Source organism: Nicotiana tabacum, chromosome 24, assembly GCF_000715075.1.
Source record: "Nicotiana tabacum cultivar K326 chromosome 24, ASM71507v2, whole genome shotgun sequence".
Classification (NCBI taxonomy): Eukaryota; Viridiplantae; Streptophyta; class Magnoliopsida; order Solanales; family Solanaceae; genus Nicotiana; species Nicotiana tabacum.
The window spans coordinates 82,832,501-82,903,808 of NC_134103.1; the positions used below are offsets into that span (position 1 = coordinate 82,832,501).

The following is a 71,308-nucleotide window of genomic DNA, read 5'->3' on the forward strand; positions in this document are numbered from 1 at the left end:
GTTCGTCTCGGCAAGATTAAGTATCACACTCAGATGGGAGCGAGCCGTTCGCCTCGGCAATATAATAGATATATCTATGGTCCGTGCCGTTCAACCCTCGGTAGTGCACATATTGTGATGGATCGGGTCATACGCCTCGGCATTTCTATAAAATACTCTTATGAAATTGTGCGTAATAATTGATAAGAAGCCAGTATATATGTGAGTTTTCCTGATTTGAACTGTGACGACCTATCTGGTGAGGTCCATTACATATATACTCCGATTGAGGGGGTAACCACAAGCTGAGAGCTTGAGTTATTGCTGAGAGGAGAATTGTACCGGGTATTTAAATTGGTTATTTCATTTTTTTTACTCTGACCCACATCTATTTACTTCTATTGTATCTGTCTTATTGGATCACTAGTAAGTATCGATATCGACCCCTCGCCATTACTTCTCTTGGGTTAGGCTAGATACTTACTGGGTACGCATTGATTTACGTACTCAAACTACACTTGCTGCACTTATTGTGGAGGTATATATATGTCTGGTGGCGTTTTGGGCGCATAGGCGCGGCTATTGTGGGGACTTCACCATGAGCTGCATTCCATGTTATGATCTGTAGCCTGCAGAGTCTCCATCAGAGTTATTTATATTCTCCTGTCTAATTTGTAGTACACACATATGTTGTATTTTATTATATTTCCTAGCTGATGCTCATGCACTTCTGACACCGAATTTTGGGGGTTCCTATGGGTTGTTCATTATTGTAGTTCATGTAAATATTATCATTTACCCTGTACATTCTATTTCATACTATTTAATTAATAAAAATTATGATTTCAAAGTAATAAGATGAGTAATTAAATCGATCAATCGTCGTTTGCTTTCCTGGCGGCGGCGTTAGACGCCATCACGACCTATAGTGGATTTTGGGTCATGATAGCTTGGTATCAGACCGTTAGGTCTCACGAGTCATGAGCAAGTCTGGTAGAGTCTTGCGGATTGGTACGGAGGCATCTGTACTTATCTTCTAGAGGCTACAGGTCTGTTAGGAGCACTTCCCTTCTTGATTCCTCATCGTGCGATTTTGATTCCATTGAGGCTTGTGCCTTTATTTCCTTCCTACTCAATCTTATGCGACGTGAAGCGTTTGGTGTCAACTGGGCATTGAGGATTTATAACGGTACTGCAGATGTGGTGCAGGATGTTTTCCCTGCGTACTCGAGCGAGTTATTATCGTCGTCTTGTGGAAGGGGGTTATGTCGTTCCATGCCCTGTATCAGTATTGCATATGGTTTTGAGGCTACGCACAGATTGTTATGATGTTCATGCATTATTATCGCGCAGTGTTGGTGTAATGGTAGGGTGCTCGTTTATGTGTTGAGGCAGTGAATGACTTGAGGGGAGGATTTCTCAGTGCATGATTCAGGGGTTCAACGTTAAATTCCAGCGGAGGAAAGGCAATCGGATTATAGATGTCCAGGTTTTGTTGATGAAGTAACGAGACTTGATATTTTTGAGCTTGGTGGAATTCTCATTTGCAATGCGGTATCATCATCCTTGTTCGAACGCATTAAGGTTCCCCGATGCTATGGTCTTCTTTGATTTTTCCTTCGGGGTAGGGTGTTGTGAAATGGTGCCTGAGGAGCTGTTGTCAGACATAGCGGTGTGTAGCGGCTCAGAATCGAATTGGTATTTCTAATGTTGATGGCTCGAGAAAGATGATCTTCTAGGAGGTTTTAGAGTTGGTAGCAATTCATTAGTTCCGGTGCTACAGGTATGGATTTGATTTGAGGCAACATTTGGGCAGCGAAATGGTTGAAGTACTAGCAGGCCAAGTGTGAAAAGCGGAGGTCGAGAAGTTGTTTAAAGGAGATGGTTTGACCGAAGTGGGAGTGGCAAAGTAGCATATGGACTCTGTGGTAGGATAGCCACATACCTTGAGGAAGATTAGAGTGATTTGGGAGGCATGGTGGAAAGTGACTAGGTCCACGGATTATATTTGGAAGAGTGGTTACTGTACGGAGAAAGATTGAATATGGCAGAAAGAAGTTTTCTTGAAATGAAGAGGTATGTGAAGATTTGATTATCGTTTCGAATGCAACATGACTTTGAGTTTGGAAGGAATTGTTGGACTTTTAGTTGATGTCAATGAGGGAAGAACAAACTTGTACAGCTGGTGGACGAGCATGGGTTCAGGAGGGTTTACTGAACTCGTGGTAGTTGTACCCGATGCAGTGTCGTTGGAAGATGTCGGTATGGATTTTCCACAGGTTGGGTAGCTGCTGTGAACAGGTTGCGGTTGCGTGATTTTGATGAAGTTTCTACGAGGAGTTCCACTTACTACTCGGTAGAAGGTCAAATATGCGATCGTGGATAATAATTCGGAATGTTCATGAGAAGTTTGACAAGAGATTTCGAGGAATTTGGCGGGTTAAATGTGCGAGATCATAGTAATTGAGAAGGAGGAATCTTTGTGAGTTCTAGGCTTATGTAATTGTAACGTTAAGCTAAGTGGGGAGCCCCACCGTTAACGGCTGGATCGCGTGGTTGTCTGCTTGTATGGTTTCTGGTTATCGGTTAGTGGATTATTTATGACTAAGAAAAAAAAATATCAGGGGTAATTCAAGCAAGAAACTTGATGGATGTGTACTATACTTCGCCTTATCAATTCAGGTGCAGGTTTTGGGAAGGCTCGGATTTTATGCTTCTGGTAGATATGATGAACAAGGGAAATAATTCATCTGGTCGCTTCTTTGGGGAGTGTTCATATGCTGACAACGCACTAGATTTTGGCTTATATTCGGGATCAAGTCAGAGTGGGTGACTCTTAATAGTGGTTCTGAGGGGTTCGTTATGTGGATGGAGACCGGGATTTTGCAGCAGAGTGTGAAGAATTCCTATGGAATTTTCTATGTTATCATCGGGTCTGCGGGGCAGTTTTGGAAAAATGGGAGAAATAGTTTCAGATTCGTGGAAGGTTTTTCAGAATAGGTATACCAGTTGGAGCTGCTATTGTGCACACGGGGAAGGTATGAGATGGTTCATGGGTATTGAGACGATGTGGTCTCGTGAAATGGGTCACTCGGGAGAAATGTTATGAGTTTCGTTATGATTCTTGAATGAAGCTGCTATTATTTCTAAGGCAAGTCAAGAATGAATTGGAAGAAGTTGGCTCGGTTGGTGATGGTTGAATCAACATGATTGTGGCAATGATTCGTTCCTTCGGCGTGTTAGTGTTATACATGTGATTTTTGGCGATATGTGTGGGCTTAACAACCGGCGTAATTTGATTAATTTGGGGAGGTATTTGATTCTAATGTCCTTGTTATGTGTAAATGGATCCCGGAAGAGTTATAGCGGTTTAGACCACGACTCGAGGTTTGTATTTTCTGCGGTTTGGGAATTCGGTTGCGTGTTGCAATGGTCCTTCCGAAGTAAGTTAAGTGAAAGGAATCTAACAAATGGAGTGTTTATTCTACTAGTAGTTCAGAGGTTATGATGAATTCTTGCACCCTCGTGTAGCGGCATGATAGGTGCAGTGAGCGGCATGGGAATTTGAAGTTGAGGATAAAGGTTGCGGTTCGGTATTGACAAGAATGTCGCGAGCTCGGATGAGCAGGAAGGAGTTCAGATGTTCAGAGTAAGCTTGTATTTTCTTTAGTGTCACCTGAGAACGGTGTCCTATGTAAGAGGCTTTGTGTGTTGAATTGCGAACTTTTGGTTGGCTTTGCAGAATTTGTGCGATTGATGGTGTGGAGGTGCAAATGGTGCGAAAGGTCGTGGGAGAGTATCCCATGGGGAAATCTGTATAAGTGTGACATTTTAGTCACATGATTGTTAAAGATTGAAACCAAGCTTGGAGATTATGGTACTATCGTTAATGTGAGAGTTTATGCCTGGAAAGCGCTCTATTCCTTTAGTTGTGAACGGTGGGAGTTCTTCCGGATTGAGACGGTTTGATTATTCGCACATGTATTGAGGTCTCGTATAGCTTATGGTATTATATGAGCAGGATGGCTCTCGAGATGCAAGTCATTTATCGCACCTTAGTTATGCTTGGGTTTTGTGGCGTGTTGCGTTATCCGTCTCTACAGAGTTGTATTTTTGCACTTGGCGTGTTTGTGGCCGATATTCGGTATTCCATAAGTAGAAGCATTATGGTTTGATGGATATGTCTTTATTTATTGTTATGAGTGGATCGGGTGGCACGCCGCCACGGGTACGTTATTTGGATCGGATTGCATGCTGCAACGGTATCATGTTTGGATCAGGTTGCACGCCGCAACGGTATCATATGTGGATCGGGTTGCACCACAACAGTGAGATGTTGAGTACGGTTCCTTATATCTGTTCCTGTGTATTTGGTTTCTCATTCTCTGAGAAGGGTTCATAGCATCTGTTCGGTCATTTTATTTGTTACGCGGGTTGGGTAGTTCTTTTTCAGAGTTCGTTTTTCCTTATGCATCACATTCGAGTTTGTAACATGTTGGCACATTGTTGACATCATATGAGATTCTGGCAGTGTTTGAGATGGCTTATTGCCTGAGCAACTTGTACTGGGTAATACGAGGTTATTGGACCTGGGATCAGTGCGAACGGAGTTATGTAGGGTATATTAAATAGCATATATCGTTATTCAGTTCAGAATGACTTAATGGTCCTTTTCGGGAGGAAAGACTCCATGATTTTTTATTTTGGTAGGTAGTTATTAGTTCTACACCTTTTTTCTTCATGACAGTATTGTGAGAGTTGGAACAAGACTTATATGCGTCATGAGGTGTACTGCAGGCACCAGATTCGTGAAATTTCCAGCTATTGTGGTCGGAGGATGTTGCTATGGGCAACCGACTTATGTGGTGCGTGGTGTAACTTCAGCATGGGTGCATGATCATGTTTTAGTACACTGTGTAGTGACTGATGTGGTGTTCGTATGTTGGAATCAGGTCTTGTAGAGAAATCCGAAGGTTGGAATTTAGTTCTAAGGCTTATTAACTAAATAAAAGGGAGGACCTTCAGTCTGGCTCGAGCTAATGTGCTTATCTGGGTTGTGATAGCACGGGCAGGTGCACGAGGTGTTAAACAATGATTTTGGACAACTCCGGAGCAATTCTTAGCACGTTCGAGGACGAACGTATGTTTAAGTGAGGGATAATGTAACGACCCAACTGGTCGTTTTGATCTATAGCGCGTCATTCAGTGGTTTGAGTCCTTGAGTAGCTTCACTTCATGTTTTATGACTTGTACGTGTGGTCGGAATAAAATTTCGGGAAGTTCGGAGTTGAATCGGAAGGAAATTCTAATTTCGGAAGCTTTAAGTTGTGAGAATTGACTAAGATTTGACTTTCGAGTAAACGACCTCGGAATCAGAATTTGAAGGTTCCAATAGGTTCGTATGATGATTTCGGACTTGGGCATATGTTCGGGTTGAGCATCCGGTGGTCCGGGAGCATTTCGGCGTCTATTATGGAAAGTTAGCATTTTTGGAAGTTCAAAATTTCATAAGTTTGGTTTGAAGTGGATTTTTATGTTATCGATGACCGTTTTGTGTTCCGAGCCTTGGAATAGGCTCGTATCGAGATTTGTGACTTGGGCATAAAGTTTGGCGTCATTCCGGAGTGTGTTGATAGGATTCAGACGCGTTCGTCGAAGTTTGGAAGCTTGAAAGTTGAAAGGAAGATTTTGATCGTCGATTCATGATTTTGATGTTATTTGTGGCATTTCGCGCCTTTGGGTAAGTTTGTATGAGGTATTGGGACTTTTTGGTATGATTGAACGGGATCCCGGGGGCCCTCGGGTGAGTTTCAGATTGGAATCGGATCGAAATTTGAAGTTGAGAAATGCTGGTTTTGGCCAATTGCTGGTGCAATTGCACCTGCGGAAAAAGGGGCGCAGATGCGACCCCGCAGAAGCGCCCAGGCTAGCGCAGACACGGAATTTGCTGGGGAAAGGCTGAGCTGCAGATGTGGTCGAGTTTTTGCAGAAGCGAAACCGCACCTGCGGGTGAGGGGTGCATAAGCGACTTGAGGTGATCGGGGTAGAGGCCGCAGGTGCGAAGAAATTCCCGCACCTGTGTGATCGCAGATGCGGTGCCTGGAGCTCAGAAGCGGGCAGGGGTTGTTGGGAATGACTTCGCAAAAGTGTGGATTTCGCCGCAAAAGAGATGCCACAAATGCAACCAAGCTGATCGCAGAAGCGGAAGGTCGTCTGGGCAGAGGTGTTCTTTTAAAAGCAGGATTTGGCTCATTTTTATCTCATTTTATTCCATGAGAGCCGGTTATGGAACTTCGGAGCGAGGTAAACCTCTCGTCTAACTCTACGGGGGAGGGGGGAGGAACTACCTCTAGGTGATGTATTTGTTATGTGCTACTTGTTGCGGGGGCTACGTACGCACGAGGTGATAAGAGTCCGTACGCTAGATTCATGTTATGTCCGGGTAGACTTAGGTTCCCGCGATGCTATAATTGTACTATTTGAGTTGTCTCTTGCCTATTAAATTCCTTTATTTTACGTTGCGACTTGAGACTAGACTTGTGTAGAGTGATAGACTTGTTATTGTAGAGATTCGACGGGCTTCATGATTAGCCGCGAAATAATTGTACTCCTTTTACGAATTTCTCCCGCGTTATGTGTTTTCATCGAAAGGTTTCCCTTAAAATTTATAACTCACACGTTTATTCGTGAGTGGGGTCAAGGACCTTTCAAAGCTTTTTATTCTAATGAGATCGGGTAGTTCGCCTCGGCAGTATAATAGATACATATATGGTTCGTGTCGTTCGACCCTCGATAGTGCGCACATTATGATGGGATCGGGTCGTTCGCCTCGGCAGGATTAAGTATCACACTCTCATGGGAGCGGGCCTTTTGCCTCGGCAATAGAATAGATGTATCTATTGTTCCTATCGTTCGACCCTCGGCAGTGCACAAATTATGATGGATTGGGCCGTACGCCTCGACATTTCTATAAAATACTCTTATGAAATCGTGCGTAATAATTGACAAGAAGCCAGTATATCGGCGAGTTTTCCTTATTTGAACTGTGACGACCTATCTGGCGAGGTCCATTATATATATATATATATATATATATATATATATATATATACACACACACACACACACACACACACACACACACACACACACACACACACACACACACACACTCCGATTGAGGGGGTAACTACTAGCTGAGAGCTTGAATTATTGCTGAGAGGAGAATTGTACCACGTATTTATACTTATTATTTCGTTTATTTACTATGACTCACATATGTTTACTTCTACTGTATCTGTCTTATTGGACCACTAGTAAGTGTAGATGTCGACCCCTCGTCACTACTTCTCTGGGGTTAGACTAGATACTCACTGGGTAAGCGATTACGTACTTATGCTACACTTGTTGCACTTATTGTGGAGGTACATATATGTCTGGTAGCCTTTTGGGCACAAAGGCGCGGCTATTGCGGGGACTTCACCGTGAGTTGTATTCCATATTACGATCCGCAGCCTGCAGAGTCTCCATCAGAGTTATTTATATTCTCCTGTCTAATTTGTATTCCAGACAGATCTTGTATTTTATTATATTTCCTAGCTGATACTCATGCACTTGTGACACCGGATTTTGGGAATTCCTACGGGTTGTTCACTATTGTAGTTTGTGTAAATATTATCATTTACCCTATAAATTCTATTTCATACTATTTAATTAATAAAAATTATGATTTTAAAGTAATAAAATGAGTAATTAAATCGATCAATCACCGTTGGCTTGTCTGACGGCAGCGTTAGGCACTCACGACCTATAGTGAATTTTGGGTCGTGACAATATCAATCATAAAATGAATTTGTTTAGAAATTTGACATGCGTATACATTAAATCTCACGTACTTCAATAGCAGCCGAAGCCTTGTTGAAAAAAAACAAACATCTGCACCTATTAAAGTACTTAATTATCCAAAATGATTCATAATATATAACCTATATGGTTGCGCAACAGCGGCGCTGGCGATTATGATAACTTGCTATGATGGTTGTGTGGAGGGACTAACGAAAAAGGTGGATGCTTTGGTGGTGAAAGTATTTGGTAGTAATTGGGTGGATGGATGCATGATCGACGGTGGAGTCTAAGGGACAAGGTGGTTGATGATGGTCGTGCGGTGACAATACCATTGTGCCATAATTACTACTAGGAATGGCAATGGGGCGGGCGGGTGCGGGGGCAGGTTGGCAAAATTTTAACCCCCGCTCCGCATAGCAGTTTTTTCTATTTTCAATCCGCCCCGCAATTTTTTTTTACTTTTTGTTATTTTTGCTAAAAGAATACAAGTTTAATATTTCATTTTTTTTCACTTTCTTAAATCCCTCATATGGATCCAAATATTATATTTTTAATTTCAGATATTATAATAGAAAATAAATAAATTAAAATGCATAAGAACTAAATGAACTGAAAAGAATAAAAACTAGAAAATAAATTATTTGAAAAGCATAATATCAGCATATCGTATACCTAAATTTAGGTATTAACTTATACTTGATAAATTTCCGTATAACAAATATGCATCATATTTTTATATTTATAACTAGTTTATAAATATAATATGTAAACTCATAATGTTTGTTGATATTTTAAGTGAAATATGATATAACAGTAGTGAACAATGTCCTTGGTACGTATAGGTAAATATCTTGTATATTTAACAGTAATAATTGCATAGTCAAATTCTCTGGCCACTCTATATTTATTGCTTTTCTTATTTTATATGGTCTATAGTGATTTAGTACTAACACTCTATTTTTCATTCTGCCGGCTAAATGTTAGTACTAAACCCGCAAACCCGCAACGAAACCTGTATCCGCCCCGCCCCCGCTTAAGATCAAACCCATCCCGGCCCGCATAAGATCAAAACTGTCCCGCTCCGCCTCGCATCCGCACCCGCACCGCCCCATTGTCATTTCTAACAATTAGTAGTTACGATATAGTTGTGTGGTGAAAACTATGAAGATTGTGTGATTGTAATAAATAGTACAATGATTTAAAAAAATACTACATATAATAAGTGATCCTAAAAAAAAAAAAAAATGCACTTAATGGGTTGGCAATTGAATAATTCATATTTAGACATCAATTAAGTAAAAATAAACAACCTTAATCAAATTTGTCCTTGTACTATTCGAAATTACTAACTTCGACCACGGTAAATTTTTATTTTAATATTACCTCCGGCCAATGATTCTAAGGAAGCGCCAACTTGATGGTAATTTTAAAGTATAATTAATAAGTTGAGAAGTAAATTTGAATTTGTTTTTTGAAAATTTCGGACATGCGAAATCCACTTGCTATTTCATATTGGAACTTTATTAATAGCTGTGAAAAATAGAAACATTTGCTAATCTTTAAAATATAAATGGACTAGGGTGTATTATTTCTTTCCTAGGGATATAATTTTATTTCTCACGTTTTTGAATTATTTCAAACTTGTATTAATATAATAATATTTTTAATCAAGCATAAAATTTGAAGGACGATTTTATCTTTAACTAAACTAATGCATGCATTAATTCTCATTGTATTGTTAATAGAATAATTTCTTATGCATAAGGTAATACCAACAATTTGAACAATTCTAAGTATTACAGCTAATTATTTGAACCTTTTTTTTGAAATTTTAGTGTAGAATTAATAGGAAAATCAATGGAGTCCCAAATACACGGGTATGCATCTCTGTCCGTTTCAAAATTTCTCAACCTTTACCCCTTATATGTGCACTTCTATACACGTATAGGGCAGCGCATAATCCACGAGATCCGAAGTTGCCGTTTCCATTGTTCTTTTTCTTCATTTCCTCCTCCTCAGAAGCAGTATTGTTTTTCTCTCTTTCACTCGTACGCAAATTCTAGGAGCAAAGGTGAGAAAAATGACCTTTGCTTAATTAATTTTTACGTCTTGTTCATTGCATAAGGTTTCCCTTTTTTTTCATTCTATTACTGCTCGAGAGCTGAAATTCAGCTAGTGCATGTATCGTAAGTAATTGCTCTCTGAAATTTGGACCATTTATATTACGTATTAAAAAATTAAGGGTCCTCTGTTATGCATTCGTTTGTCCATTCCCATCCTTATTTACGTAATATAACACCTATTGATTTTGCATTAATCGGTTAATGGGATTGATTTTGGATGGGGAGCCTTGGCGTAACTGGTAAAGTTGCTGACATGTGATCAGGAGGTTATGGGTTTGTCCCGGAAACAGCCTCTTGCGGAAATACAGGTTAAGGCTGCAACAATAGACCCTTGTGGTCCGGCCCTTCCTATAGCGGGAGCTTAGTGCACTGGGTTAATGAGATTGATTTTCTTTATTTTTTCATTTTTAATGTGATATGCATTGATCAATAATGCTCGAGTGAGGAATGTCATTTGAAATCTTTTAGTTTAATCATGAGCATTTTTTGGAATATGTTTCCTGAAAATCTGATTATGTATTGTCAGTGATATTATTGCTCCTGGGTAACATTTGTTGCTAACTTGTTAATGCCCTTAACAGTTGTAAGAAATGGCAGACGTTGATGACATTCAACCACTTGTTTGTGATAATGGAACCGGTATGGTCAAGGTAATGAATTGACTATCGATTGTTATCATTTTGCTTTCAATGTCCTCATTTATCCTAGTTGTTTATCTTTTATTTTAAATCGAAGCAATGAATGGTCAAAGAAATTCGAAAATTCCGTTGTCACCTGTAGTTTTTGTGGTTCATAGGCTGGTTTTGCTGGAGATGATGCCCCAAGGGCTGTTTTTCCAAGCATTGTTGGGCGTCCTCGTCACACTGGAGTGATGGTTGGGATGGGACAGAAGGATGCCTATGTTGGGGACGAGGCCCAGTCAAAACGTGGTATTCTGTCGTTGAAGTATCCTATTGAACATGGTATAGTGAATAACTGGGATGACATGGAGAAGATTTGGCACCACACCTTCTACAATGAGCTTCGAGTGGCTCCAGAAGAGCATCCTGTTCTGCTCACTGAAGCACCTCTCAACCCAAAGGCTAATCGTGAGAAAATGACTCAAATAATGTTCGAAACCTTCAATTGCCCTGCAATGTATGTTGCAATTCAAGCTGTTCTGTCTTTATATGCTAGTGGTCGTACTACTGGTAAGATATTCACATTCAGCACTTTCTTTTTAGATGTCGATCGGGTTCGATTTGGTTATAATCAAAAACCCATTCAAACTAGCAATTGATTTCATGGATATTGGTATCATCACTTGTGTGGGAGTTAGCCAGTAGATGTTATATGACTTGTAATGATCCCTTTGTTGATGATTTTTATTGGAGATGTCAGTATGATTGTGAATGTCATTATTTATTACTGATTAATTGTGAATATGGATGGAGAAATGTTAGAAAGATGAGGAAATTTATGGAATGAATTTTACTTCCTTGGGAACAAGTGAATAATTAATTGATCTAGCTTATTCAACGGAACGTTATCTGTAAATGAATGAACATAAATCAAATCTCAGCAGACAGTTAAGAAGATTCAAAGTCTGCAGACTGCTAATATGAAGTATATTGAGTGTAACATATGATTCTTGTCTGCCTGAAATTTGTGTGGTTTCTTGGTAGGTATTGTTTTGGATTCCGGAGATGGTGTTAGCCACACAGTTCCTATCTATGAAGGTTATGCACTTCCGCATGCGATCCTACGTCTTGACCTTGCTGGCCGTGACCTCACAGAGCATTTGGCAAAAATCCTCACCGAGCGTGGATACTCATTCACCACCAGTGCTGAGAAGGAAATTGTTAGGGACATGAAGGAGAAGCTAGCATACATTGCTCTTGATTTTGAACAGGAGTTGGATATGGTTAAGTCAAGCAGTTCTGTTGAGAAGAACTTTGAATTGCCAGATGGCCAAGTGATTACCATTGGAGCAGAGCGTTTCCGATGCCCAGAGGTGTTGTTCCAGCCTTCCACTATTGGTATGGAAGCTGCTGGTATCCACGAGACAACATACAATTCTATAATGAAGTGTGATGTGGATATCAGGAAGGATCTCTACGGGAACATCGTACTTAGTGGTGGATCCACTATGTTTCCTGGTATTGCTGACAGAATGAGCAAGGAAATCACTGCCTTAGCACCTAGCAGCATGAAGATTAAGGTGGTGGCTCCCCCTGAAAGGAAGTATAGTGTTTGGATTGGAGGTTCCATCTTGGCATCCCTCAGTACCTTCCAGCAGGTAAGCGCTTTTATTCAATTTTATACTACACCAGTGGCTGCTTCAGTTTTCAATTAGTTTACTCATTAACTAGTCATTATGTTAGTGATGATGCTTAACATATTTGTCTTCTTTGAAATGTAGATGTGGATCGCTAAGGCAGAGTTCGATGAGTCTGGCTCCTCAATTGTGCATAGGAAGTGCTTCTAATGAGATAAAGATAATCTGTCTTTCTAATAGCTATTCCTATGTTCTTCTTGTTTTGTTTCTGGATAGCAGCATTTAGATAGTTATTGGTTGTTGGACTGTGTCCAGGTCTCTAGTTTTGTTTCATTGTCAATGATGATGTTGTCAAATTTCCATGTCCTCATTTTTTTCTCTTTGTTTCTATTCCAGTAACATTTTAAGAGGACGAATGTAATAAGTTGTTCAACTCAGTACTTGAAGTGATCTTTTTATTAATGCATTGTTCAAAGAAGTTGTGTTGTATTTGATGGTTTTTAATCTTTGTCGCGGAACTGAGGCAGTCCATATCATTCAGATATGAGGGCAAGTCATTAATTCAGGCATTGTACTCTACAAGTGGCAAAGAATACCACCTAGGATACGACACTATTGGGCTCTTTTGAAGTCAGCCAAGTAATTCCTCTTTTGAAGCTCTTTTTTATGCGTGAACTCTAGCCCTTGATATTGTGTACATGGACCATGAACTTTGTCAGTTTATTTTCCGGGGTAGTGGCACACCTCAGTTCTGATAAGTTAGTTGGGCTTGGCGTCTATTGTCTGTAGGTGCAGCTCGGTACCGATTCTTTTGGTTGGGAGTTGCTTCCTACTTGTGGAGTTGGTTGGATCGACAATGCCAAGATTTTCTCCTGTACATCTTGGTGAAAGCATTTAAGGGTCCACCAAACTATATAGAGAACCAGGTTCTCTATTAGATCCCACAGAACACACGCACACTGCAGAAGTAAATGACACAAAGAAGTTTTACGTGAAAAACTCTCAACTCACGTGATTAAAAACCACGACCTACCCTTGTAAGATTTCAACTTCACCACTGAGCAAATTTTAGATTACAACCTATTGTAACCTAGGAATTGACCTCTTAATCCCTTACTAACTTGTAACAACTCTATTACAAGCCACTTTGTAATAACTCTATTACAAATACTTACAACTCGACTATCTCTAGTCAAGACACAAACACAAGGGTTTATGATTTACAAAGGTTTCCTACACAATGCTTCTAACTAAGCTAAGTAGGAATTACAGGTAAGTTGCTTTGACAAAGGTGCTACACAACAAAGGACATATGATGACTCAATGCTGGAAACCGGCCATTCGTTATGTTGCTCTTTGTTCTTGACGCCTTGAAGGTCACTTGCAGGTTGGCAATACACTTGAGAGAAAGCTTGATGAATTCTAGAGTGTGCAAGTATTTTGTTTTACCTTTGCTTGATGTAAATAACTCATTTGTGACATCACTTGAATGATGCAAGCAAGTTAGGTAAAAGGCATTTCCCATAAAGTTGACTGTTGCACTGTTTTTCCACTGTTGCGTGTGCAGGCAGCAATTTTACAGCTGTAGGGAGTTGACTGAGTACGGTCACCAGGGGAGCTGATGTACATTTGTTCCCCTTGTTGTTTCTTTGTCGTCTGAAGAGTTGATTTACATCTCCAGCTTGAGACTTGTTATTCTCACATACTTGAGGGTGTGTATCAAGTTCCTTATCTGGTTCTTGTCATTAAGTTTGTTACATCATCAAAACATTACAAGGTACATATAACCTATCATTTTTTTCCTTTTTGATGATGACAAACTTATAATTGAAGTTCCGTCTAAGAACTAGAATGACATACACATAACCTGTATTCCCCCTGAATCTGTTCCCCAGCTTGTTCCCCCTCAATTACTTTTCTCCCTTTTGGCATCATAAAAAGATCAGTAGCAAGCAATAAACAAAAAGAAGTCTAGCTTGGTTAACTCATGCCACATGTGTGCACGCAATCATGACTAAAAACAGAGCAAAAGAGCAAGACATACACAATAAAGGATGAAACTTCTATTAATTTTTGGAAATTAAGCAGGGAGCAGTTCCATTGTTACCAACACATCCACAAAATAAAAACAACAAAAACAGAAGTACCAGTCATAAACATCATCAGAACTAAAACAAAGAACAGACACTAGGATTTGATACAGGAAAGGGAACACGTTCTAGGGAGCACTGGAAGGGGAAGGCTTAGATGAAGAGCCAAGGTTTTTTAGAAGGATGTCCATTCGAGCATTAGCTGACATCTGCTCATTGAGCAGTTTCTCCTTCAGGTCTTCAACCTGTTTCCTGAGGTCGGCATTTTCTTTGGTCAGACAGGCAACCTCTGTGTTGTGAGAGCTGCGGGAACCAGGTGCCTCCTGAAGCTGACTTAGCTGACCCTCAAGAATGGCATTCCTTGCCTTCAGCTTCCTTATCTCATCAGTGGCACTGTTTTGGGCGTTGATCAACTGGGAGATAGTAGAAGTGCTGCCAACTCCTCTAATCCTACCAATGCACTCACATTCCTCGAGGGTGGTCTTAGAGAAGATTGTTTACGAGTACCCGTTTTAGATTTTCCTAAAGAGACTTTGAAGAACTCAAAAACCTTAGTGAGAAGGAACCCGTAAGGCAGCCCACGATTACCATCCTTGAACTCAAGTACCTTCTGCATGTGTTCTATCATGATGCCAGACAGGTTAATAGTTGTGTATCCATCCAATGCTTCCATGAGAAACTAGGTCTGCTCGAGATGTAATGGACCTTCTTTCGGCACGAGGGAGCAAAACCTTGTTCACCAATTCAAACAGCAGTTGGTACACTAGAAGGAGGGCCTTCTTGTGTACCCGTTCCCCTTGCTGAACTGCCTTATCCTTCAAGATAACATTTCTTAAGTTCGAAGAGCAGATGCCCTAAAAAGAAGACAAACCATCAGCAGGCACTCCCAAAATAGTTCCCAGCATAGTAGATTCCATCACAAAATCAACAACATTCACCATCATACAAATATGATCATCCTCAACTGTAAAGAGGTTGGCATAAAAACTGCTCACTTCGTCCTCAAAAACTGTGGGACTGTCACTCATGAACAGGTGTGTCCACTATTGGAATTCACAGATTTCCACCAATTGGCGCATGCCAGCCATATCAGAGAATATCAAGGGCAAATGTACGACCCCATAGCACCTTTTTGATTTTTCAGTTTTTCCTTGCCAGCATCCTGGGTATAACCAACCTTGGTCTTTTTGGAGGAACCAAGTTCCTCACTGGCATCACCCTTCCTTTTTACTGATGTGCGAGCATTCTTTCCTTTCTCAGCAGATTTGCCAGACACCCTTTTCGCAACATTTTTTCAACTGATTCTTCTGTCACTTGTTCCCCAGATTCCTCAACTACCTTTTCATAAGATTTTTCATCCTCAACCTTTCTCAAGTCCATTTCACTCATAGATGACTCCCTTTTGGACTTTGGAACAATAAGTTTCTTTGAGGACTTACGAACCAAGGAACCGGGTTCCTCTTCTACCTCATCATCAACATCAACGACTAGCGCAGGAGGCACCACCTTCTCATTTACAACCTTTCCATCTTTCACCAATCTCCTCTTCTTCTTTTCCCTTTTGTTTTTCCTTAAAACTGACTCAAATTCTTCCTTCTTCTGCAACCTAGTGATAGGTCTCTTAGAAGTTGACTCTTGGGGAGTTGGCTGACCTCTCCTAGCCCTGATGAAGCTCGCAAGAGCCACATTGTCATAGTCATCTTCAATCATTTCATTTTCCTCCTCAGACAGAGATCGCATCTCGGGAGGAACAATGGCCAATGGCTCAGCATAGAAATGAGGAGAAAGAGCGCGATCAGTATTGACCTGGGTTCTTTAGAAGAATAGGGAGCTTCATCTCAAGTAGGAGCATAGTGCTCCTCTTGTGTGGAGGGATCAGGTCCATCAGGAAGTTCCCCAGTAGTACTGTCTGGTGCCAGATTTTTGACAGGCACCAGTTTCCTTCCCTCGACCTCTGTACAATTATCTTCCCCTTGAAACTCAGACACACCCTCATAACCTCCAATCAGACTTCCCTCAGCAGCGATTGAAAGGATATTTTCTATAGCTTCATATTCTTGTAACTCCAAAGTAACTTCAGAAGGCATAAGAGGATCATTACTTGTAGGATCCAAGCCCGGGGCTGCCATTGTCGATTCATCACTGGTATGACCCACACCTTGTTCTTTAGCAGAATTTTCTTCCACTGGCAAACTAAAAATTTCTTGATTTTCTTCTCCATCCACTATGTCTTCATCAACCATCTTTTCCGGCGAGGCAGAAGTAGACGTCACAACCACAAATTTCCTAGGAGTCGATGTTTTGCGACTCTGATGAGAACTAGAACTCGACTGGGTTGGAGAGAAAGCAGAGAGTGGTTGTGACTCTAGCTTAGGGTTTGGACTAGTCAGCACATGGAGTGTGGGCTCTATCACTGGTGTTTCAACAGATGAGGACACAGTGGAGACGATAATTGGAACATTTTGTATTTCCTGATGTGAGACATGGTGGAGTGTAGTTAGTTGAAGAAAAGAGTTTGAAGAAGGAAAAAGAGGAATTGTGGATTCATGATATGAACAGTTCTGAAAGTGATTGTGAATGGATTTATTTGAGAGGAGTTAGAGACAGATTGGGTATCAATTTTGGGTAGTCGGGTCGCTTCATAAAGGGTGAGACACTTTGATTCTAGAAGCAAAAAGAAACTGACAATATAATGATGTGGCACCGTTTCAGCCATTTAAAAAATTGTGCATGAGAGTACAGAGGAGTTACTAACCTGTGTCAAAGGAACCAAGTTCCCTGACAGAGTTTGAAAATGTAAACCTTATCCTTTGACCAACGTGCAATGTATTAGCTACTTGTCTGCTCTGTAATTGTCATGTGTGTCTACCTGTAACGGTATAGAGGTGAGTTAGACTGCGCCAGAAAATACTTTTTAGCTATTTTACCTGTACATTTCTTTCGTAGCCAATCATCAGGGAACCAGGTTCCTAGCTAGATTTCATCAACCCTAGTGCCAGGCGATTCTTTTCAAAGTGCTCTCTACTTAGTGCTTTGGTGAAGATATCTGCAATTTGATCTTCTGTGCTGCAAAACTTCAGGTAGACGAGCCCTTTCTCAACATTGTTTCTGAGGAAGTGATGTCATACATCAATATGCTTTGTTCTCTTATGTTGAACTGGATTGTTTTCCATGTTGAGAGCACTAGAGTTGTCACATAGTAAGGGCACACAATAAGAAAACACACTGAAATCTTCTAGCTGCTTCTTGATCCATAGCAGTTGAGCACAGCAAGAGGCAGTTGCCACATACTCATCTTCTGCAGTTGAAAGGGCCACTGAGTTTTGTTTTCTTGTGCCCCATGAGATTAGACACGAACCCAGAAAATATGTCATACCAGAAGTGCTTCTCCTATCCACCAGATAACCAGCATAGTCAACATCAACATACCCTATTAAGTCAAAGTTATCTCCTGAGGGATAGTGGAGAACCATGTCCTGCGTTCCTTTTAGATACCTACGGATTCTTTTGGCAGCCTTCAGATGAGATTCCTTTGGATTAGGTTGACACCTGGCACACAGTCCCACACTAAAACGATACCTGGTCTACTTGCTATGAGATACAAGAGTGATCAAATGATACCTCTATACATAGTCTCGTTCACAGGGGAACCGGGTTAATCCATATCTAGATGAGTGGCAGTAGCAATAGGAATATCAATAATTTTTGAGCTTTCCATTTCAAACCTTCATAAGCTCTTTGATGTACTTCTACTTACTTATCATTATGCCCTTAGAAGTTTGCTTGACTTGCAAACCCAAGAAGAAATTCAATTCTCCCATCATGCTCATTTCAAACTCGCTTCCCATGAGCGTTGCAAACTCTTCACACAGAGAATCATTTGTTGAACCAAAGATGATGCCGTAGACATAAACTTGCACAATAAGCAGGTTCCTCCCCCATTTCTTTAGAAATAAAGTGTTGTCAATTTTTCACCTTGTAAAGCCATTTTCTATAAGAAATTTGGACAACCTTTCATACCATTATTAAGAACAAAATATTTGCAGCCAAATGTCCTCAAATGTGTTAGCCTGGGTTTCCTTCTGTTTAGCGGGTCATAAGGGGTTTTGTTCAGGAGGGACCTGATCATGAACCTGTTCACCAAGTAGCACGCAGTGTTGACTACTTCTGCCCAGAAACTCTTCGTAATGCCACTGTCAATCAATATTGTTCTTGCCATGTCTTCAAGAGTCCTATTCTTCCTCTCCACAACACCATTTTGTTGAGGTGTTCTGGGAGCTGAAAATTTGTGACTTATGCCATTTTCAGCACAGAATTCATCGAATTTGACATTGTCAAATTCTGTGCCGTGATCAGATTTTATACACGCCACATTATGGCCCATTTTCACTTGGATCTTCTTCACAAATGCAACAAATACTGCAAAGGTTTCATCATTGGTTCTGAGAAACAGGGTCGAGGTGAATATGAAGTAATCGTCCACTATAACAAAGATCTACTTCTTTCCTCCTCTACTTGGCACCCTCATAGGTCCACACAGATCCATATGGAGGAGATCAAGTGGCCTTGAGGTACTCACTTCCTTTTTAGGCTTGAAGGAGGATCTGACTTGCTTTTCTTTTGCGCATGCATCATACACATCTTGTGGTCCTTAAAGCTTGACTTGGGAAGGCCGCGAACCAGGTCCTCCTTAACCAATTTGTTCAGCAATGTAAAACTTGTATGACCCAATCTTTTGTGTCATAACTCAGCATTATTATCAACAACACTTAGGCAAGTGAGATCCCCATTTTGCAAGGACTCAAAGTCTGCAACATAGATATGTTTGTATCTTTTAGCCACTAGAACCACTTCACTAGTCACAAGGTTTGTGACTGTGCAGACTTTTGACACAAACTCGACTTTGTTTCCTTTGTCGCAGATTTGGGAAACACTCAGTAAGCTATATTTTAAGACGTTCACATTTTCAATTGAGTGAGTGAGTGACTTCCCAATTCTTTCTACTCCGAGAATGTATCCCTTTTTGCCATTGCCAAAAGATACACTCCCTCCTTGCAGGGCTTTGAGTGAAAGAAAATCATTGATGTTTCCAGTCATGTGCTTAGAACAACCACTATCTATGTACCGTTTTTGGCTGCTTCCTTTCACTGCTCCCTGCACAAGAAAATCAAGGGTTAGACTTAGGAACCCAAACAAGTTTGGGTCCCTTGTAGTGAGGAAAAGGTCGAATTAAACTTCTTTTTGTCCAAGTAGGCAATATACATTTTTTTAACGGAGGGACCAGGTTCCTTAGCGATAGTTACTTTTTCAAGAAACACTTTGTTTTTCTGTTGGGACTGAATTCTAGCCTTACAGTTTTCTTTAAAGTGACCAGTGTTGCCACAGTGAGTGCAAAGCCAGTTATTAGAACAGTAACATATTTTCTATGTGGATTGTAGGGAGTCTTTTCCCTTTGGAACCCGACTCCCTGCCTGTTCTTACCATTGCTTGTATACATGGCAACAATTGTATCAGAGGACCAGGTCCACTTTAGAGATTTTTCGAGGTCATTTTTAGCTCTGTCTAGATCTTCTTGAAGCTGTCTGTTTCTTTCAAGTTCAGCACACATACTAGATTTCACAGATTGTAGTTCATTTTCAAGCTTAATGTGTGCCTCACTTGCAACTTCCTTCCCCTTTTGGACAGTCCCGGAACTGTTTCCTCTTTTTAATTCCTCTATTATTTCTTTTAGGTCCATGATGACTACTAACAAGTCATCTCTCTCATTTTCTATGTTTTCAACCTTTTTCATCAGAACATTTTTTTCTTTCACTAGATTCTCGATGGTTTCTTTTATGTCGGCCACTACAACTACCAAATCATCTCTCTCATTTTCTACCTCTCCTAACTCTATAGTTAAGGAATTTTTATCGTTTATAAGATTCTGATAAGCGACAATTAAAATATTTCCCAAGGATATGAGCTTTTTCTGAGAGTAAGACTTCAGATTTCTCTGAACGTCTAGAAAGTCTACCTCATCATCATCATTATCTTCATCATCGTCAGATTTTTCCATCAGGGCAAAAATGGAATCATAATCAGCTCCTTCACTTTCTACTACCATCATGGAGGTGTCACCTTGTGTATCATCTTCTCCAGATTTGCTAGAAAAGCCTCCCCATGCAGCAAGAGCTTGTTTCATAACATTATCAGCAACTTCTTTTCTTTTAAATCCTTTCTCAGGAAGCGGGTTCCTGTTGGCTGCTTTGTCTATGTTGTGCTTGTACTGGTCTTACTTGAGGAGAGGGCAATCCTTGATGAAGTGCCCTGGTTTCCCGCACTTATGACATAAGTCATATCCTCTTGGCTTGCTAGAGCTGCCCTTATTTGGAATACCTCAATTTTTGTGGACCATCTTCTGAAATCTCTTTGTCAAGTAAGCCATATCAGCATCCTCACCACTTGATTCATTGTTGTCTGTCTTGAGGACCAGGTTCTTCTCTATAGACTTGCGGTCAACATCGCTGCATTCCTTCCTAGACTTGGGAACTGTCACTGCTGGTTCTCCAATGGTTTTCATAGAAAAGAAGGGACCATCGCAGATAGCATCCCAGATCTCTGAACCATCAGCCATGATAAAATCATGCATCCTTGTCTTCCACCATCTATAGTATTGGCCATTAAATCGTGGTGGTCTATAAGTTAGACTGGCCTTCTTCGAAGTTTGGTGGAGCGGCCATGAGGATCCTTTCTAGGTGTTAGCCTGATAGAAAGAACCTGCTCTGATACCAATTGAATGAATTTAAGGGTCCACCAAACTATATAGAGAACCAGGTTCTCTATTAGTTCTCACAGAACACACGCACACTACAGAAGTAAATGACACAAAGAGGTTTTACGTGGAAAACTTCCAGCTCACGGGATTAAAAACTACGACCTACCCTTGTAGGATTTCAACTTCAACACTGAGCAAACTTTAGATTACAACCTGTTGTAACCTAGGAATTAACCTCTTAATCCCTTACTAACTTGTAACAACTCTATTACAAGCCACTTTATAATAACTCTACTACAAAGACTTACAACTCGACTAACTCTAGTCAAGACACAAACACAAAGGTTTATGATTTACAAAGGTTTCCTACACAATGCTTCTAACTAGGCTAAGTAGGAATTACAAGTAAGTTGCTTTGACAAAGGTGCTACACAACCAAGGACATATGATGACTCAATGCTGGAAACCGGTCCTTCATTATGTTGCTCTTTTTTCTTGATGCCTTGAAGGTCACTTGCAGGTTGGCAATACACTTGAGAGAAAGCTTGATGAATTCTAGAGTGTGCAAGTATTTTGTTTTACCTTTGGTTGATGTAAATAACTCATTTGTGACATCGTTTGAATAATGTAAGCAAGTTAGGTAAAGGTCATTCCCCATAAAGTTGACTAATGCACTGTTTTTGTACTGTTGTGTGTGCAGGCAACAACTTTACAGTTGTAGGGAGTTGACTGAGTACGGTCACCAGGGGAACTGATGTCCATCTATTCCCCTTGTTGTTTCTTTGTCATCTGAAGAGTTGATTTACATCTCCAGCTTGAGACTTGTTATTCCCACGTACTTGAGGGTATGTATCAAGTTCCTTATCTCGTTCTTGTCATTAAGTTTGTTAGATCATCAAAACATTACAAAGTACATATAACCTATCAATTTTTCCCTTTTTTATAATGAAAAACTTATAATTGAAGTTCTGCCTAAGAACTAGAATGACATACACATAACATGTATTCCCCCTGAATATGTTCCCAGCACATACACATAACCTGTATTCCCCCTGAATCTGTTCCCCAGCTTGTTCCCCCTCAATTATTTTCCCCCCTTTTGACATCATAAAAAGATCAGTAGCAAGCAATAAGCAAAATGAAGTCTAGCTTGGTTAACTCATGCCACATGTGTGCACACAATCATGACTAAAAATAGAGCAAAAGAGCAAGACATACACAGCAAAAGGATGAAACTTCTATTAATTTTTGGAAATTAAGCAGGGAGCAGTTCCATTGTTACCAACACATCCACAAAATAAAAACAGCACACAAAAGTACCAGTCATAAACATCATCAGAAAAAAAATAAAGGACAGACACTAAAATTTGATACTGAAAAGGGAACACGTTCTATGGAGCACTGGAAGGGGAAGGCTTAGATGAAGAGGCAAGGCTTTTAAGAAGGATGTACATTCGAGCATTAGCTGACATCTGTTCATTGAGCAGTTTCTCCTTCAGGTCTTCAACCTCTTTCCTGAGGTCGACATTTTCTTTGGTCAGACGGGCAACCTCTGTGTTGTGAGAGCTGCGGGAACTAGGTGCCTCCTGAAGCTGACCCTCAAGAATGGTATTCCTTGCCTTCAGCTTCCTTATCTCATCAGTGGCACTGTTTTGGGTGTTGATCAACTGGGAGATAGTAGAAGTGCTGTCAACTCCTCCAACCCTACCAATGCACTCAAATTCCTCGAGGGTGGTCTTGGAGAAGGATTTCTTACGAGTACCCACTTTAGATTTTCCCAAAGGGACTTTGAAGAACTCAAAAACCTTAGTGAGGAGGAACCCGTAAGGTAGCCCACGATTACCATCCTTGAACTCTGCCACCTTCTGCATGTGTTCTATCATGATGCCAGGTAGGTTGATAGTTGTGTATCCATCCAATGCTTCCATGAGAACCAGGTCTACTCGAGATGTAATGGACCTTCTTTCGGCACGAGGGAGCAAAACCTTGTTCACTAATTCAAACAGCAGTTGGTACACTAGAAAGAGGGCCTTTTTGTGTACCCGTTCCCCTTGCTGAACTGCCTTATCCTTCAAGATAACATTTCTAAAGTTCGAAGAGCAGTTGCCCTGAACAGAAGACAAACCCTCAGCATGCACTCCCAAAATAGTTCCCAACATAGCAGAGTCCATCACAAAATCAACACTATTCACCATCATACAAATATGATCATCCTCAACTATAAAGAGGTTGGCATAAAAATTGCCCACTTTGTCCTCAAAAACTGTGGGACTGTCACTCGTGAATAGGTGTGTCCATTGTTGGAATTCACAGATTTCCACCAATTGGCGCATGCCAGCCATATCCAGAATATCAGGGGCAAATGTACGGCCCCACAACACCTTTTGATTTTTCAGTTTTTCCTTGCCAGCATCCTGGGTATCACCAATCTTTGTCTTTTTGGAGGAACCACGTACTTGAGGGTCTGTATCAGGTTCTTTATCTGGTTCTTGTCATTAAGTTTGTTAGATCATCAAAACATTATAAGGTACATATAACCTATCACTTGGGTTTCCTTGCAGAGGGAAACACACTGGCTTTCCCTGTGCTTTAGGTTTTTGGCATGTTCTAAGGCTAATGCATCTTGAGCAACTACCTGTCCAACTTGATTTTTCAAAAGCTAGTTTTTTTCCCGAAACGAAGGACCTCATATTACTGCAACAACGAACAACAAAGTTCAAATGTACTCTTCACATCCTGGACAACCCAACTTGGGAAAAACTTCTCCTAGGAGAACGTCCTTTAACAAAGAAATAGAAAATCTAGCTAAACTATGAGTTATTTTGTTTAACCTCCTTGGAATATATAGAAATTCCACGTGATCGAGTATGCTTGATAGCTTCCAAATTCTTCACACAACACTATCTCCAATGAAGTAGCCACTTCTTTTTGGATCATATCAACAACATTCTTAGTGTCATATAAAATCTTCACATTTTTTGCATCCATGAGTAATAGCTCATTCAAGAGCCTTTCTTATGTCTAGGTCAACTCATCAACTATTTGAACTCTTTTGCTAATGGCTGGACCTCATTTTTCTCCAACTATTAACAAAGATAATTAGACCATTTCATAAAGTTCAGAGCTAAATTTGAACCTTTTCCCTTTAGTTAAAAGCCTCCTCAAGCTAGTATGGTAGACCGTTAGAGGCAAGGTCAAATTTGGGATGAAAAATAACAATGAGAGTATTTACGAGCCAATAGGTTAATAGAGTGTACTCATTTAAATAAATTGGATTTGATATGGGCATTTTTTGGACCTTTTCCGTTATATATTTGTTTTGGTACAATTTTTGTATCATAAATCCTTTCACTTGACTCTAAGCTAGTGTTTGGTTATAGATTTGATTGAAACTTGAAAAAATAGTTTCTGAAGTTGTGTTGAAAAATAATTTTTGAAAGTTGAAGTTGTGTTTGGATATGCATTTTATTTGAAGAAAAGTTAAAATTTTGTGAGTGGAAAAAAAATTTCGCCCAAAAACTACCATAAACCTGTTTTTGGGAACTTGAAATTTTTTGAATTTTTTCCCCAAAACATGATCATATTTCATAAACAAATATTGTTTTTGAATTTCTTTTGAAAAAATAAAGCCAAAATCTACGGCCAAACGGACCTAAGGCTTTCACACATTTTAGATTCCATATTTACCAATTGAGAATGAAAACTTTAATGAGGCCGAAGTGTCACGGAAAGAGAAAATAGTGTATCAAACTGTATATATTGAAACCTGAGGTGGGTAAACTTTCCAAATTCAAAGTAGAGGCCTTTCCACAAAATGGAATTGGAATTGCAAAAAATCGGATTTTGACAAATGGGAACTTCTTGCTTGTGTTCATCCCTCTATAGATTTCCAGTAGATTATCCAGACTGTACGGTCAGACTCGGCTATGGGTATAGCAGCAGTCCCAAACGACTGCAAGCAGCAACTGCCACAATTACTGTCGCTAGCGATGATGTTTGTCAGGATAAACGGACATGCCTTTTTTCTGCTATGCGAGCGCAGAAGCCAATAATAACTGCAGCAATACTGGCGGCAGCTGCAGCATGTGCAATGATAATGGCGGTGAATGGGGCAGAAGCGGCGGAGCAGTTAACACAACAGGAAATAAATGGAGAAACTTTTTCGAATGTACCGCAAACGCTATCTGGAGAATGTGTTGAGGGTCAGAAAGATTGTAAGAAGGCGAGGATTCAACGACCTAAGTCAAGGCAAGCTGAGACTTGTACTGTTAAATGTGTTAATACTTGTATTCGTGGTGGACTTGGATCTCCTGGTGAAGGTCCCCTTAACGTTAGAAGGTATTATATTTTACTTGTAATTAATATCTACATTGCTAATATAGAGTACTTGAGCAATTCTCTGTATATACAAAAAGCTAACCACTGATTTAATTAGTTGGAATAATTAATCTATTAGCTTACCTAATCTAACTATGTACAAGTTGAATCAGCATAGGTACAACTCAATCAACACATCCAACCTGATGTTTCTACAATCCCGCTCTTGTTGTGTTATGAAAAATATTAACCATCCCAAACTTGGATGATATGTGATCTTGCAACTGATTACCGATGACTTTAGTCAAACAATCTGCCATTTGCTTAACTTGCTTTGATTAAACCTTGTTGAATCTTTATCCATATAAGATTTATGGCATTTGCTCCTTGTAGTGCAGCCTTGTTATCAGAATTAAGGTCAACTTGTAATTCTACCTTCACTCGTAACTCACTTAACAATTTACTAGTCCCAACCAATTCTGCCATTGCTATTGCCGTACCTCTATATTCAGTTTCAGGTGCAGTTTCTTGCTTCTTGGACTTTTAAGATACTTGAATCTTTTAATTTTAGTATAGTATCCCGTCACTGATCTTCTTGTAACCACACATGAAGCCGAATTTTCATCACAATATATTGTAAGCTCTTTGACACCTGGCTGCTCATTAGTAAGCACAAACCTAATGAGCAGACAGAGCCCGACTTAGCACCCAAGGGTGTCGCCTAGTGGTCAATGAAGTGGGTTGAGAACCATGAGGTCTTAGGTTCAAATCCCAGTGGAGGCAAAAAGACTAAGTGATTTCTTCTCATCTGTATAAGTCTTGGGACAGTGTTACTCGGTATTTGTGCTGGTGGGAGGTAGCAGATTACCCGTGGAATTAGTCGAGGTATGTCCAAGCTGGCCCGGACACCACAGTTATCAAAAAAAAAGAATAAAAGAAAGCCCAAACCTATTTGGTTCTTAATGAATCTCACTACTTTAATTGTTGCTCCAATATGAGACTTCTTTAGCACACATAAATTGATCTAATGTCTATAGAAAAAAATGATATATCTAGCCTTTTCTCTGCCAAGTACAACCATTTCCCAATGAGTTTTTGATACCCCTTTTTGTTCTCCAATTCAGTATCTCTATCAATTTCGAAGTGTTTGTCAAATTCAGTGCTGGTGAGCTTCTGATATTGCTCTAACCTGACTTCAAGCTAGAATAAGGAAGTTTTAGATATAGAGTTCTCACCTCAATTATGAACTCCTTTTCTTACAAAACCACTTGCAAGCGTTTGTAGTTTACCATAGGGAGGGTTGTTGGATAAAGCCTGCTACAACGACTAAAAATTAGATATGCAGTCTGATTGACTGAAATTGAGACATAACAAGAGTAAGGAAGGTAATAGAGAGAGGGGGAAGGGGTAAGAGAATTCAGTTATACCTTCAGTCCTAGTATATGTGGTCTTTAGATTTCATTAATTTACTGCTAGATTTGAATTTAGAAATGTGTCAAGTTTAAAGCTTCAAAAAGCAAGAAATCAGCTTGTTAGGTAGGTGAATGTTCACAGGCATTTCGTTACACATACTTGGGGAGGTTCCTTAAATATATGTTAAAACTTAGTTTCAGGAAATCGTGAGACTGATACTCTGAGAAAACTAGATAGTAAGCATGAGCTAGATCTAGCATTTCTCTCATGTTTGACATTGCTTCTTTTAAATTCCATACAGCTCTCTTAGTTGTACTTATGTCATTGTTGACTATTGGTGAAGCATGTATTCTATAGAAGGATAAAGTGATATCAAGTACTCATATCTGAAGAGATTTTCAGCTCTAAAAATTGGAAGTGATTTTTACATGGAAGGTGCATTTTGGTTAATACTATGTAATTGAACTTCTTCTAGTCCATTATTTTAATCTTCTGAAGTTCGTTTTTCTTTCCTGCCTCCTTTATAATAATTGAAATGCTTGCAGGAGAACATAAGCAGGTAAGCGAAGGCTAATTAAATGCCTATTGATAGATGATAACCTAGTTAAAAAAAATACCATATTCCTTCTTCCCTCAACCCCCCCCCCCCCCAATTCCATCAAAAATAAAAAATAAAAAAAGAGAAAGAAAGTAAAAGGGAAAGGAAAAAGTGCACATGACATAAGAGATTTTTTCCCGTAGAATTAATTGAACGTGGCCAGGATGTAAACATATGAAGACAAAGAGACACTGTTTGATAAAGTCATTTTGAGAGGTTCACTTTTACCTCGTTTGTTTACAGGCCTCTGGTGGTGTTTAAGCAAGGGTTTCGCAGTCGCCAATACTGGTAATTGTTTTTCCTTCAAATATGTCATTTTCCTTAAGCCTCCATTTATTACATTACATTTGTCCTCCTAAGCTCTACTCACTGATGCAACTTATCACTTACCAAACTCTTGTTAAAATATGCAATGCTGAACAAGTTACTGTATGTCGCCAGTTTGTATGTGCACCTATTACAACTTTTCCTGTTCTTAGTGTGGTCTATAGTATAAGAAATATAAGATAATGTCTTGTCTAGTTAAAGAAGAAAATATGTTCAAGCATTAACCAGGTCTTTTCCTCTTCGCGCTTTCAAAGTTCCGACTAGTTTTACATGTACTACTGAAAACTACCTCAATATTTATTTCTCCTGTCTTACTTACAACAAGTGAATAGATATCTGTGCTCACTTCTCTTTCATTTATTCGTCCATTCCAATGTCTACCATAAATTGTATATCTTCAGGATTCTTATTCAACTGAAAGTACAATTAGAGGCCAAATTAGGCAAATAAAGAGGAATTTCCTAATTCAAAAATAAGGAAAAAAGAAAAGTTAAACCATGAAAGAGATACAAACAGAAAAGATCAATCGTTTTCTCTACTGGCTTCAGATTTTAAGACCAACCCTACGCTTTCTATCCTTCAACTTCCCTGAAGTAAAAATAAAGAAAGCATCATGTTGTTGCAACAGAAGATGCAAAAAACTAAAATTAGCTGCGCTCTTCCCTAAATTCTCTGGTCTTTACTGTTGCTAAACCTACAAGTTTACATAAACAAAATTCGGACAAGTTTTGCATGGACTGCTGAAAGTGCCTCCGTCTTTGTTTCTCCTACTTACATACTAAGAGGTGAATGAACATCTGTCTTCACTTCTCTTTCATTTGTCCATCTAATTTCCAGTACCTGTCTAAAATCATATATCTTCAGTATCCTTACTACGCTGGAAGGTATAGTCAGTAGCCATAGCAAGTAACTAAAGAAGTTGTTCAGTTAGAGAAGAATAGATAATTAGGAGAAAGAAGAAAAGTGAAACCAAGGACTAGTTAGTTTTCATTTACTGTTATTTTCTTAACGTCGTCAAAAAGACAAGTGAAACCAAGAGGAAAGAGAAAATGATAGCTATCTGCTTTTCTTCTCGTCTCTTCTAATTTTAAGACCAAGTCTACTTTTTCTTATCCTTAAATTTTCCTAAAGCAAAAGATTACAAAGCACCATATTGTTTGCAAAATAAAAAAATAAAAAAATTGAAGTTAGTCTCATTCTTTGATCTTTGAGACATTAAATTTAAGTAATTAAAAGTTTGAGTTTTGTAAAAACTTAAGTTTTTAAATGAGATGGTCACACACTTCAAAACTGTATCAGAGCGGGCAAGAGGTCTAGGTTCAAATCTCTCTGCCAACTTAATATTTCCACGTGCTTGGTCCATGAAAAGAATCCGACCCACACGTGAGGAGGTGTGTTGTGACATAAATATAATTAAGTAATTGAAAGTGTGTTCTCTCCAACTGCTTAAGCTTTAGATGAGATTGGCCATACATTTCAAAATTGAAATGCCCGATTCTTGCCATTGCGAAACCTATATTTTATGTAAATGTTGGAATTGAGCTACATTTTAGAGCATTAGGAATGTGCTTATGGTATTATGCAAATCTTAAGTCAATGAAACAATGGCTTAGTTATGCATTTGCATGTGATTCCTCGCTTTGCTGTGGAAGCGTAGTAAAAATTGGACTGTTGTAGCATAGAAATGACAGCTCTCCAATCTAATCTTGTAACAAAAAATGCATCAATCACTGCAAGAGAGGATGTTCACCACGTAATCAGGGGCGGAACTACCCCATCAGCTACGGGTTCAGCCGAACCTAGTAGCTTTGGTCCAAATTCTGTATTTTTCTTATAAAATTTATTGAATATGTACTAGTTATTAATTTAGAACCTAGTAACTTAAAAGGATTAGAACCCCGTACCATAACCTTCAAATCCTGGCTCCGCCTTCGCATGTAATATCCATTGGAAATCACTCAATTTTTTAGGTTGTAACTTTGAATATCTACATCTTATGAGGAAGATGATTGCCAGCCATATAAATTTTTCTGAGTGACTGATATTTGCTAATGAAAATTGACTGACTTGTGTTCTCTTTCTTTCTAAATGTTGTTTCTTGCAGTTTGGTGGAATGCTCTGATATATGTAATTTGATAAGAGATGGTGAAGATGGACCATAGGCTGTACATTTAATCTTAATTTTTGGTTAGATTCTTTATTTAAGCCTACAAAATTTCCAGCTGCTCTTATATATGATTAAAGCTGTGATAGGGTTGTATATTATCTGTGCAGAAATGTGACAGGCTTCTATTTATATACTTCTACCTTTTCTTCCACCTTGCTGGTGAGGTAAGCACCAATATTCTTTTAGGATATAAGAGAAACATTAATGCTTGTATTGTGAAGTGAGAAATGGAAATTGGAAATTAAAATACTAGCACACCAGTATTTGTGGTTCTTTGTTATCAGGTAATACCGTAATACTATGGTGGTAGTGCAGAAAGGAAGTGAAAATGAAGAAGAATTTGATAGCAAAGGGATTTCATTTCTCTTATTTGCTTTAGAGAAGAAAGTTAGGAGGAAAATGATCTTTTTCTTTTCTTTTCTTTTCTTTTCTGTTTGAATATCTTTTTTCCTCTCTAAAATTTATATCTCATTGAAATAACTGAACTGTAAATATTAAAGTAGCTAAATTTTATCCACGGTCTAATTGTTTTTGCAGCAAGGTTTACAAGCAGTTTGGATGTCAAGAACTATATTTGTATTTTGCTTTGATGCACAAATAAAGAATACAAAACACACACACACACACATACATATTACGCAAAATACAAAAGTTATAGTGTATAAGTAAATTAACTTTTTCTAAACTCAACAATATGCTAATATCACGAATTAGTTAAAGTGTCTTGTTCCAAAGGTAAATTACACTAAGCTTCCCTATAAATTCAATTACAGATGGACCCCTTGTATTTTAAAATCCAGCATTTTATCACCTATGCAAGGAAAATCTTACACAAAAATTAAATATAATCAATTTTTTTGTTAAACACTTTAAACTCGTACATATGACAATCCTACACAAAGGAATATTCACCTATATATTGAATATTATATGTTTTAGTTTTTAAAAAATGCAAAAAGCTTACACGGGCAAAATGCAAGAAAGTTATTAGTATTAGTAATCGTTACTCCATTAAGTAATTTGTGGTTAGTAATTATTACTCCATCAAGTAATTTGTTGTCATTTCCAATTTAAGAGAGTCGTGTGTATATATATATATATTTCAAAAAGAATATCATTTCTCCTTTTTATTAAAAAAAGGTGAATAAAAATTTCCAACAAAAAATTATTATGTTTCTTAAATTTGATAAAGCTATGTACATATACCCCATGTTTTTCTAGACTATACACTTAAAAATAATATTTGTGCTTTTCACTATAATTTTTGTGTTGAATTTCCATAGTATAATGTGGTTAAGTTAAAATTTTAAATAGAAATGATGTATCTGCAAGTGCTTAGTGTAATTTCACCTTAAAAAAAGAATATTGCAATTTTCTTCTGTAAATACAATGATAATGTATTAGATTTGATCCATTTAATCTTTTACTAAACTATATTATAGAAGAGTTGGATGATTGTCCAAATTCAATTAACAAATCAGTTTCCTATTTCATATACTTTCACCTACCCAACCTTAAAAGTTAAAAAAGCAAAAAGACAATTTTATAGACAAATAACAGCTAAAGCTACGAAGTTGTAAAGTCAGAGCTAAAATATATTGATCCGAAAACCAAAGCGAAACCAACAAATGGCGACTCATAGATTTTTTCAACCCATGAAATGGTGGCAAAAATTAACACGAAGAGAGTGGACTATTGCAGCTGCCTCACTCTCTATTCTAATTTTTACTCTTACCTTCATTTCTCACTCTCACAGATTTTCTATTAATTCAACGCCCCCTGCCGACGATTTGGTACCCTTTACTCCTTTAAGCAATGCCCAGAAAAAATCAGCTTGTAATTTTCTAATCTTTGAGATACTTTTTTTTTGTTTTATTTTTTATATATTTGGTTACAGGTGATCAACGTAAGTAGTAAGGTGTAGAGTTTTTTTTTTTTTTTTTTTTTTTTGAATTTTTTGCAGTTTGTTTGGATGGAAGCGTACCTGGGTATCATTTGCAAAAGGGTTTTGGATCTGGGACTGATAAATGGGTTATTCTCGTTGAGGTCAGCTTTCTATTTTTAATTAGCTTCATGATGTTGCTCACTAGAAATTGTCCCTTGCAATTCTTAAATTCTTAAACGGAGTGGTGACACACTTAAACATAGTATCTAAGTAAGAAAAATAAAAAATTTAAACACGAGCAGGGGATTCAAAAAGATAAAAATAGTAAACACGAGAAGAAAAGAAGAAGCCAAGGAGTTCAACATATGTGTGTGTGTATATATATATATATATATATATATATATATATATATATATATATATATATATATATATATATATACACACACACACACACGCAATGTAATTTTCCGGCAAATCCAATCCCCCAATTCCGCCCCTAGGTAGAGGTATTAGATTCGAGTTCCCATTAACAAAAAAGTTACAAAAAGAAATCCAGCCACAGGTGAGGGGACGGTTTCTCTATTTTTTTTTTTTAAGTGATAGTAGTGTTTGGGCCAGCTTCCGCACACTTTTACTATTTCACCACGCACCTGTTACCTCACTTTTACTATTTCATCGGGGTACCTGCTACCTCCTATCAAATATACGATAACTCCATAGGCTTGGACATATTGGAAGAAATCACCTAGTATTTTTTGCTTCCGCAGTGCAGCACGATTCCTCTAACTTTTGTTGTTGTTATGGGCTTGGTTAAGGGAGAAATTGTAGCCAAGCACACAACATTAGCCTGCAGATGTGATATGTCAATATTCTGCTTTGCTCTTTCCTTTCTTCTTTGTTGACTGTGTTTTTATTGATCTTGCAGGGCGGAGGCTGGTGTAACTCAATAAAAACATGTTCTGTTCGCCAGACAACAAAATTGGGCTCTTCAAAGTTCATGGAGCCTGATGTTTTTCATGGAATTTTGGGCTCTGACCCATCACTAAATCCGGGTAACTAACAACGATGATGGTTTAGGAAATAACTCCTTAATCTTTATAAATAAATAAGTAAACAAAAAAAATTGACTTCTTGATATATTGTGTTAAATGATTGTTATCATTATAATCTTGCTACAAATTTCATTATGCTTAAAGTTTGGATCCTCCAATATTTGTATCTACAAGAAGAAGACATCAAGTTTACAAGTACACATAGATAGCTCATGATCATTTTATATTTTTCTGTTGCCGATGAATTAACCATCTCCAAAAATTCATGTTTGTCAAGACTCAGAGGAATAATAGGAACTTACTTGAATTCTTTTCTTTTTGAATCTCAATAATTAACACAGTTTTTCTTTTCGTGTTTGTTGATGAGAACAAGTGTCACTTTTGACAAAAACTAGGTATTCCTATTTGGCTTGTTTTTCTTTAATATGCAAATTTGCTTTGTTAAGGGTTCTTACGCACTTGTTCGGCCAATTTCACTTTCTTCAGACTTCTTTGAATGGAACAAAGTCAAGATACGCTATTGCGATGGTGGATCCTTTACTGGACACCCAGAGAGTGAATTTAAAGTAAGTTTCGAAGGTTTATTATTAAAGACTATGAAATTGTTGTGCATTTTCTGACGCTCATCAAGGAGGTGAGTAGAAGAAGGCAAAGAAGCATTGAGTGCCTATATTGTCGATTCATCTGTGGCAGAATGGAACGGGACTCTTCTTCAGAGGCCAGCTTATTTGGGAAGCAATAATGAATGAACTTTTGTCATTAGGACTTTCTAATGCTAAACAGGTATTCTTTCTCTTTTATCTCATTGACTTTTTAGTTGTTTCACTTTTCTGTTAGATAAAACATTTTGCTTTGTTTTCTTCATTTTCTCAGTGAATTTCTTTCTTTAGTTCTGAAGTATATATTCTACAAACTAACAGATACTCGATTCAACCTTCAAAAAGGGAAAAAAAGAAAAAGAAAAAGAAAAAAAGTGTACATCATTCTGAAGATTCTAATCAATATACCATATCTTCTAAGTGCACTAAGAGGTGGTTACTGCTTTTCCTTCGTCAGGAAAAAATGTTGTTATTGCTTTTATTGAAGTAATGAACCTAGAAGTCCAAGAGTTGCAGCGTTTTATTGCCTAACTTTGCAGGCTCTTCTTTCGGGGTGCTCGGCTGGAGGTCTGGCAACTCTCATACACTGTGATGATTTCCGAGAGATGTTACCCAAGGATGCCAATGTCAAGTGCCTTAGCGATGCAGGTTTTTTCCTCAATGAGTATGTCTTCTAGATATCACTATGCATCTGAAAGATGCACTAATATATCTATTTCTGGATCTTGGCTATCAAACATGATTAATATACTTGTTCTTGGAAGCAGGTATATTTTCAAAGTTAGAATGTCATTTTGGAATATAATCTGAATATGTAGGAGTAAGTTATCGGAAGCAACTTGATGGTAGGTTCAATTCTTTAGTTATACACTGTAAAAGATAGCCAGGAAGTAATGAAGTGTTATATAATGAATGAGCTAGATACCTGCATTTGGGAAAAAATAAGCAAAAATTATGTAAATAGATATGCACATGGTTTAAGCTTTTAAATAGCATTCACTCAGTCACATTTGTGTGAAGGTGTTACTATTTGATGAGTCAAACAATTTGTTTTACTGCGATCTTCGTAAAGTCTTTCTAAATGTTTTGAATTGTTAACTATGTTGACGTGTAGTATTTTTCTTTAGTATTCGAATATGTAAATTTTATTTTCTTAAAAGTGAAGAATCTATCCCCGAATTCACACAGAAAATTTGGTGCTTTCACCTTGTACTCCTAACCCTTAACCCCTTCACATAAAATCGGGACAGAGGGAGTAAAGATAGTCCGGAAAGGGTGGGGTGTGAATTACTGAATGAGCTAATGCGCTCACAACTGAAAAAACATAACTGATGGTGCAAAGTCTCATGCTAAAAACTTAATAATAGGTGAGGACTGGCTCACAATAATAGATCGGAACCTCCAACTGCAATAGTTGACAAAATTTCAATTAAGAGAAATGCATGACACACTGGGGCAGGAGGAAACTATTGAGCATCTTGGTATGTTAATCATTTTGTACAAAAGGGGCACCGTTTCCTTTAAATTTTGAGATTTCAGACTCTAATCAAATATTGATGATGATTCTTTTTGTCTAAACATTTGCATTAAGTTTTGTAGAATGAGAGTGACAATTTCATTCCCAAGAAAGTAGAGGTGTACACATTTTAAGAACTGTTAAGTTCTTGAGCATGTAGTGAAACCTTGAATCAACTGTAAGTCTGTTATTGCCTTCACTATTTCAGAAAGGATATTGCTGGAATTCCCACCTTTGAGCGATTTTATGAAGATGTTGTTAACCTCCAGGTTTTTTCTAATAATTCAGAACCTAATTTTCTGCTTTACGTTCTTCTTTTTTTGTGAGCGCTTTTGTTCCTTCTCTGCTTGTGATGGGCTGTCTCGATATATTTATTCCTTCTTCCTTTTAAAATCTGGTCATATTCCGAAGTAGTTAATTAAATGGATGTTATTAAATGCATGTTGATGGAGAAATTATTGATGTAAAAGATATGAGGAAAAAATAATTCAACGTGGGATGGAATAGATGATACTATTTCATTTGATAACTTGTGGTGCATATGACCAATAAAAAAAGGAATCATGGAATAGAAAATCAGATGTGATAAAGGAGGTCACGGGTTCAAGCCGTGGAAACAGCCTCTTGCAGAAATGTAGGGTAAGGCTGCGTACAATAGACCCTTGTGGTCCGGCCCTTCCCCGGACCCCGCGCATAGCGGGAGCTTAGTGCACCGGGCTGCCCTTTTATGTGATATTTCTGCATTTTTTATGTGCAAAATGGATACTGTTGAACAGGAATCTGGAGAGATCTATATGAGAAAAGTCTGTAACTAACTCAATTAGTTGTCGTACTTACTGTGTGTAATGTATGTGATAATTTTTGTACATGGACTACGAAGGTCCTAAGACTGGCACGCAATAAACTAATGCAGATTGAAACCTGATGTTACTCAATTTCTGCTTGTGAACCGATAGAAATCCGAGAAAAGGAAAAGACTGCAAAACGTTTATTAAGTGGGAATCAATGATTTAAGATTTTACTTTTGAGAGGTTGGTTATCTATAGATGTGAAGGAACGATATTGCTGCTGAATTTACACTGCTTGATCAACAAAATCTTGTTACTAATCAGTGGCATAATTTCTAAAGTGCTGTTTGAACAAATCACAATGTTTATGAAATATGAATTATCTACCTGTGTACCTGGTTTCTTGATTCCATTATCCAACTATTGTAGTTATCAACTTTTTATCCGTGTAGACCCTGTTTCTTGATTGCAGCTGTTCTAATTTCTCACCTAAACCTGACTGCAATTTGATCCTTCCCAGGGTGCGGCAAAAAGTTTAAAGAAGGATTGCACATCAAGATTGGAACCTTATAAGGTGCGATTTTGCCATTTATAGTGGGACTACTGATATTGTTTCTGCTTTTGTAATTCACCTTTTCTCTACTGTGACTTTCTGTTGGCCTCAATCTCAGTGTTTTTTCCCTGAAGAATTTATAAGCAACATAAAGACCCCTGTTTTCCTTGTTAACCCGGGATATGATTTTTGGCAAGTAAGTTTTTGCTCCATGTTGTTTCAGCTTCTAGCTAATAGAATTTTTTTTCCTTCCAAATGCTCTCTTAACTTACTGTTTATATTTCCAGATACAAAACATCTTGATACCTGATTCATCGGATCCGCATGGAAGTTGGCTCAGATGCAAGCTAAATATCAGTAACTGTAATTCCAAGCAGCTTGAAGTCCTGGAAGGTGAATACTTACATCTGAAAACAGCAATTGTAGTTATCACGACTAGGCTTTCATTTGAGGAGTCCAGAATTATGATGCTTGCGTGCTTGCTATGTTTAGTGGGATGATATCAGGGAATAATCCTGAACCGATCTCTGAAGTCTAAGTCTTTGAGCTTGTATTGTTCTTTTCTGACAATATCTTGGACCTGTTCTTGATTTAAAAAGTGAGCAATAGCTGTTGCGAATACCCAGTTTCACCTTATTAATTATTCATTATCCACAGATTTCCGGAAGTCTTTGCTCAGAAAGCTCGAAGGATTTCAGCAAAATCCAGAAGGGGGCATGTTCATAATTTCTTGCTTTGCACATTGCCAGACATGGATGACTGGGACATGGCATGCTTCTTATTCTCCAAAAATCAATAACAAAGTAAGTTTTCCCTTTATTCTATTTATGGTGTGAATGTGGTTCAAATTTTATCAACTTACCAAAAATGGCTCAGCAACAGTCGGACAAGTGGGGAATGTGGGGTGAACCAGAAAAGTTTGGGTAGAGCCGGATCTAAGCATTGGCTAGGTAAATGTCCTGTAGTAAGAGGATAAGTACTGGCATATGTACACCAGGCACCCAACAGTTAGCATAAGTGGTTGATAGATGGGTAAGGTAATTATTAACTGTACCCATCTGTGATGCACCCTTTTACTCATTCACCAACAGTGAAGACATCATGGTCTGTGAAAAATAAAATTGTTAGGAGCCAAAGTAAGAAACACTCGAATAGTTAATGAACATCTAACCTAATGTGCAGTTCGACCCTTAAAGCTTAAGTTAGATCTTTCTCGAGATCAGTTCTGCTGTATTTTACTCTAAGTTGTGCAGACTCTTCATTTGTGGTGCCGCAATGGTGTCGACACTACACTGACACTAGTATGGGTGTGAGGTACATATAGGATCTGGTCAATCAACATTGGGTACTGTGACTATATACGCACATGTCCTCATTAACTTCCCTAGTCAACACAAATTCTATCAAATTTCTAACAAATAGAGCTACTTAATTATACTACAGTGACCAGTGTAACTGCACTGTGAACAGTGAACACTCCCCCTCAAGCTGGAGGATGCAAATACATTGAGCACTCCCAGCTTGAAACCATGTGTTAATACACACACAGCTTGAGCTATATTTCCTCCAAATTTGATGATCTCACATTATTTGGACACCCGTTTAAAGGACGTGCTAATTCAGCAGTCATTTCTGAGTCTATTGCAATAGATTGAACAAACAGTTACTGATGACCATTTTTTCGACCATTGAACAGACAATTGCAGAGGCTGTAGGCGAGTGGTACTTCAACCGGAAAGCTGCAAAATATATCGATTGTCCTTTTCCATGCAACCCTACTTGCTCTCATTTTTCCCTAACTTGAAGGTATGCATTAGAGTATTCTTGTTTTCTCTCCATAGTGAGCATGCTGGAATCAACGGGTAATAGTGAAACTCACCTACCATAAGTTTAGTGTGGAGTTTACATCTGTGCTTTTTTTTTTTAAAATCAAGAACTTCATTTCATTGTGTTGTTCCTATAGTTTCTTTTTTTGCTAGAGTTCGTTATATTGTTTCAGATTGTAGGTTTTTACCCTTTCTTTTTGTAAATTCAACATCAAACTTCTCCAATGTTCTTTAAAAACACAATGTTCTGTAAGGTAGCCTGATTCTTTTTCTGAGTCAATGGTTCAACATAACCGTTTGAATAGAAGAAAATGACTCTGTAAAGATCACTTGCATGTAAAAATAAGAAAGAATTACAAGAAAATACATCGTGTTTTTAAGTTTTACCCAACCTAACCCATATTGTACATATTTTGAAAGCACTAGAATAACAACAACCCAGTAAAATCCCACCAGTGGGGTCTGGGATTTTGAAAGCACTAGCAAATTTAAAATTTGTGTTCTTACAACCATTGCTTCTAAAAGCTATGGAGTTAAATTTGTGTTCTCACAACCATTGCTTTCATTCTCTCTTCTCATATCTTTTACATATGCTTCAAGGGGCCGTCCGCCATTATTGCTTCTTCCCCTGTATCACCTGGTTGCAATGTAAGAAAATTGAAGAGTAGAAGTCCACCATTGAAGTTCATTCAAAGCTTTGCTTTCGAAAATAGGATTTTTTGAGTTTGTTAGTTGTTTGGATTGGGTGTTGTTCCAATTGATTGAAAATATCAAAAGGAGTTCAAATTAAATTTGAAGTGTTTTGGAGTAGATTTGAGCAAGATTTGGGTTAAATTTCAAAAAAGATGCAAGGAAGAAAACGAAGTCAGTTTTTTGTATAATTATGTATAATCTTGTATAATAGTGTATATGAGAGTATAAACACATCTTATACTCTATTATGCACCTTTATACAAGCGTCTGTAGACTAGTTTCTTTCACGATTTTCAGTTGCAATTCTTGTTCAAAATCAGTCCAAATCTCCATTAAATGACTTCAAATTTTATATACAACCCCCTTATACTATTTCTAACAAGTCTAAATAATGCCCACTCCAAATTTCTCACAAAATCAAATTCGAAATTTAAACCCACATATTTAAGCTTGTTAAAAATCTAATTTTCACCACCCTAATGGATTTGGTTTGTTGAACTAATATTTGAGTTACAGTTACTGATTCGAAAATTAACTTAAAAGCTTTAGCAATTTTTTTTAAAAATTAAATAGTAATTTCGAGAACGTATTGGAGTTGAATATTGAATCTTGGGCTAGTTGGTTATAAATTGAAATATGGGCTATAAAATTGAAAAGTAGGTAGCCTAGTTGTTCTTATGTGAAATTTTCCCTAAAAATAAAGATTTTCGAGAAATTTGAGATAAACTAAAAAGAGTTTGTAATGGACAATAAAATCAATTGACCCCTTGTTAAATATTTTGGTGGTGTCCAAAAAAGGCTTAGATGCACCTGGTGTATGCACTAAACTAGAAACGCATGACGTATTTTATTTTGTATGAATTTATTTAATCATACTTAACCTGAATAAAGTCAATAAAATTGTTAAAGATAATAAAACATTTATAAGATCTTAGAGAAAGACAGGCAATACAGTTTTAACTTTTCCATATTAATTTTCTTACTATTTTATCTAAAACAGACAAAATCAACTTTTAAAAAGCAAAATTTCAATCATATGACAAGTGACTAATTAACTTTTGATTCGCCTCTTGTAAATAGAGTAGTACCCTATAATCTCAACTATAGTTATATTTTCATTTCTGGTCAAGCTAGATAAAAGGATTGAATTCCCAAAATGTGAACGGGTTTTTTTCTGTAAAAATAATGTATTTGCGTCCTTTGGTGGATAAAAATTTTCTATTCTTTTTCTTGGACATTCAAAACTACCCCGCGGAATAGTAAACCAACATGCCTGCCTAATGCTCCATATGCATATTTGATAAATGGGTAGTAAAATAAAAGTCTATTCAGATATTACTTGTTATAATTAACTATAACTATTTCTTTTGTCTTTTGTTTTGTTGAACGACGAACTGTTTATAAGCTGATTTAAATTGATAACGTGAAAGGTGCTTATTTGATAATTGTATCCTAAGTGGCAAGTTATTTGTAGTTTCTGACTCTAGGTTGATGAATTTCCAACGAATATGAGGAAAATTGATGTATTTTTTGTTACATAATTTAATTATGATTTTATTGCAATATACTCATAGTTCAGTAATCATCCTTAAAATTGATTCACGCGTACATCCAAAACAACTAACTTATTTATGTTTGTAGGAAAAAATAAATTTTAATTAAAACCTTATAAATCGAGTTGGTCTACACCAAAACTTTTCATTTAGTATTGGATGATGTTTACATGAAAAGTTATCAATTTTATTAAACTACATAAGAGTATAAATGCTAAGGCAGCAAGTGCTAATATTTTAGGAGTCATTTTGATCTTCTAGAAAGTGGATGCCAGATTGGGTTCTTCCAACTTTTAAATTAAACCAATTAGGAGTTTCCTAAACATAAAATATCTGTGTATATCCATCGATTAATGTAGTTTGACTTTGCAATTTGTACCGAACAAATCCTAAATAATCCAACTAGGATCCTTTATCCAAGAAATTATCATTACGATTTGATTCACTAATGTTGAAGAGCAACGGTAGAGTTGTCTCTATATGACCTATATGTCACGAGTTCGAGCCGTGAAAGCAATCACTAATGAGGGTAGGCTGTCGACATTTTACCCCTTGGGTACGGCCTTTTCCTGGACTCAATCTGATCACGAGATGCCTTGTGCACCGAGTGGCTCTTTTTATTTGATTCATTAATGTATAAACCAAATTAAGACCATCTTGGATAGAAGAAGATTAAATCATTTTCATTTTGGAGAATCTCAAAGTGAGAATAAAATTTTCTATATAGTTTCATTGTAAAAGAGTACCTTTACGTTATTTTATAAACAATCACTTGATGGTGGTGGCCATTTTGTACAATTCATGCCAATAAATTTAGCTCAAATGTAATCTTAATAAATTTAAGTATTGTATTTAACTCTTCTCGATAGCAGGATGGATTTTGATTTTATCTTTATCTTATATGCACAAGTTGTAATTTAAAGTTTGAAGTTTAATCTGTGATCGATTAAACATGCTCTATATCTCATCTATCGTTTGATGTAATTCGTTTATTAATAATGGTAGACTTTGTACTTCATCACTTTTTTGAAAACTATGAAAATAAAAATAAAAGTAAATTGTAATAATTTCTTTGATCGATATTTCTAAAGGTCTGTTTTCCCTCATAGGAATTATCCTTTTCTCTTTATCTGCAAATTTCAACTTCAAAGATTTCAGAATTTTCATTTTTTCAATCGTCAACCAAAAAATTTGGGATCAGTTATAGCCTTATAGGTAACACTTGGAAATACTTTAGAAAACATATAATTTGTAAGATTTCTAAAAACAATTTCTTCTTTTGACTATTTTTTAGTGAAACCATCACCATCTCTATGATGGTTCGTGTGTGTGATAGTGATAGTCCAAAAATCAAAACCAACTCCTCTGTAATTTGAACATTTATTTATTTTCAGTTTTTCATTTTCATTAACTTTTAAGACTTTATAATATTTATAAATAAGTTCACGAGATTTTCGAGATGCCAAAACTACAAGCAACTGTCCAATAATCTTTAGCTTTCACGTAGCTGAATTTTAATTTTCCCCTCCACGTTCATGCATGTCATTGCAACGTTCTCATACTTGTTTGGCATGAAAAACCTAAGCAGCTCCTCTTTTTTCTTTGTTTTATTTTTCTTCCCTTTATTTATTTATTCAAATTATTTATTTTGCTTTAGGTATTTGATATTTTGAAATTCATTAGTTCCAATAATCCAAATTCATGTCAAGTAAGTAGAGACAGATCCAAGATTTCAAGATGATGGGTGTACTATTGTGAAAAGGTGGATCTAGAATTTACATTTGACGAGTTTAACTTTAGTCTCTTACCATGAATTCACTATACTTTTGAAATTATAGGTTCAAAATTATATTCTTTTTGAATTTATTTTAGTAATTTTCACATATATATCTATACTCCGTGCAAAAATAAGACCGTCCGAAGTAGAATTTGAACCGTCAATTTTGCTTGTAGAAGTGCACCCAATAATTATTACACCATAGGAGTCTTTTAAGTATAGGTGCACACACGTATATTTAAGTAATTTTAAAGAAATATAAGTAACATTGTTATACATGATTTAAAGAAAGGAGTATGAGTTCACGTGAATATCCCTTAAGGTAGATACACCCCTGCAAGTAAGCATGCTAAGAGCATAAAACATTTTTTACCAAAAGATTTTATATTTCAATTATTCGAACCTGAGACATCTGATTAACGATGAAGAAATTTCAACTATGTCACCACTAGGGGTGTACATAGGTTGGGTTGGTTCGGATTTTTTAATTATCAAACCAAATCAATGGTGTTGGATTTTTAAATTTATAAATCAAACCAAACCAATAAAGTCGGGTTTTTCAATCTCGATTTTTCTCGGGTTTTTCGAGGTTTTTTCCGGTAAAGTCTTCATAGCATAAAATATGCAACTTGTGCTCCAAATATTTCTTAAGTCCTAGTAAAATACAACTATATAATGTATTTTCCAAGAAACTAACACAATAATATGAGATAAGTCATAGTATTATACTAAAATATTTAATAACAAAGATAAAATAATAAAATTACATAAAATAAATATTGCTAATTAATAAGCCATAATAAAAATTAACATAATCTAAAAATACTATATAGGTCATGCTAAAATAAGTATAGCTAATAAGTACTAATATTAATTACATAACTAAGCACTAAAGAAAAAGATAAACTAAGTTATGCATTTTCATTATAAACCAATGTAAAACTAAAATAATTATTCAACACTATCGTCATTCCCAGTATTGAATTGAATTTCTTTTGTTAGCATTAGTATTGATTTGAACTTTGTTTGAGTTACTACATTTATGGGCTTTAAAATTTATTTACCATTCAAGAATGTTAAGTCTAAACTTGAAATAATACGTTAAAAGATAAAATTGTGAAAAAGTTTAAGAAATATTTATAAATTACATTACAATAAATATTTATATGTATAAAATATTTTTTAAAATTATATAAATGTATTATCGGGTTGGTTTGGTTTCGGTTTGACTTTTTTTAGTTAAAATCAAACCAAACCAATTATGGTCCGGTTTTATTTTCCAATACCAAACCAAATCAAACCAAACCATATCGGGTTTTTTTCCGGTTTAATTTGAATTATCGGTTTGGTGTGATTTATCAATTTTTTTTGTACACCCCTACTAACCATAAATCCGGATGGTTTTTCCCCCTTCATATATTATAAGCTGATGAAACCATCCCAATAATTTTTTGAAAAGCAACCTTGGCTTATAATGTAAGCTTTTTTGTCTGTTAGCTTAGAGTCAACCACTTCCATGTTATTTGTTTCTTTCTTAATTTTGTATTAACTAGTCATGATGCTCCATACAGCATAATAATAGTAGTAATTTACAAACAGGTCAGGTGCTACTGTTTTTTCTAACTAGACCAATACGCAACTCCTTTCTCAATATTTCGTGAGTCACATCACAACCATGACTTATATGGCTCTCTCACTTAGTGGATTGGATTAGCAAAGAAAACGATTAGGTTTATTGCAAATCATGAACTTAATTGACTATATTTATTGAAAATCATGATCAGCTTAATTGACTATCTACATTTATGGCCAACTACTTTCCATTTAGGGAGCAACAGAGGATTAAGTACTAAAAGTCTTCTTCAACTGGAGAATTCCAACGGATCTTGAAAATTGGGTTCTTGTCCATTTCATACACTAAATCCTACTACAAGATACTTCGAGGATCTTTTCAGACGCAAGAAGTTGAATTTCATGAGCATTTATTCTAGTGATCTTTCGAGGCCTTTCGATAATAAACAAATTAGTGAACTGTGGTATCACATTGTCTTTTCGCAATTAATTCAATTGAAAGTTCCACACAAACTAACCAGATTGGTCATGACCACTGGCGGCAAACCGGTAAAATATTCAATCCGACCCATATTTAATACGGATAGAAAATGATTTAACCGGCGAATAACATGAATATCCATATTATCCATTGCTTCTTGAATATGACCATTTTTGGGGGAATTCTTAGTCCCAAACTTGAGGCACCCCATTTGAGTCTTCGTAAATGTAAAAGTTAAACTCATTGGTTATCCATTTTTAAGTGGATAATATGGTTCTTATCCATATTTAACTCATTTTAAAAAAAAATTCATTATTCAACCCTTTTTTAGTGGATAATATGGATATATAACTGTTTTTAATCCATTTTGGAACCACTAGTCATGACCAATACCCTTTTTTTTTCTTTTTTCTGTCCATGCCAGTTTAAGCACACCTCAACTATTTCACTGTATATCTTATATTACCCGCCAAGAACGAGTACCACATAATTCTGCCTGCCAAAGCTTAGGCAAATGAAAAGAAAGCACCAAAGTGTTTGTCTCTCTCTGTTATCATTGGATTATAATCGCGATAGATACTAAGATTTTAGTAATTTATTCCGTTTTTAGCTAATTCCCATAACCAAACATGGAATAGATATAATCTCAAATTTTATACAAGAATTAATATCCTTATCCCGGTAACCAAACCACTAATAGTTTTCACCCGCCTCATGATCATTGGTGATTACCAAAATCACTAGGATCATTCATGATTAAACAAAATCAGCAGTGTAGTTCAAGTTTCCACCAACAATTAATTCTTTATTTTAACATTTTAATACCCTAATAAATATGGATAATGGAAAGGAAAAAAATTCCACGAGCACTTCTAGTCCCAACCATTCCCTCTTTGTCATTTCATTTGCTTTTAACATTATGCCATCCATTATTCTAATATCCTTATTCCTTTAGCAGATTCTTGTTGGATAAGTTATATTAAGTGTTGGTTTTGCACTTACAACTACTCAAAAAGTAAGTACGAGATTTGAGTAATCTGATACTAGAACAAAAGTATGAAACAAACAAAATAAATTTCGACCAATTGGTCGAGTCTATTTAGGCATCAGTTTGTGTAGTGGACACCTAGGACTAGGAATATATATACAAAGAGCACAATCTGTTACAAATTATCCTATTATATTTGGAAGGGAAAAAGGGGCAATTTCATTGGCACCTTTACAATCCCCTTAACAAGAAAACATCAGCCTCTCTTATCTTGTATAGCACCCTAAGTTGTGTACTACTATAAACACTTCCACTAAAATGGAGTAACAAAAGTTAATAAGCAAAATTAGTTTGATCTTTATATTCTTTTCTGCTGATTTACACATATGGAAGGGAGTCTTGGCGTAACTAGTAAAGTTGTTGCCATGTGACTAGGAGGTCAAGGGTTCGAGTCATGGAAACAACCTTTTGTAGAAATGTAGGGTAAGACTGCGTACAATAGATCCTTGTGGTCTGGCCCTTCTCCGGACCCCATGCATAGCGGGAGCTTAGTGCACCGGACTGCCCTGATTTACACAGATGATCTCCATATCCTTCCTTCGAACGATATGATGATAATCGAGACATCATCGTGGTACTTCCTACGATCACCTTGTGGTATATCAAGTAACTCATGGAAATCCATACCTAGAATATCAGAAAACAAAGTTTTCTAGATTTAGATTTATATGAGAAATTAGTACTTAGAAATTTCTCTAGTACAGATTGAGTATATGAGTATTTACCAGCTTTCTTTGCAGCTCTAAATAACACTTCTTCAACAAGATGTTGCGCGGGATCTCCCTCGGGAAATATAGACATAAAGGTCTCAACTTCAGCAACTGCTTCTTTATTGTTGAAATATTGGTAAAGTCCGTCAGATGATAAGATCAGAAATCTGTCTCTTGGGCTAAGTCTGTGGTGGTAAAGCGATGGTAAACAGTTGATATAAGGCGAATTTCCAACGTAGTCTATTCTGAAAACCTTTAGAAGTGCATTGTTCCATTTGGGCTATAAAATCAAACAAGTAAATGAAGTTAACACCAGGAATAATTCTAGTTAAATTTCAAGAAATCATATTTCTCAAAGGTTATGTGTACCTGCTTGAGATAACCTGCTCCGAAAGCTCGAGTAACGTTTAAAGAACCTTTTACTCTATCTTTTTTTATAGCAGAAGCGTCGTCAGGATGCTCACTTCTAATCCTAACAACTTCCTGCAAAAATTTATCAGACAAACATAAGAATTAGTCTATGAAACAGTAAAAGGGCAACCCGGTGCACTAAACGGTTCAGGAAAGGGCCGGACCACAAGGATCTATTGTATGCAGCCTTACTCTGCATTTCTGCACGAGGCTGTTTTCACGGCTCGAACCCGTGACCTCCCGATCACATGGCAGCAACTTTACCAGTTATGATGAAGCTCCCCTTTGAGACAGTGAAGACTGATATTTTCATACATCGACTTAAGTAGAATAGACTAGAATTGGTACCTCTTTAACAGATGTGCTATGATCCATAGTAAGTTGACAAGAAGTTAGATTGTGCTTTCGATCTGAATCAGTTCTGTAGAGTTGTGCATCAATGTTATTTAGACTCTCCTCATTTATCCGATCCAAATTACAAATGGAACGATCGGATTCAGGATTTTGAGCTAAAACAGCTCTGCTATCTCCAACATTCATCAAATAAACATCTTTTCCTCTCATCATCATAACTAAAACACAAGATCCCATTAAGGCCAATTCGGGGTTCTCGTTCACCATCATATCTGTGATCTCCAAATATGATGCCTCGGTTCTTCTCAGCGCCTCTGATAACGCCTTCAACACGTCTAAATGGTTAATACTAGCAACTGTGTCAGGTCCTGAATTGTTCGATTTTGATTGATCTAATTCTTGATTCTGAACGATAACTGTCTCGTTACACATGAAATTTTCGGAGGTATCTAACTTGTCATTCCATAGCAGTCCCTTGAGTTCCTTGAATACATTTGAATAAAGATTCTTCAGTAGAAAATCAGTAGCATCAGGTCCATTAAATCCATCATAAATCCCAACAAAAACCCAACCATGTTCTTCAGAAATCACTACATGTACTCTGTCTTCCCCTGCTTTTCCCTCTGCCCACTGCACATTTTGACTTCTAAATAATTCATTTTCCTCATCTTCATCAGCCAAACTGTTTTCACTACTCAAACTATTAATCAATGGGTCTTTAATCGCATTTTTCTCCTCTGCCAAATTCATTTCTTGAAACCCCAAAAGAGAGCTTGATAAAACTTTCTTTAAATTCCTAACTAAATGCCATTTACTAGACTCAGGTTTGTACCTTTGGAGCTGATCATACTGATTGTCCAATGGACCGGAGTTGAAACTCCGCTCTATTGGACCGGAGAGGAATCCCCTATCGACCGGGCCCAAGGTAGAAACTCGGGGAATAGGGCCCGAACAAATTGATCTCCTGGGAATTGGCTGAAGAGGGAAAGAAGAAAACCACTGTGAGCTTTCAAAAGCTGACGACTTCTCTATATAAGTATTGGTTTTTGAAGGGCAAACGTCGACGAGGGCAGTGGACAGAGGCGTGGAGGCGTTGGCGGAGATAGAGGCGCCGGAGATGGTGCGAAACGCCGTCGTTTGGCTGCTGCTGCTGGCACTGGAGATAGTGGTAGTGGTGGAAGAAGAGGAGTCTTCTGAAAAAGGGTGATTCTTGGATGATGAATCATGCAAGATGTAGCAAAAAGAATGGCCTAATCCTCTGTCAAGAGTATCAAAGAGGTCTACGCCAATATCATGGCGTCGTTTTGAGATTTCTCCAACATCTCCTGCAAAACACTGCTTCAACTTTCCAATTCCGTTTCCCATCCTTTATTTGATAAGTTAAAAATATCAAGCAAATTTGATGAATATTCAAGTAAGAAGCACTTCTGATTGGTCTTCGACTTAGGATTGCAGTGAAATAGATAGACGTCCAATCTTGCAGCAGCTAATTGCTCGGGCTTAACATGTTGAGAAGGACATCTTTTTGCTGCATAAGATTTTTATGGAGATAATACTATTTCAAAGTGAATAATTAGGGAGAGAATAAAGCTGTAAGTCCATGAGAAAAGAAGAGAGGAATATCAAGATTGAAATTTGAAAGTTTATAGCAGGTGGTTATTGATGAAGCTTTAGCATTTAAATTCATAAATATGAAGAGGAAAAAAGTAAAGAGACAGAGAACCAAAAAGTATGGGGGAGTTGACTTTGGATACATGAAAATTAAGAATATTACGTTATTGTACTTATTACTTATTCGATGCCCCTTTGGGTGGCAGTTCACTATTTTCCTTTTTATTATTATTTATTTTATAAATGTTTAATTTGTCTGATGTTCAAGCATAGGCAAATACAACATTGTACGGTTGGTTCATCTAAAAAAAAAAAGTACTTTCAACGTAGAGTATAAAATAATATGTAAGAAATTATTAAAATTATAAATGACGACTTGTAAGTTAAAATCATAATTTAAAAATATAATAAATTTTAAAGATTAAACTCATAAATCTTAAATTGTAGATCGCCGTCTGATTTCAATGGAGGTGAGGATAGGGGAAAGGCGTTGACATTGGGTATTTTAGCATCTCTTAATTTGTGGAAGTTTATCTAGCTTAAGGCTAAGGTAAGCTAAAGCGTGTGGTGTTTGAATAAAATAGTACGTACGAGTTAAAGTCAAAAGGGCCAACTTGAGAAAAAATATATATTATGGGGCCAAATGAAAACAAAAAAAATGATTAATTTAGAGGAGAAAACAGCATGCCAACTGGGAAATAATATTGGGTGCCACGTTTACAGGACAAATATAGCCAGCTGGCTAAGTTTCTTGGCTTGATCGATCTAAGTTATAGACTTATAGCTGACATTTTTCCTCTCTTCATTCTCAAGTTAATAATGGTGTCTTTTTTTCTTTTGTTACAAGCTTTCTGTTTCGTTTTATTACAACAATTAAGAAAATTATGAAAGGTCTAACTATGAGTTTTTTTTTTGTTATTAAGTGATCTTAGGAACAACCATAAGACACTTGAATCTATTAATTAGATATATGGCTTTTCATTATCAGCTTGTAAACATGTAAACCACTCCTCAGCTAATAAGAAGAGTACTTGTTGTGAACCAACAAGTTCGTTGGTCCTTAAACGGGTGTAATTGTTACGAATCAGTTGAGTCTCTTATTAATTAAAAAGAGTATTTGTGATGAGTTTATAGGCTAAATGGACTCTCTCATCTAATACATTCAACCAAGGGGTGTTAAAATTACACTGTATTGTTATATAAATTTTTTTTATTTTGTGTATATTTACTATAAGTTATCTCCCCCTTGATTTTTTTGGTGTATTTAATTTCTTATATTTTGACACCTCTTAGTGAAAATCCTGGCTCCGCCATTGCTAATAGATTAGTATTTTTGGGTTGAGTTCTCATGTTCAGTCTTAACACCTTACATAATCACAACTCAATAAAATCTCAATAAGAAAAACATAATAAGACCATGTAATGAATTATGAGTTGAACAAGCTCTAGGAACCAAATTGGTTCAAGTGAATAAGAAAGAAGCAAACCCAACTAAGACCATGTAATCAAAGCCCAGCACAATTACTCCATTGTCTTCGAACAAAGTGCAAAAATAGCCGATGTAGGTCTAAAGTTTAAACTGTCAAAATCAAACGTCAGAAGTTTGATTTTGGTAGTTTAAAACTTCAAACTCAAAAGTCTGAAGAAGAAAGAGGAACGGGAGAAGTCTGAAGCATGTCAAATCTAGCTAAATTCTAAATAAGTTTTAAAACCTTAAAATACTTTCAATGGTGCCCTTCAAATCAGCTACTTGGGGCCATTTCTACATTATCTTCCCCAAATAATTTGGGCAGCACACATATTCAAATAGCCCACCTCTTGGAATCTTCAGACCCACCAGCATTTCATCAGCCTACACATTCACCATCAATGCAACTGCAAAATCGTAATCAAGAACCACTTGTAATCATCATTAGCGTAACGACACCATGTTCCTTGTGTAAAAATATTTACACGATATAACTCAAGATCAAACATGATATCAGCATATAATATAATTTAGATTAGCAAGGGTGATAGTGTACCTCTTTGAGCCATACTGTGAATTGATGAAAGACTCGAGGTCGTCCTCTTTATTACCCTTGCTCTTATATGGCGACGCCAATGGGACAACTACCACATAGATATTACGATAATTATATATGTATTTATATAAGGGTTAAAGAAGGGACCTAGTTGCAATTAATGAAAACTGAACTGACGGATATAGCTTTTGAGCTGAGCTTTCAATGAATCGAATTTTTTTACATGAAACTTGAATTTGCATATAAAAAATTATAAAATTTAATAAATATTGAATTTTGAATTTATAGTATAGATACCCACCAAACCTGGAACAACTTTTCTTAATCTACATTACCTTAGGGAATTGAAGTGGCACAAGTTTCCTGGTTTTGTCTTAATTAATGAAGTATATTTGGTCTTATGCCCTGCTTCTCTTTGTATCTTTCAGTTATATTATCGATGAAATAATGCATTTGATAGTCTAATTTTGGAGCTAGGTGTTTGTTTTTAAAGGGTTTGTTTGGAAAGTCATTTTAAAATTAGATTAGATATAATTATACAGTTTTGGTGTGTCTATTTAGGGAAATACTTGGTCAAAATAGAATTGAGTGAGAACAATTACATTCTTTAGTTGTCAAGAAGCAAAAATTGATGATAGTTACACAGTGTAATTGCAAAGCAATTTTCTAATTTTCAAACTTTCTTTCATTCATTCTAAAATATATTGTACTTTTTAAATCATTTCTCTTTCATTTCTTTTCTTCTCGCTTTCTTCAACAGATATGGAATGCTTAAAAATATTTATTATGAGAACTTTTTTTTATAGGAACACGAGCAATGCCGACCTTCAACATGTACTAAACTCATCCCCATGCGCACGGCACCTTGCGGCGCTACTTGCACGAGGCCTCACCGTTCTGTTGCCAAAAGCCAGCAGCTGTCACGAGCGATGCAACAACCGGGCACAACCCACAACAACAACACGGCCTTCAACTAGACATGGTGCGACGTGGAGCGACTTGGTACGACGTCGTGCCATGGCCACACCCCGCCACGTCCGACATCGTGCCATGGCCGTGTCCGACGTCGGGCCATGGCCACAGATGTTTAGTTTAAAGTATATATATATTTATATATATATCGCCTCATGTTTTACTCTTGTTTCGTGACTTTAGGATGTAAAATGTATTGATTTATATTAATTTGAGGTGTTGTGATGTGTATGAATGATTCGAGAGCAATTAAAAGTGAAATGTGCGAGATTAGAGCCAAAACGGACGAGAAAGGCAAAGATGGCATTTTCAGCGCCACAGGCAGCGCCCCACGCTACTTGTGGCGCCAGAGGCAGTGTTGGCAAATTGTCAGCGCCAGGAACGGCGCCTAGCGCTGGGCTGGGCAGGGCGCTGGTGGCGTGAATTTTGTCCAACTTTACCCGGGATAAGGTTATTTCGGCCCTAGACCTACCCAACACGTATAAAAGCAAGACTAAGCTTATTTTTAGAGGGGAGACGCCACTTGGAAGGGGGAAGACACACGAGAAACATTCAGGAGTGAAGAGATCTCAGTTTTCTTCATCTTTTCTTAGTATTTTCAATTATCCAACACTTATGAAATTGTTTGCTATTATCATGAGTGGCTAAAACCCATAGTTCTGGGGTTGTGATTTAGCTATGAATATTGTTATTTAACGTTGACTTAACCTTGATTACAATTCACTAATATATGGTTATTTCTTCAATTCTGTGATTAATTGCTTAATTGTCTGGCCAGCAGTTAGGTTCTATTTACTATCTATGCTATGCTTGGGAAAGCCATATTTAGATTAGAGAAGAATTGAAGAGAGCATGATCTTAACTCTGAGGGGGGCAGATTTGTGGTTAGGATAGGAATATACCTAGTCACCGTGCTTAATTAAATATCATAATCTTAATGCATTCTTAATAGATTGATTTCATAGGAATATAGGCGTTAATCTATTTTGAATAGGCGAGTAGTACTTCGGGAGAAGGCTATGAGAGCAATTATTGATTAATTAGCAACCATGAGTAAATTGTATGAAAGGGAGAGTTAACTAGAACACAATATAATTAGTGAATCGGTCACAACCCTGGAATATCTGTCTCTATTGAATACACCATAATTATTTTGCTACTTGATAATTTAGTTACTACTTAAAATTATAGTTTAGTATAATCACATTCTTGAACTCGAATTTGGCTTGACTAAATAACAATCTTGGTAAATTTAGTGGGTAGTTGATACAAGTATCTGTGGGCTCGACACTCGACTTATCATTTTATTACTTGTACGACCACGTATACTTGCGTGTGCGTTTGGGAGCAACAAGTTTTTGGCGTCGTTGCCGGGGACTTGAATATTGACTACTTTCTAGTTTCTACTTTAATTGTTTATTTCGTCAAGTCTAACGTTACTTGACTGTTGCTCTGATCTCAGAAACTTTGATTGAATGTGCAGGGTCAAAAGCCATGACCGACTTCAAGGCTTTGACCCCGAACCTGAGAGAATATTTCATATGAGGTTGAGGGAAGCAAGGGACACGAATAATATTCAGGCACTTGTTCAATTTCCTGTGAACATGGCAGAGGAACATATGGTTGTTCAGGAGGTGGCAATGCCCAGCATTGCTAATGTCACCTCCAGCATTGTGAAGCCCAGGATCACTGGGCACTTTGAGCTGAAATAGAGCATGATCCAGCTACTTCATACGAATGGGCAGTTTATGGGTCTTCCACACGAGGATCCACAACAGCATATCCTGAACTTCTTGGAAATTAGTGATACTTATATCACTAACGGGGTCACTCCAGACTATGTAAGGCTCACACTTTTTTCATTCTCTCTGTTGGGCGAAGTAAAGCGATGGCTGAAGGGAGAACCAACTAATTCTATTACATCATGGAATGATCTGGCAAGGAAATTTCTGGCAAGGTTCTTTCCTTCAGGCAAAACTGCAAAGATCAGAAGTAAGATAGTCGCCTTCAAACAGAAAGCGGGGGAGTCTTTATACTCAGCTTGGGAGAGGTTCAAGGGGCTACTCAGAGACTGTCCTTATCACAATCAGACAAACGAAGTATTAGCTCACACTTTCATAGAAGGGCTCCATCCTGAAACAAAAATTATGGTAGATGTTGCAGCTGGAGGTCAAGTGTTGGAGAAAAGCTTTGACGAGATATATGCATTATTGAACAAATTCTCCAAAAGCAATCCGGATTGGCAAAGAGAAATGGGCAGACACATGGTACAAAAATCTGTAGGGGTTTTCGAGTTAGATGTCGTCTCGGCATTATCAGCGCAGATTTCTACATTGACCAACCAAGTCAATCAGATGACCATGGTTATTAACAATCAACAAGCTCAACCAGTGCAACAGGTTCAAGTGTTTTGTGAAGTATGTGGAGAGGGTCACACGAACGACTTATGCCCAGTTAATCCAGAGTCGGTTTGCTTTGTGCGTAATGTAAATAGGGGCCAGACAAACTAATATGGGAACACTTACTATCCTAACTGGAGGAACCACCCAAACTTCTCTTGGGGTGGAAATCAAGGTGCTCGGAATCAATACCGACCACAAGCACCTCAATAACAATATAGACCACCTCATGCTGAACAACAGGCAAACTCAACAAGTTACCTTGAGGAAATGATAAAGAAATTAATGGCTGATCAGCAAGCCCAAGCCACAACAATGAGAAATTTGGAGCGCCAAGTGGGATAACTTGCCAGTGCCCAAAATACTAGACCAGTTGGAGCTCTTCCAAGTGACACTGAAGCTAATCTTAAGGCATCCATTAATGCCATGTCATTGAGAAATGGGAGACAATTAGAAGAAGTCCAATCGAAAAAGAGAAAACATGTGACTTTTAATGAGAGGTCAGCCACTATAGAGTCAGAATCAAAAAAATCAAAGGAATCTGAGAAGCCAGCTGAAGAGGCGGTGGCTAAGCAACCTCCACCATTTGTTGCGAGGCCACCACTTCCGTTCCCTCAAAGATTGCAGAAGCTGAAAGATAATGCCGCGTATAAGAAGTTTCTTGATATTTTTAAGTAGGTGCAAATTAATATTCCTTTGGTAGACATCTTGCAAGAAATGTCCAAATATGCAAAATACATCAAGGACATAGTGGCAAATAAAAGGAGGTTGACCGAGTTCGAGACCGTGGCACTCACTGAGGAATGTAGCTCAAGAATTCAAAGCAAGCTACCTCAGAAATTGAAGGATCCGGGTAGTTTCACTATCCAAATCTCGATTGGTAAGCATACAGTCGGGCGAGCCTTATGTGATCTTGGAGCGAGCATTAATTTGATGCTGCTGTCTGTGTTCAAACAGTTGGGGTTGGGTGAGCCACGCCCAATAATGGTAATCTTGTAGTTGGTTGATCACTCCCTTGCTCTTCCTGAAGGAGTGATTGAAGATGTGTTAGTTTAAGTGGATTCTTTCATATTCCCTGGTGATTTCATTATCTTGGACTACGAGCCTGATCAGGAAGTCCCATTAATTTTAGGGCATCCATTTTTAGCCACTGACCGAGCTATTATTGATGTTTACGAAGGAAAGATAACGATGAGAGTAGGCGATCGAGTGGAGGTATTCAATGTATATAAAGCACTCATATTGCCAGCCCACTATGAAGAGCTATCCATGATTTCTGTGGTGGAAAGTGATGCTACATCATTAGTACCTTATATGAGCCCTATAGATCCTCTTGAACGAGATTTGATTGGGGATGAAAAAGACATCAAAGATGAAATGATGGGAGAAATTGAGCAAGTACTTGATATGTCCTGCAGTTATGTCCATGGGTTTGGAAAATTTGAGGAGTTGGACAGGCCTGTCACTCTGACCCCTCCTAAGCCATCTATTGAAGAAGCTCCAAAGCTAGAACTTAAGCCCCTACCAGCGCATCTGCGCTATGCTTATTTGGGGAACTCTGAGACATTGCCCGTGATTATCTCATCCAGCTTGACTAAGACACAAGAAGAAAATTTGCTCAGAGTACTTCGCGAGCATAAAAAGGCTATTGGGTGGACAATTGCTGGCATCAAGTGAATCAATCAATCATTTTGCATGCATAAAATCTTCTTGGAAGATGGACACCGCCCTAGCATTGAGAAGCAAAGGAGGTTAAATCCAATTATGAAGGAGGTCGTGAAGAATGAAGTAATCAAGTTGCTCGATGCAGGTATCATCTTTCCTATTTATGACAGCAACTGGGTAAGCCCAGTTCAATGTGTGCCCAAAAAGGGGGGGGATGACTGTGATTGAGAATGAGAAAAATGAGCTAATTCCTACTCGCACTGTGACGGGGTGGAGAGTCTGCATTGATTATAGAAGGCTCAACAAAGCAACCCACAAGGACCACTTTCCACTTCCATTCATTGACCAAATATTGGACAGATTACCGGGGAATGAATATTATTGTTTCCTTGATGGTTATTCGAGATACAATCAGATAGTCATATGCCCATAGGATCAGAAGAAGACCACTTTTACTTGTCCTTATGGCACTTTCGCCTTCAAACAAATGTCGTTTGGTCTTTGTAATGCACCACCTACTTTCCAGAGATGCATGATGGCTATTTTCACCGATATGGTGAAAAAATTTGTGGAAGATTTTATGGATGATTTTTTAGTCTTTGGGTCTTCTTATGATGATTGTTTGAAGAATTTGAGCAAGGTGTTTGCCCGTTGTGAAGAAACAAATCTGGTATTGAATTAGAAAAAGTGCCATTTTATGGTGCAAGAAGGCATCGTGTTGGGTCACAGAGTGTCTAGGAGCGGCATTGAAGTTGATAAGACGAAGGTGGAGGCAGTTGAAAAATTACCTCCACCTATTTCTGTGAAGGGTGTCCGGAGTTTCTTAGGACACGCGGGATTCTATCGACGATTTATTAAAGATTTTTCTAAAATTGCTACTCCTTTGTGCAGGTTACTTGAAAAAGATGTAACTTTCAATTTTGATGATTCCTGCCTCAAGGCATTTGAAGAACCAAAAAGAAGTTGGTGGCTGCTCCCATTATTGTAGTACCAGATTGGTCCTTACCAATTGAACTTATGTGTGATGCGAGTGACCATGCTATTGGGGCAATACTAGGCCATAGGAAAGACAAGGTGTTTTATTCCATTTACTATGTGAGTAAGACTCTTGATGATGCACAACTGAATTACACCACCACTGAAAAGGAGTTATTAGTCGTTGTGTGGGCCTTTGAGAAATTTCGGGCATACTTGGTGGGAACAAAAGTCATAGTCCATACCGATCATGCAGCAATCAGGTATTTATTTACAAAAAAAAAATTCAAGGCTAGATTGATGTACTGGGTTTTGTTGTTGCGGGAATTTGATGTAGAAATATGAGATCGAAAGGGCACAGAGAACCAAGTAGCTGACCATCTATCAAGGCTAAAAAATCACGACCACGTGGAGGAGGGTGGCCAAATTAAAGAAGTATTTCCTGATGAGCAACTCTTTGCTATCACCCAAGACCCTCCCCCATGGTACGCAGACTATGTGAATTATCTCATGAGTGGGGTACTTCCTCGTGAAATTGAATCTGAAGCTAGAAAGAGGTTTTTACATGATGTGAACTTCTACTATTGGGATGAGCCATATTTGTACAAGCAATGTGCTGATTAGGTAATGAGGAGATGCATTCCAGAAAAGGAGGTAGAGTTAGTGTTATATGATTGTCATGCATCACCTTATGGGGGCCATCATGGAGGAGATAGAATAGCTGCAAAGGTATTACAATCCGGTTTCTTTTGGCCAACTTTATTCAAGGATGCCCATGCATTTGTTAAGAAGTGTGACCAATGTTAGAGAATAGGAACAATCACTAGGAGGCATGAGATGCCTTTGAATAATATCCTAGAGGTTGAGATTTTTAATGTATGGGAGATAGATTTTATGGGACCATTCCCATTGTCCAGAGGAAAAAAATACATTTTGCTAGCAGTTGACTACGTGTCAAAATGGGTAGAGGCGATCGCATTGCCAACAAATGATGCCATAGTGGTAGCTGCGTTTGTGAAAAAGAACATATTTTCGAGGTTTGGAACTCCACGTGCTTTGATAAGTGATGAAGGGACACACTTTTGCAATCGGTTATTGAATAGCCTTCTAGCTAAATATGGAGTCCGCCATAGAGTTGCGACAACATATCATCCTCAAACAAGTGGGCAAGCTGAGGTGTCGAACAGAGAAATAAAGCAAATTTTAAAGAAGACGGTGAACGTAAATAGGAAGGATTGGGCTGCAAAGTTAGATGATGCCTTGTGGGCATATAGAACTGCATATAAAACACCAATTGGGGCATCGTCGTATAAGCTTGTTTATGGGAAGGCATGTCACTTGCCGGTTGAACTTGAACACAAAACGTACTGGGCCATCAAAAAGTTGAATATGAACCTTGAAGCCGCGGGTGAGAAAAGACTCTTGCAGTTGAATGAATTAGATGAGTTCAGGCTGTACTCTTATGAAAATGCTAAGCTATATAAAGAGAGGACTAAAAGATGGCATGACAAGTGTATCAAGACACGTCACTTCGAGCCAGGCCAACAAGTATTATTGCTCAATTCTAGGCTCAAGTTATTTCCTGGGAAGTTAAAGTCGAGATGGTCAGGCCCTTTTAAGGTGGTAAGAGTCACTCCTTATGGTGCAATTGAGCTGCGTGTGTTAAATGGTGAAAGAAATTTTGTCGTGAATGGACATAAGGTAAAGCACTATTGGGGAGGAATAATTGATCGTGAGAAGACCAAAGTTGTACTCGCTGACGAGTATGCGAGGCCTTGTGTCATGTCGTGACGTTAAATCAGGCGCTTATTGGGAGGCAACCCAATTTTTATTGCTTTCATAGCTTAGCTTTCTAATTATTTTAGTTAGAGTAGACTAAAGTTTGCATTTTCTTTGTAGGCATAGAAATTATAGGTAGAATGGTATGGATATGTAAATTGGATATATAAAAGGTTTGGGGGATTGAGAAGTTATAAAAAAAAAATAATAATAATAATAATAAAAAAAAAAAATCATCGAAACAGTGCCCAGGTCAACGCCTCATGCTACCTGGGGCGCTGAAGGCAGAATGTTCCAAACCCCCAGCGCCAGGCATAGCGCGGAGCGCTGGGCTGGGGGGGACCATGTAATTTTTTTTTCTTTTCTTTTTCAATTTTGATTATTAACGTAATTCCCATACCCACTAACCCAACCCATCTACCCATATGCTCTCATACTAAAACCCATCTTATAACCCATACCCACCCATAACAAATTAAAAACATAGCTAAAACACTCTCCACCCAAAAACTAAAACGCATCTCTCTCTCTAGCTCCTGCTTCTGCCGAGCTTCTTCATCCCTCTCTCAAAAATTTCTCAAGTTCTTCTTTTGATCTCCTCCTAAACGCTACAGGTATGTTCTTATTTATCTTCTTATTCTTCTTCTTTTTGTATTCTAATAGGTCAATAACCATGAGTTTCCCATCCCCTCAATTGCCCTAATCCCCAAATTTTCCACTATGTAGTTTCTTAAGAATTTTTTATGGTGGGTGGTCCGGATTGGTCGAATATTGTGTGGTTATTTTGTATACGAAGTAGTAAACTAGAATTCTCTCTACTTCGTTGAAATTTGGGAGGGTCACCATATTCTACCATTGTTCAACTAGAATGCACACACTTCATGCCCGCAGGGTATTTGCTAAAATGTTTAAATGAGTATTTTGTGCACCGGTGAAGTCTGAGTAACCAAGTGCATTTGTATATAATATTGGGTTGAGTGTGGGGTATGTGGGGATGATTTTACATGCTTGGGAGTTTGGTTTCAATGCACACATATTGCCCACACCATGTATCCTATATGATGTATGTTATAGAACGTTGTAGAGTGATCTAAATTAGTGTAGTTGTAATAGTTGTGGACATTAGAATACCATATGCCACTTGCTTGCATTAAGGTGAATTCACTTAGCCATGATCACTTACTTGTTTTTGTGGCATCATTAGTGCCTTTTATCTATTGTGTAGCATGGGAAAGTCTTGAGTACCCATAGCTTTGGAGTGCAACACTTGAGCATTTTAGATCAAAGTTGTGAAGTATTGTACATTGCGCCTTCAGTTGTAAGTGTGGGGTCATTTATTACTTGCGCGAAAACCTTAGGCATATTTCTTGATGAGTTCTCACATTCATGCTTATTTGTGTTGCAGGATATTATGGCTCGTGATAGTTCTAGCAAAGGCAAGGGAATAGGCAAGTCCTCTACCACTGCCCCCGCGGCCAAAAAGCGCAAGCAAGGAGAAGGATCCTCAAGGCAAGCTAAAGGAAAACAAGTAGTCGAGGGATCACAGCAGGCACCACTGTGACCGCGACCTCGCTTGAATTTAAGTACTGATGTGGCTATTGCATGGCATATAGATTCCGTACCCTCTGGGCGGTACATTTCGGAAATGGGGATTAATGTACAAACGTTAGAGAGGAACTTCCCACATGTACTTGGCCGGTTGGGTGCACTGAACATGGACAAACTCATAGAATGCCCCGGACATGCAAATTTAAGCATGGTTCGGGAACTGTACGCCAACTGGGATATAAGCTTCTTCAGGTCACATGTACATGGGAAGGACGTGCCACTGGATAGACGATCTTTATGTGCATTTTTGGGGGTTGAAAATACTGACCCGAGGAGGCTCCAGAAATTTGTCAGAAGCCCAAAATACACATTGATACGTCACACTCTTTTTGGCATGGATTCAAATGCCAAGTGGACCAGGAAGCAAGGCAATATTCACAATCACATAGTTCGCTCTGATCTTAACAAGATTGCCAAAGTATGGCAGAATTTTGTGCAAGCCAGACTCATGCCCGTGGAGCACAATAGCGACTGCACTCGAGCTCGAGTGTGTGTCATATTCTTTTTGATGACTGGCAGACCCATTAATGTGGGTGAGATCATGCTCGGTGAGATGGCCCGCACGTGATTTGGGCAGCAAATTAGGAGGTTCTTCTTAGGCAACTTGCTCATGCAATATATGCTTTTCGAGGGGTGCCAGAGTATCCAGGGTATGATGAGGTGGTGGAGGCGCCTACAGGAATGTTGGACATCACATCCTTGTTGGAGACATCGTCTAAGCTCACTCAGGCAGCACGAAACGAACGAGACGAGAACTTCAACAGGTACCTCTATAACTCTTTAAATTTGCTCATGAGGAGGACTGGTATTTCAGACGAGAAGCGTATGCATTTATGCAATGACTTGTCGAGCTCATCCAAGGAGATGTTAGGGATTGCACCTGGCAGCCCCGTTCACTCGTCGGAGGACGTAAACAGTGTCAAGGGCTCAGACACAGAGGACGAGGTTGGTGATGATATTACGGGGCCCATGGCTTTGGTGCCTCTAGGACCTGATGATGATATGCCCGGAGCTGCTAATGGAAGGCACGCTGAGGAGGAGGACTCCGACTAATAGGGAGTTTTCTTTTCACCCTACTCTGTTTTATATTTTTATATGCATTGGGGACTATGCATAGACCAAGTGTGGGGTGGGAGGAATACTACTTGTGATGTTTATATATCTTGTAACAATTTGTTTTAATTCATTTCTTTTATTAGTTTTACTTAGTTTAGTTTTAGTTTAGTTTGTTTTAGAAAAGAAAAAAAATACAAATAAAGAAAAAAAATTAGAAAAAGCTCGAACCTTTCCCGACGATGGATCAGTTGGATAATTTTCTTGAGGGATAAAGTCCGATTAAAAACACCAAAAAGTTTTTTTTTTTAGGATAGTTAGGTAGTATCCCTTGGTTTTTCTTTGGGCGCCGGTTCTTTTCCAAAGTTGTAGCTCGAACCGGGTACTTTATTTTTTTTAGGAGTAGTATAGGAAGAAACTGAGTTGCTCGAGCTACCTAGTGACATGTTTGATGCTAGCACATTAGACTATGACATACATTCTATCATCCCGTGTATTTGGTTTGAATTGTGACGTCTAAGTAAAGTAAATAGCCTATTTTGTGATGCCTTTTCTCAGTTGTTTGACTTGTATGCTACATAGTGCAATATTGCTTATTTTTTCTCAATTATGTGTGCTTGCTTGACTTGAGAGTTGAACAAAACTGTCGTGATTGAGTCATGTGCAATGTGTGTGTGAGGATTTGTAATCTTCTGTGCTATCCTGTGTAGTTTATAACTTGCCCCGTGTGTTAATCGAAGCGAAATTGTAAGTTGTGCTAATAGAGGAGATGACGTAGGCATTTCTTGCTTGATCATAGATGTGCTTGTCACACAAAAAATAAAAATTCTATTGCTAGCCCCTTTGAGCCTATAGACCTTTTCTTTGGCACCCACATTACAAGCCATACCCCTATTTTGTTCTTAATTTGAGATTGTTGAACCTTTACCTCCTAAGGCACTTAGTCGCTAAAAGAAATAAAGTGAGAGATTGGGGGGTAGCTTTCGAGTGGAACCATGGAAGGGCCCTTTGGTGCACAAAAATTGAGATCAAAGTCACTAGCCGATGAACTTTAATGTATGAAGTATGTGAAAAATAAATTGCAAGAAAAAAAGAAAAAAAATATGATAGTTCAAATAACGTAGAAAAATACACACCTTCCAATCTTACTGATTTGTGCTAGTGGGAATATAGAAGTGCTTAATTGAAAAGAGGGCTATGTGCATATGGTTTGTGGCAAGTGAATTAGTTGAGAAGAAGATGTGCTTGATTTGTGAGCGTAGTGTATTAAAGTGCTTAGAAGGGTTAGTCACTATTTCTAAATGTATCATACTCGTCCCTTAGCCTACATTACAACCTTAAAGTCCTAATTGATCCTAGATTTGGCTAGCTTAAGTTAGTAAAGATGTACACTACGGGCAAGCTTATGGTACGACCACGGGATGCATATGAATTCTTTGTGAGAGTGAGCGAATTTTGTTCAATTATGTGATGTCCTTAATTTATATTCAAAAGCATATTTGAATGTGTGGACTAAGTCTATATTCACTCTTTTGTGTGTTGGTGCGGGCACATGATCTCATGAATGATTGGTAATATTGTAAACTTTCTTCGTGGGTGAGTACTCGAGTTAAGGATGCTTAGTGGTAACAAGTCGGCTTTTGAGGTTAGGTGGTTACAAATAGGTTGTTGGAATTGATTGAATTGAAATGTTATACTTGGGCATACTTAAACGGGAAGAATGTGAAATTTTGTATGCTCATGCTTGTGTGCCGGCATTGATCATAGTCAAGGGTAGAGTGTATGGTTAAAAGTTGAAGTGCTCCTCTATAGTTGAGACTTGTACGTAGTTGGGGGTATATTTGATAGGCCCATTGCTCGAGGACGAGCAAGAGTCTAAGTGTGGGGTGTTGATGTTTAGTTTAAAGTATATATATTTATATGTATATCGCCTCATGTTTTACTCTTGTTTCGTGAATTTAGGATGTAAAATGTTGATTTATATTAATTTAAGGTGTTGTGATGTGTAGGAATGATCTGGGAGCAATTGGGGGCGAAAGGTGCGAGATTAGAGCCAAAACGGACGAGAAAAGCAAAAATGGCATTTTCAGCGCCACAGGCTACCTGTGGCGCCAGAGGCAGTGTTGGAAAATTGTCAGTGCCAGGAATGGCGCCTAGTGCTGGGATGGGCGCTGGTGGCGTGAATTTTGTCCAACTTTACCCGGGATAAGATTATTTCGGCCCTAGACCTACCCAACACGTATAAAAGTAAGACTAAGCTTATTTTTAGAGGGGAGACGCCACTTGGAAGGGGGAAGACACACGAGAAAAATTCAGGAGTGAAAAGATCTCAATTTTCTTCATCTTTTCTTAGTATTTTCAATTATCCAACACTTATGAAATTGTTTGCTATTGTCATGAGTGGCTAAAACCCATAGTTCTGGGGTTGTGATTTAGCCATGAATATTGTTGTTTAACGTTGACTTAACCTTGATTATAATTTACTAATATATGGTTATTTCTTCAATTCTGTGATTAATTGCTTATTTGTCTGGCCAGCAGTTAGGTTCTATTTACTATCTATGCTATGCTTGGGAAAGCCATGTTTAGATTAGAGAAGAATTAAAGAGAGCATGATCTTAACTCTTGGGGCTCTGGGGAGGGGGGCGAATTTGTGGTTAGGATAGGAATATACCTAGTAACCGTACTTAATTAAATATCGCAGTCTTAATGCGTTCTTAATAGATTGATTTCATAGGAATATAGGCGTTAATCTATTTTAAATAGGCGATTAGTACTTCGGGAAAAGGCTATGAGAGCAATTATCGATTAATTAGAAACCATGAGTGAATTGTATGAAATGGATAGTTAACTAGAACACAATAGAATCGGTGAATCGATCACAACCCTGGAATATCTGTCTCTACTGAATACACCACAATTATTTTGCTACTTGATAATTTAGTTACTACTTAGAATTATAGTCTAGTATAATCACATTCTTGAACTCGAATTTAGCTTGACTGAATAATAATCTTGGAGAATTTAGTGGGTAGTTGATACAAGTCTCTGTATGCTCGACACTCGACTTATCATTTTATTACTTGTACGACCACGCCCTGCCATGTCCGACGTCGTGCCATGGCATGATGCACGACATGACAGGACATGGCAGGGCATGGTCGTACGTGGCCATGGCCTGATGTTGGACGTGGCAAGACATAGCCATGGCAGGATGCAGGACATGGCAGGACATGGCAGGGCGTGGCCATGGCACGACGTCGGACGTGGTAGGACATGGCCATGGCAGGACGCAGGACATGGCAATGGCACGATGCAGGATATGGCATGAAGCAAGACATGGCCATGGCACAACGTTAGACGTGGCAGGGTGTGGCCATGGCACGACGTCGGACGCGGCCATGGCACGACATCGAACATGGCAGGACGCAGGACATAGAAGGACATGTCCATGACACGACGCAGAACATGGTAGGACATAGCCATGGAACGACGCAGGACATGACACGATGTCGGACGTGGCAGGGCGTGATCATGGCACGACGTCAGACTCGGCCATGGAACGACGTCGGACGTGGCAGGACATGGCCATGCCACGACGCAGGACATGGCAGGACTTGGCTATGGCACAACGTAGGATATGGCACCAGGCAGGATGCGGCCATGGCACAACGTCGGACGTGGCAGGGTCTGGCCATGGCACGACGTCAGACGCGGCCATGGTATGACATCGGACGCGGCCATGGCACGATGTCGAACGCGGCCATAGCACGACGTCGGGCGTGGTAGGGCAGGGCGTGCCTCGTGCTGGCATTACTCTTGGCGTGCCTTAGAATCGGGCGATTTTGTCATCCGAATTGTAGTCTGGAGAAGCATCCTCTGCGGCGGACCGGGCCAAGTCCCTCGGAAGGGGGCGCCAGAGAGGGCGAGAGCCCCGTTGTGCCTGGACCCTGTCGCACCACGAGGCGATGTCTACGAGTCGGGTTGTTTGGGAATGCAGCCCAAATCGGGTTGTGAATTCCATCCAAGGCTAAATACGGGCGAGAAACCGATAACGAACAAGTACCGCGAGGGAAAGATAAAAAGGACTTTGAAAAGAGAGTCAAAGAGTGCTTGAAATTATCGGGAGGGAAGCGGATTTGTTTTTAAGGGTTTGTTTGGAAAATCATTTTAAAATTAGACTAGATATAATTATATAGTTTTGGTGTGTCTGTTTAGCGAAATACTTTGTCAAAATAGAATTTAGTGTAATTAAGGGAGAACAATTACACTCTTTAGTTGTCAAGAAGCGAAAATTGATGATAATTACACAGTAGAAGTGTAAAGTAATTTTCGAATTTTCAAACTTTCTTTCATTCATTTTAAAATATATTGTACTTTTTAAATCATTTCTCTTTCATTTCTTTTCTTCTCGCTTTCTTCAACAGATATGGAATGCTAAAGCAATTAGATAGAATTGCTTAAAAATATTTATTATGAGAACTTTTTTATGGGAACACTTGCTAAAAATAATTTCGTATTTTAGTAGTTGTATTTTTTATTTAGCTTGGTTTGAGAGCTTGGGTAATCTACATAACTCGATCTTGCTCATTATGAGATTTCTATGCAGAGCTTTTTAGCCTTTAGACTACTATTTTCCTTGGCATTTATGTTGCGGCTGGCAGCAAAAATGGAGGAATAACGTAGGCGGCAGATTCTGAGTCTTACTCTTTAATATTTTCTTACTTGTATATTGTTATTGCATTGGATTAGTTCTTGTTGTATTCTATAAATTTAACAATAATTCTAAGAAAGTAACAAATATTTTTAATAATCAAATTTATGTATATTTTTTCTCTCTATAGGTTAATACTTTGGTTTTGAACAAAGATTTTATCAGCAGTGAGCTTATTGTATTTTTATTTTTATATTTGTGAGTATCGTATTTAAGAATATTACAGTTTATCTCAATGCACTAATTAATATTCGAGCTGCATAAATCGAAATGATCGGACAGAATAAATCGAAATCAAAAGTAAAAAAATCAAATTATACCGAATTTAATTAAGTATGGTATTTGTATAACATTTTAAAAAATTAAAATTTAAAAATACCGAATCAAAATATATATCGCACTAACCGAGAAACACCCCTAAGTCAGGTAGATGCTTAGATACCTGTGATATTTTCTAGTATGTTTTAAGTGTTGGTTTTCGAAAAATACTGAAAAAGAGGACAAACATCCCTTCCGGAACTCATAAAAAAGTCCTTTTTAAGTTTGAACGTAATTAGACGTGCAGTTAATTATTTTTAAATTGGAAATAGATAAGAAAAACGTGAGTTTTTTTAAAAAAAGAATCCTTCTTAATTATCACCCAAAATAGAGTCATAATTTGAAGTATATGTATTATGAATTTATAACTCGTTTTATTTGTTGGATTCATAATTAAGTATTTTATATATATTTAATAATTTTTTAATAAAAATATAGAATTTTAACAAAAACTACTAGGTTCGTCTGAATCTATAGCTAATAATGTAGCTCCCTAACAAGAAAAGTAGGGCCAAACTATTAATAACGATAATTGCTTGGCCAATCAGAGTTGTGGTATAGTGGTAAGTAATCATTCATTCTTAATCAGAGGTCAAATTCGACGTATGAGTATAAAGTTATCTTTGTTTGGAAATTCTTTACCTCCGATCATTGGCGTATAGTAGCCACATGCATTGTAGGATGATCAACCGAACATTCTTTATCGTAAATTATATTATGTATATAGAAACTTATATTATGTATGTAGGTCAAAATTTCTTTTTTTATATGTGTATATTAAATTTTGAACGCCCTTCGCGAAATTTCTGGCTTCATCAATGTCCCAATGTGGTATTTTTCGGTACGAGTTACTCCCTCCGTTTTAATTTAGATGGGGTAGTTTGACTCAGCACGAAGTTTAAGAAAAAAAAGACTTTTAAAATTTGTGCTCTTAAAAGTTTAAGGGGTAAAAATTTTGTGAGACATAATATTTGTGTGGTTATAAAAACTTCTAATTAAGGGTAAAATTAATAAAATAAAGAGTTTAAAGTTAAATTATTTCCAATTATAAAAATATATTATTTTTTTTGGAACGAATTAATAAATTTGAAACAGAGGAAGTTGGATTTATCGAATCCAATACGAGCACCGGACATCGAGGAAAAAAAAAGATAGGTGCCTAACTTTATATGAGCGGCGACTACGCTCATCACAACCCTTTAAAAGAGGCTTTATCCCATTTTAGACCGACAAAAAACCACTTCAGCTACGGCAACTCCAAAGTGAACAGTGCAGTTTTACGAGAGTAACAATGTTCTCAGATCAAAATCTGTTTCAATTCATCATCTTCTTTATTCTCCTTATGTCAATACCCACTTTCATCTTAAGCCAATTCCTAACTTCTCCCTATGGCAAACACTACCGTTCAAATTCAGGAACCGCAATTTCACCACCCTTTGCATGGTTTCTAATGGAAAGCCCAACACTTTGGCTTACACTTCTCCTCTTTCCTTTTGGCAAAAATCATACAAACCCTTTAGCCTATTTTCTCATTTCTCCTTTCCTTTTACATTACATCAATCGTACAATTATTTATCCAATTAAACTCTCCCAAAAAACCACTAATGGTAATTTTCCATTGAATATTGCTTTGACAGGTTTTGTTTATAATATTTTGAATGCTTATATACAAACTAGATGGGTGTCTCATTATGCTAATTATGAGGTTGATGAGTTGTTTTGGCTAAGATTTGTTGGTGGGATTGTTGTGTTTGCAATTGGTATGATGATGAATATTTGGGCCGATGGTGTGTTAATGGGCCTGAAAAGTCAAGGTGGTGGATATAAGATTCCAAGAAGTGGGCTTTTTGAGTATGTGAGCAGCCCAAATTATTTGGGGGAAGTGATAGAATGGTTGGGCTGGGCTTTGATGACTTGGTCTTGGGCTGGGCTTGCGTTTTTCGTTTACACTTGCTCTAACTTGGTTCCGCGAGCACTTTCGAATCATAAGTGGTATTTGGAGAAATTTGGGGAAGATTATCCTAAGAATAGAAAAGCTGTTATTCCATTTCTGTACTAAGATATTTTATGTATATCTTGTTGTGACTTTGTGATTATGCAGTGCAAAAACTATTCCTGCTATTTATATTTCTCAAGCATAATGTGTTTTTATTTTCTACTGCATTTATTTCTCTATATTGTTGTAGTTATGCATACTTACTTTGATTTGTCGGTATATCGGAAACAGTCTCATTACTTGCATATGGTATAAGGCTGCATACTTACTATACTCTCAAATTTCACTTATGGGATTACATTAGGTATTTCGTTGTTGTTGTAATGTGTTTTTATCTTGAAATAAATTTCATCCCCAGGCACCAGCTCAAACTCAGAAAGTAGTAAGAGAATAATTATCGCATGTAAGTAGGCAGTGGCGGATCTAGATTTTGCACAAGCGGGTTCAGTCAAAGACGAGCACAAGTAATAGTATAAATGGTGTCGGGTATGACAACCAAGATTTGATCATTTATATATTTATTGGACTTAACACAATCTCAAAATGAAGTTATTCTAAAGTTGGCACTCTATAGTTTTATCAAAATTGAAAATATTTTTCGAAAGGTACAAACAAATTTATCTATCTCTGCTTGTAGAAATATAATTAGTAATTTAACAAATTTTACTTCCAGAAATTCAATGGAACAAAAATTTGTTAACTCTAAAATATTTAAACAAATCTCGAGTTTTCTTTGTTCCTAATAAGAAGTTATCTGAAGAGCGGAGAGAATAAATTTATAAATACTAAACTAATTCAAGTAACAACTTTTTGGAGCTATATACCAAACTAGAAAATTCAGTATAAAACAAATAAACGTCACTAAACTAAATAAAACTAACTAATTATAAATAATTTCAACAAATATATTTGCTTTTTATCAAATTTTAAGAAACAACGAACCAATTTCACTTTGTAGGTAGGTTTGATTTTTTGAGCAAATTAAACTATAGAATAATTTTTATTGTATTCTGGCAGAAAAGAAAGATAAAATAACATAGTAAAATGATATATGAGTGGACATAAGAGTAATATTAGAAGGGGTTAATCTCAAATACAATCTTGGCCATTGGTTGCATACACTACATCCCAGGAGGGAGATTAAAAGAATAAATTGGATGATGGACGAAATGGGATTCAAACTTGGTACCCTCCAAACATTTTGAACCAACTCGACCACCTCGACAAAGAGTATATTTGTTTAAACAAGGTTCAATTTATTACTTTCTATATAAATGCTATCTGCCTAAATATAATTTTTCAATATGCATAGTATAATTTTTCAACGAAGCGGATTTAACTGAACCCTCTTGACACCATGTGGGTCCGCCCCTGTATGTAGGAATGATCCCATGTGTAAAAGATTTTCGGCAGATTTTCGTAATACGAAGTTTGAAGTTTTAGCAAGTAGTAGAGAACCTACCAAGTTTGAAATTTTAGCAAACGCATCCCACAATTTGTTTTTCATTATGATATTTAATGACAAAGTAAAGAAAATTGCAGAAGACGTACAATTTTATAGAGTAGGAGCATCCAATCCATTTGCAAACTCAATGGCATTGTTGTTTGACCAAAAATATAGATCTTGGTTCAATTTATTAGACTTATGCAAATAAGGGTTAATCTTGGTTAATAATAATATCCTAAAGACGAAATTCTAGGTAATATAATAAATAACACGTAGATCTATTCTGAAGGTTACGATGGTGTACAATAATGACAATATTTAAAGACCCAAACAGAAGTAATGTAGCATTAAACAGTGATGAATAGCAATAAATGACATTTATGTAAATAAAACGAATGAGTCACCCCAGAAAGGATAAAATCAGTGGATGTTCTTTCTGACAATGATGAATGATGGATAATCCCTTGAATATTCGAGTTATTCTCGGATCTAATGAAAAAATATGGACAAGAATCTTAGTAAAAATGTTATTTTTGTGTGCATATAATAAGACTAGATTCTCTTTATAAAGTCAAAGTATATTTTACAAGTGACATAGTGTCTCTTTCTAAATGTTCCTAGAAATCCTAATTTTACAAGTCCAGAGAATATCCATTAGAATATTCTCTTTAATGTCCTATCTTGAAACTAGTCGTTCTAACTCTGTCAAGGGTATTCGACCTCGGCCTCGATCTTTGATGACTCCTCATCCTCAGTCCTTGCTAACTCTTCGACCACGGCTTTCATTGTTCCTTAAACCACTTCGACACGTGGCGGCCTGGGAATGTTTCGCCAGTGCTATCCTAACTTAAGTATTCTAGAGATAGATTTTGACCCATATAATTAGTCCCTCCGCTTATTGAGGCCGACTTCGCGGGCGGGTTCGATGACGGATCATGTTGTTGGTGGTCGAACTAATCAAGTGGACTACACGAGTCGTGGTTGCGGTGAGCAGGCGACGTGGCCCTCTGTGGGCCGCACATTTCAAATGCTTCAAATTTCCCAGGTGATTTGCTGGAGTTATGTTGTCCATGGGTTAGGATGATGTCATGATGTTATGCGTCATTATGATACATATTCTCGATATGTCGCTTCGTTTCGCGTGTGACCTTTGATTATACCTGCCGCTTCGGTTCCGGTGCCAATCATGATGAACCGTTTTTGGTTTTGGTGCCATGACTTTTATAAATAGAGATCCTTGAACTTGATTTTGGAGTTTAAACCCTCTAACGTTCTGAAACACCATATCTTTCTCTTGCTTTCTTCTTCTCCGAACTTCTTTCCTCTTGTTTCATTGACCTATATTGTTCTTCATTCCCTCTCGTTTGTTATTTTCCTCCACTACGTTGAATCATGTCTAACGTATATTCTGATGCTGGTGAGGGGAATCGTGTTGCTCCCTTGGCAGTGGTGGTCCCCCTTCCCCCGTCCCCCCCCCCCCGGGGGAGAGTGTTTCCGCCATTGTTGAGGATGAAACCTTCCCGTTGGTGAAGGAAATAATTCCACGTAATCCCGAATCCAGGTCCGACCTTACCAAAGTACCGGACCCCGCGCCTGGTGTCTTTAAATCAATGATGACGCCTAAGGAATTGGCGGAACTTAAGGCCAAACTCGGCCTTCCAAACCATGTTGAGCTGATCCCGGCTGAGGGGGATGTAGTACAGGTCTATCGTCCTAGGTACAACGCTCTTTATGCCTACCACTTCCTCATCGGCTACTCTTTCCCCCTCCTCCCTCTAGTGGAGGAATTTTTTCGTCATTACGGCATCTGCCCGGCCCAGCTTGCACCATACATCTACAAGGTGATTAAGATGCTAACCAAATTTGCTGATCTGGTCGGGGTCGAGCTAATGCTGTGACACTTGATATATCTATTCACCCCTGACTTTTATAGGGGGACGATGTTGAACCTTCGCCACCAAGAAGGCAAATGTTTGGTGGTGAAGATAGACGACAAAGACAATCATCAGTTCTAACTTAACTTCTTCTTCAATCAGGATCGAGGACGTCGTGGCCA

General features: G+C 37.7%; 5 protein-coding genes across 7 annotated transcripts; 4 read left to right on the forward strand and 1 right to left on the reverse strand.

Moving 5' to 3' along the window:
• Positions 1–9,789: 9,789 nt before the first annotated feature.
• LOC107787185 (actin-like) lies at positions 9,790–12,693 on the forward strand. 2 transcript variants are annotated; one of them, XM_075248492.1, is made up of 5 exons: positions 9,790–9,894; positions 10,527–10,597; positions 10,744–11,137; positions 11,612–12,225; positions 12,349–12,693. In XM_075248492.1, the coding sequence occupies exons 2-5, from the start codon at positions 10,538–10,540 to the stop codon at positions 12,412–12,414; spliced, it is 1,134 nt and encodes a 377-aa protein (XP_075104593.1). In that variant the 5' UTR covers positions 9,790–9,894; positions 10,527–10,537; the 3' UTR covers positions 12,415–12,693. The 2 variants fall into 2 exon arrangements, with proteins under 2 accessions (XP_075104593.1, XP_016464205.1); XM_016608719.2 differs by lacking the exon at positions 9,790–9,894 and adding an exon at positions 9,920–10,010 and having other exon boundaries at positions 10,529–10,597.
• A 12,176-nt stretch (positions 12,694–24,869) lies between these two features.
• LOC107787186 (uncharacterized) lies at positions 24,870–30,142 on the forward strand. 2 transcript variants are annotated; one of them, XM_016608721.2, is made up of 4 exons: positions 24,870–25,386; positions 27,620–27,664; positions 29,808–29,890; positions 29,978–30,142. In XM_016608721.2, exons 1-3 carry the CDS (start codon positions 24,899–24,901, stop codon positions 29,863–29,865), a joined length of 591 nt encoding a protein of 196 aa, XP_016464207.1. In that variant the 5' UTR covers positions 24,870–24,898; the 3' UTR covers positions 29,866–29,890; positions 29,978–30,142. The 2 variants fall into 2 exon arrangements, with proteins under 2 accessions (XP_016464207.1, XP_016464206.1); XM_016608720.2 differs by having other exon boundaries at positions 24,871–25,386; positions 29,808–30,142.
• Positions 30,143–31,408: 1,266 nt separating this feature from the next.
• Positions 31,409–38,899, forward strand: LOC107787187 (pectin acetylesterase 5). The gene is made up of 13 exons (XM_016608724.2): positions 31,409–31,706; positions 31,834–31,916; positions 32,684–32,810; positions 33,297–33,376; positions 33,504–33,593; positions 33,949–34,073; positions 35,134–35,194; positions 36,234–36,287; positions 36,385–36,462; positions 36,554–36,659; positions 36,924–37,069; positions 37,963–38,072; positions 38,693–38,899. The coding sequence occupies exons 1-12, from the start codon at positions 31,499–31,501 to the stop codon at positions 38,068–38,070; spliced, it is 1,266 nt and encodes a 421-aa protein (XP_016464210.2). The 5' UTR covers positions 31,409–31,498; the 3' UTR covers positions 38,071–38,072; positions 38,693–38,899.
• A 6,326-nt stretch (positions 38,900–45,225) lies between these two features.
• LOC107787188 (putative protein phosphatase 2C 23) lies at positions 45,226–48,432 on the reverse strand. Its single transcript, XM_016608725.2, has 4 exons — positions 46,686–48,432; positions 46,296–46,409; positions 45,942–46,206; positions 45,226–45,843 (listed from the first exon to the last, which is right to left on the reverse strand). Exons 1-4 carry the CDS (start codon positions 48,054–48,056, stop codon positions 45,728–45,730), a joined length of 1,866 nt encoding a protein of 621 aa, XP_016464211.1. The 5' UTR covers positions 48,057–48,432; the 3' UTR covers positions 45,226–45,727.
• An 18,545-nt stretch (positions 48,433–66,977) lies between these two features.
• Positions 66,978–67,972, forward strand: LOC107787184 (steroid 5-alpha-reductase DET2-like). Its single transcript, XM_016608717.2, has one exon. The coding sequence runs from the start codon at positions 67,101–67,103 to the stop codon at positions 67,866–67,868; it is 768 nt and encodes a 255-aa protein (XP_016464203.1). The 5' UTR covers positions 66,978–67,100; the 3' UTR covers positions 67,869–67,972.
• Positions 67,973–71,308: the final 3,336 nt, after the last annotated feature.

Bases quoted from the DNA above. Each gene is read 5' to 3' on its own strand.
- LOC107787185 (XM_075248492.1), top strand. From the start codon at position 10,538: ATGGCAGACGTTGATGACATTCAACCACTTGTTTGTGATAATGGAACC. The intron at 10,598-10,743 runs GTAATGAATTGA...TGTGGTTCATAG, and splicing joins ATGGAACCGGTATGGTCAAG to GCTGGTTTTGCTGGAGATGA. The intron at 12,226-12,348 runs GTAAGCGCTTTT...TTTGAAATGTAG, and splicing joins CCCTCAGTACCTTCCAGCAG to ATGTGGATCGCTAAGGCAGA.
- LOC107787186 (XM_016608721.2), top strand. From the start codon at position 24,899: ATGGGAACTTCTTGCTTGTGTTCATCCCTCTATAGATTTCCAGTAGAT. The intron at 25,387-27,619 runs GTATTATATTTT...GTTTGTTTACAG, and splicing joins GGTCCCCTTAACGTTAGAAG to GCCTCTGGTGGTGTTTAAGC. The intron at 27,665-29,807 runs GTAATTGTTTTT...TGTTTCTTGCAG, and splicing joins TTTCGCAGTCGCCAATACTG to TTTGGTGGAATGCTCTGATA.
- LOC107787187 (XM_016608724.2), top strand. From the start codon at position 31,499: ATGGCGACTCATAGATTTTTTCAACCCATGAAATGGTGGCAAAAATTA. The intron at 31,917-32,683 runs GTCAGCTTTCTA...TTGATCTTGCAG, and splicing joins AATGGGTTATTCTCGTTGAG to GGCGGAGGCTGGTGTAACTC. The intron at 36,660-36,923 runs GTGAATACTTAC...CATTATCCACAG, and splicing joins GCAGCTTGAAGTCCTGGAAG to ATTTCCGGAAGTCTTTGCTC.
- LOC107787188 (XM_016608725.2), bottom strand. From the start codon at position 48,056: ATGGGAAACGGAATTGGAAAGTTGAAGCAGTGTTTTGCAGGAGATGTT. The intron at 46,410-46,685 runs GTACCAATTCTA...AAATTTTTGCAG, and splicing joins ATAGCACATCTGTTAAAGAG to GAAGTTGTTAGGATTAGAAG. The intron at 45,844-45,941 runs GTAAATACTCAT...CTGATATTCTAG, and splicing joins TAGAGCTGCAAAGAAAGCTG to GTATGGATTTCCATGAGTTA.
- LOC107787184 (XM_016608717.2), top strand. From the start codon at position 67,101: ATGTTCTCAGATCAAAATCTGTTTCAATTCATCATCTTCTTTATTCTC.